The sequence below is a fragment of the Nicotiana tomentosiformis genome, chromosome 5, assembly GCF_000390325.3.
Source record: "Nicotiana tomentosiformis chromosome 5, ASM39032v3, whole genome shotgun sequence".
In the NCBI taxonomy this organism is placed as follows: domain Eukaryota; kingdom Viridiplantae; phylum Streptophyta; class Magnoliopsida; order Solanales; family Solanaceae; genus Nicotiana; species Nicotiana tomentosiformis.
This window is the reverse complement of record NC_090816.1, coordinates 117,385,250-117,457,338: the sequence shown is the minus strand read 5'-3', so window position 1 is coordinate 117,457,338 and position 72,089 is coordinate 117,385,250. Positions and strand designations below refer to the sequence as shown.

Below are 72,089 nucleotides of genomic sequence, written 5' to 3'. Positions count from 1 at the left end.
TTCTCAACCATGCGCTGAGCCTTCAAATATAAAATCACCCTACTTGGTACATAATCTACAGAACCGCTCCACTCAACCCTCGAAATTCCTGGCATAGTCACCGTCACCATCTTAGCGTGATAATCTAGAAAAACATGACATGGAGATAACCAATCCATACCCAATATCACATCAAAGTCAACCATACTTAGCAATAATAGATCCACTCGGGTCTCCAGACCCCCAATAGTCATCACATATGACCGATTTACACGGTCCACAATAATAGTATTGCCCAAAGGAGTAGATACATGTACAGATAAAACTAAGGACTCACGGGGCATATCCAGAAAATGGGCAAAATACGAGAAAACATATGAATACATGGAACCAGGGTCAAATAATACTAAGGCATCTCGGTGACAAACTGAGACAATACCTGTAATCACAGCATCTGAAGCAATAGTGTCTGGTATGGCAGGGAGAGCATAGAAACGGGCCTGACTAGCCCCTGATCTGCCTCCCCCTCTAGGGCGACCCCTAGCTGACTGACCTCCACCCCGGGCTAACTGGGCGGGTGGTGAGGTAACTGGTTCTGTAGTCAGAGAATGACTCCTCTGCTTAGATAGACCTCCATGAAGACGAGGACACTACCTCCACATATGCCCAAGCTCCCCATACTCAAAACAACTTCCTGGTGCTGGCAGCGGAAACTGAAGGGAACCCCTAGCACCGGGATGACTGGTAGGAGAATTTGGCATGGAAGAGCCCTGAACAGGTGGAGCACGGGATGAACTCTGAACTGGAAGGGCACCAAGTGATGAGTGTACCTGATTAGAACTGTGAGAACCATGGCCAGATGATGCACCCCGATGAAATGGCCGAGCTGACTGAGCCTGCCTGAAATGAAGACCTCTACCGTGCTGGAACTGACCCCCAAAAGGAGCACCGCTGAATCCACCCTGACCACAAGGCTCTTGGCCTCCCTCTCAAACCTCTCCTGACTGCGAACCATCTCAATCTGCCGAGCAATGTCGACAACCTCATCAAAGGTAGCACTCGAAACCCGCTCCCTGGTCATGAGCAACTGTAACTGATAAGTGAGGCCATCAATAAACCTCATGATCCTCTCTTTGTCCGTGGGAACCAACCAGATAGCATGATGGGCCAACTCAGAGAATCGTATCTCATACTGTGTCACACACATATCACCCTGGCGAAGCTACTCAAACTGTATGTGCAACTCCTCTCTGCGGGATCGAGGCACGAACTTATCCAAAAAGACTACGGAGAACTGCTGCCAAGTAAGGGGTGCTGCGCCAATAGGCCTACGCCTCTCGTAAGTCTCCCACCATCTGAGTGCAACCCTAGAAAATTAAAAGGTAGTGAATGAAACCCCACAAGTCTCCAAACTACCAGCAGTACGGAGTATCCTCTGGCACCTGTCCAAACGGTCCTGAGCATCCTCTCTTTCTCTTTGCCACTGAAAGGTGGTGGCTGAAGTGTCCCAAACCTATCCAACCTACGTTGATCATCCTCAGGCATAGCAGGAACCACATAATCCTGAGCAATAGCAACCGGCTGGGTTGGTGGTGCCTTCGGTGTCTGAAGTCCCTAAATAACCTGCTCGGGTGTGCGAACGACGGGATTCTGAGTGCCTCCCCTGGCCTGAGAAGTGGATACAGTCGTTGAGATAGAGACCGCCTGAGCAAGGCTAGTACACGCTGTCAGAATCTGAGCTAGGGCCTCCTGAAGGCCTGGAATCACAATAGGCACAGGTGGTGCCTGAGCTAGTGCATCAACAATTGGAACCCGGTCCTGACCTGTCACAACCGGTGGATCTACAGGTACTGCCTCAGCTATTGTACGGGCTGCACCTCTGCCCCTACCACGGCCTCTCGCGGCCCTGGCTGGTGGTACTAGTGGCTGGCCCTCCTGACCGGTAGTACGAGTCCTTACCATCTGTAAGAGAATGAAACAACAGATGTTTAGTTACTAGAATCAACAGATTTGCATGACAAGAATTCAAGAATATGGAGATTCCTAAAGGTTCTGCAGCCTCTTGAAGATAAGTACAGACGTCTCCGTACCGATCCGCAAGACTCTACTAAACCCGCTCATGACTCGTGAGACCTATGTAACCTAGGCTTTGATACCAATCTGTCACGACCCAAAAACCTAATCTGTCGTGATGGCGCCTATCGTGGAACTAGGCAAGCCGACTCATTTCCAAACAAATTGATATTTAATTTCAAAAATAATTCCAATACTATTTAACATAAAACCTTCATTTAAGGAGTTCAAATCAAAGAAAACAGAAGTGCGGAAAAGAAAAGCCCGACATCGGGGTGTCACTAGTCATGAGAATCTACTACAATCTGTCTAACAATATCAAGGCTAACTCATCCTGGAAAATAGCTAAATACAACTAGAGGAAGATAAGAAGGAAAAGAGTAGGGGCTGCGATCGCCAACCAGCTACCTTGCTATCTCCAAGAAAATCTGCAATCAGAACACTCAATAACCGCTATCGTGTCGAGCTACATCTGAATCTGCACACAAGGTGCAGGGAGTAACATGAGTACGCCAACTCAGTAAGTAACAACAATAAATAAAGACTGAGCAGTAGTGACGAGCAATAAAGCATATAACATTCATATCGGGAAATCTCAGTAAAAATACCACATGCCTTTAAAAATCAGGATTTGAATCAAAACATCTCGTTTAATCCAGTTCCAGTAAAAAAAATTAAAGATATTTTTCAACAGTTTTTAGACAGAGGAAAAATGCAAAGGTGAGTAAAAATGATGAAATCATAAACAGCCCCTCGGGCAAAACATCACTCATAAAAAGCCCGGGCAAACTTCACAGTTACTCGTGTCACTCGGGAATACCTCACAATAACTTTTGCCACTCGGGCATACCTCACAATCACTCATGCCTCCCAGTCACTTAGAACTCGGCACTTGCACTCAGCAGGTACCTGCGCACACTTGGGGTGTGTACAGACTCCGGAGGAGCTCCTTCAGCCCAAGCGCTATAATCTACACGGACAACTCACGTGCTGCACGGATAACTCACGTGCCATAATAATAAAGTATGCTGCAGGCGGGCATCCCCGATCTACACTTATCCTCATAAATCAGGCCCTCGGCCTCACTCGGTCATAAACCTCTCAAGCATTTCGGGCATTTCAGTAAAACAGGGCATTCAGCATCAAAATAGAGTCATAAAACTGAGTTATGCGGTAAACAAGTATAAACATGACTGAGTATAGATTTTCAATCAAAAACAATGAGAGGATGGTAAGAAACATCCCCTAAGAGTTCAAACAGCATTGGCGCAAGGCCCAAACATGGCATTCAGCCCAATTTATAGAAATTCTTTCTAAAACATATAAGTATCATATAGTTTCAACAAAGTATGCAACTTTACAGTTGCTACGGGGAGGACCAAGTCAGAAATTCCCAACAGTGTACGCCCACACGCCCGTCACCTAGCATGTGCGTCACTAAAAATAGTAGAATGATACAAAATCCGGGGTTTCATACCCTCAGGACTAGATTTACAATCGTTGCTTACCTCAAACCGGTCAAATCTCTACCCCGCAATGCTCTTGCCTCTGGACTCAGCCTCCATATGCTCCAAATCTATTCACAATCAGTACAATACCATCAATATACGCTAATGGAATAAATTCGACAAGAAAAGCTTCAAAATTAGACCAAAACCCGAAATTGGCTCAAACCCGGCCCCCGGGCCCATGTCTCAAAATCCAACAAAATTTATAAAACTAGAAAGCTCATTCACTCACGAGTCTAACCATACCAAATTCATCAAAATCCGACATCGTTTGGTCCTTCAAATCCTTAAATTACTTTCCAAATATTCCAAGCCCTAACCCCTCATTTTCACTAATTACCATGATTAAACAACAGAAAATCATAATATATACAAGTATTAGGGCTCAAGTAACTTACCTCAATAAAACTCCCTTGATTCCCTCTTCAAATCTCTCCCAAAAGCTCCAAAAACCGAATAGAAATGGTGAAGAATGCACCAAAATTGCGAAGGGTTCTATTTATGGTTTCTACCCAGATTTTTCGCACCTTCGGCCATTTTTTCGCACATGCGGTCCAAGGAGCCGCACCTGTGCAACTCACTTACGTGCCCAGGCTCCACATCTGCAGCAACATTGTCGCACCTGCGAAGGCGCATCTGCGCGTTTTCCGCTTCTGCGAAGCCTGCCCAGCATTCCCCTTTTCGCATCTGCGCCCCAGGTTTCGTACCTGCGGGCTCGCAGATGCGACCTCCAACTCGCACCTGCGAAACCTGCCTAGTCCAGCATTGCCCGCACCTGCGCACTACCCACATGCACCAGCGGCCTCGCACCTGCGAGGCTTTCTTCCGCCGGTGCGAAAATAGCAGTAGCAGCAGCTCCAGCTGCAAATTCCAACTTCGGCAAATCCGTTAATCACCCGGAATCACCCCGAGGCTCTCGGAACCTCAACAAAAAATACCAACAAGTCATATATCAATATACAAACTTAGTCGAACCTTCGAATAACTCAAAACAACATCCAAACACCAAATTACCCTCGGATTCAAACCTAAGAACTTCTAAATTTTCAAATTCGACAACCGATGCCGAAACCAACCAAACCACGTACGAATGACCTCAAATTTTGCACACACGTCAAAAATGACACCATGAACCTACTCCATCTTCCGGAATTCCATTTCGGCCCTGATATCAAGTTTTTCACTGCCGACCAAAATCACCAAATTTCCAATTTCGCCAATTCAAGTCTATTTCTACCACGGACCTCCAAATCACATTCCGGACGTACTCCTGAGTCCAAAATCACCTAACGGAACCATCGAGCTCTGAACCTGAAAATCGACAGATACCGAGTCCTGTCAGGATCGAGCTCATAGACAAGAGCCGTTACAACCGCACTAAGGGAAATAATCTGAGCGGGAATTAAGAAAAAGTTGATTTATCATGGGTTCCCCACTATGTATTTTTAATTATATTTAAAGTAGGATCTCTCTACTATAAGAGGGATGGCTATATTTTTGTAAAGGGAAAAGTATTGCATACATTGTAACTTAGATATCATACACTCCCATATTAAAGAATTATCCCTTTTTAGCTTTATAAGATTGATTCATCTTGCTTAATCCATAAATTATCTTCTTTTCAACTTTGCTTATTTTTCATCCTTACAGTCAATATTCGATATTTTTATTTACTCTTACGATTTGTATCGAGTTATACCACATACCCTTAGAACTACGTACAAATTCAATTCTATCCGTTTTTCGGGTAAACAGCATGGTATGACATACGCAAGGCAAAAAAGATGAACATTCAAATAACCAAAAGTCAATAACTACTCTTAACAATTTGAGGAACACGTGTTGGAGGAAGAAAAGACGGGTTATTATATTATAACTGACCATAATTTCTGAAAAAGGAAAAGGTTATGTGAGATTTGAATATTTTAACATGTAATGCACCTTCAAATAGCAAAACACATAAAAGAGTGAATACAAATTTATAGAAACAAATGAAACAAATATAGATGTGCTAGAGAAGAATGTACTACTATAAATCTAACTAAATAACTGAATATACTGTTAACCAACTCTTTTGAACCTAGTATTATTTAATTTGCTAAAAGTTGACATAATTCCCCTAGAAATCTATTGTAGTTTGCCCTTGGTTTTCTTAATGTGTCCCACCTGAACAAACAAAATACAACAGTAAATTATTCATTACAAAAAAAAAGACACAACTAAATAATCTTACCTGAAGCAAGATAGTCACTATCACCTAGAATCTCATACAGATATAATGCTTACATTAGAGCATTGTTCCAACAGCTTTAAATCCAGCAAGGGCCAATGTATAGTTCTCTAAAAACTTGGACGTTTATATAACCAAATCTTAGATTAATCAAAACATGGTATTAAATTTGAGAAGGATGCAAATAACACGATATAAGCAGATATAAAATGTGTCGTTGAAGACTATAGATGCTCAATTTATTGACAATCGCCAATATTTTGCGGATATTATTGTATTTTAAAGTTTTTTCATTCCTTTATATATATTTTATAGCCTTAGTCATAAAAGTATTGTCTAAAATTCACTTTTAAATGTGAAAATAGTTTAAAGAAAATCCCGTTTTGCAAAAATGGCTATATTTAGGACAGAAAAAAGTGTGAAACTATTTGTTTTCTTCTTCTGAACCAAATTGCAGGGCAAAAAGAAGGGTGGAGTTGTGTTAATAGATGGAAATAGAATTTGTGTGTAAATCAAAAGGAGCATATTCATCAAAAAAGGTCATGTAGTAAAAGAGATAGAGTCACATAAAAAATTATGGCAAAACTCATGTCACAACATCAACTCATAGTTTTGGTCAAAAAAAGGCAAACTATACCAATAAAGTAAAATATTGACATGAGTAGAAGAAAAAGAAAATCAAAAGAAAGAACTAAAAATGTACCGCTATTGTCGTTCTCAAAGCTTTTTAAAATACCAAAAGATAAGCAACGGTTCCTCAAGAAAACCATTAAAAATAGCGAACAGAGTTGAGAGGGACAGAGAAAGATAACGCGAGCCAACAGTAGGTATAGAGACAGGATAGTGAAAAACATGAGGGAAGTGAGAACCAAAAGCAGAAGAAAGAAGAATGCGGTTTGTTTCGCTGGAACGGAGAGAAAAGAAGAAGAAATAGAGGCCAATTAAGAGACGTGACTCTTCAATATTATTTTTTAACGCACATCACATAAATAGGGGAAATACCCTAAAGAATAAGAAAAAAGATAAATCCAAATCCTGTATTATAGAAGGTGCCACGTAATAATTTTATGGCCCTCATATATATATATATATATTACTTCAACTTCTCTCGCAAATCTTTCTGAATCCCATAACTCAACTTTTTAGCCATTGTTCAACATTATTTCTCAAACAAGAGGTTCTAATAACAGCTATAACAACTTATGTTGAAGGTCTCTTATTTTCTTATTGCTAGTTTTCTCTGTTAGTAGCCAGTTAAGAATCTTAAGACTTGCATCTACGACAACAGATTTAGGCATCATTTGTTTGCATTTAAAGGAGGTTTAAGGTGAATTTAGAATTTGAATAGGAATCGAGTTACCGATTCTACCATATTATTAGTAATCACACAATTAGGTCCACTATATGATACAAGCATTGCATTTTTATTGTACTATTTAGTATTAAAGATTGATAATAATATCTAAATGTTAATTGAAACATGATAAAATTCCCTGACTATAATAAAATTTACAATTTACTTTTGTTCTTTTAATTGACATAGTAGTTCTCTAAAATGAGGATATCGATTGGTTAAATCATATGGTTCTGTTGGAATTTGTGGGTATCTCAAAAGGAAGTGTCCTTTATTTTTATCAACTTTCTTGCATCTTGAAATAGTCAACTAGCCGTTAACTAGTCGTTGGAGTAACACCTATATAAACATGGTCTTGGAGAGCTAAAGACACAAATTTCTGATACAACTTTCTGAATCTTCTTCTTCCTCCTATATGTTAGGTTTCTTTATTGAATTTTCTATTAGTTCTGTTCCCATTTTAATAACTGGAAGAGCTTGTTGAATCATGGGGAATACGCCTAATTTATTCTTTATTGTGTATGCGAAATATCCTTAAGGACAATGGTCTTGACATGCCTCAAGCTTTGATAAATCCTATTCTCCATAACCAATTTTTCCAACAATCTTAAAGATATTTCTTACATTGTTCTTATAGAGAATATCAAGTCCAATAGTTTCGCTACCTGCTACTCAAACTTGCAAACACGAAAGAAATACAAATAAATCAACTTTTTCAGTAATTTTAGAATTTTGAGAGTAATAGATGACAAACAAATTGATATTATTACTATTATTATTATTATTGGTGTCGCTGGTGCATTCATGGTTTCAGAAAACTTCTCTAGTGGACTCTAAAGGCGCTAATCTCTTCCACTTGACATATTTTTGTGGTATATATTATTTAAGTATCAGATACGCATAATTGGATGATACCTCCTAAGTTTTTATTTTTTCCTGCTTATTATCGAGAATATAAATAATAGGCTCAAGATATGATACATATAATGTCCTCCATTTTTGGAAGTGTTTATGATTGATATTGGAGTATTAGGTGAAGTGAATAATTATGAGTTGTGAAAAGAGTATTTGATTAACCTGAAAGTTTTGATAGTGTGGGGGCCGGAGTATCTTTTCCGAGTTATATAGCCTGATCCAAAGAAGATAAAAAGTGAAAAAAATATTTATTAAAATTATAATGATGAAGCCTTACAAAATTAATTTTTTTTGTGGCGAAAATTTGTATTGGAAAATAACAAATATACGTTTTCTTAGAAGTTATTTTATTTTGGGCCTCTTAGTTATTTGGGTAAAGAAATTATTGAATTATGACATGTTTCCTACTTGAGATATTTCTATAGGAATTAAAGTTGCTTCAATGTTTGAAAATATTTATTTTAGTATTTGAATATGGAAGATACCAAAAGAAAATAAATTCTTATATGTGTTAAAGATGTTTCCAAAGGCACTTGTATAGAAGTCAAGCTTAATTTCATTTGAGATGATTTTGTGCTTTACTCGAGAAATACTATGAGTTATGTCACGACCCGAAATTCTCACCTTCGGGACCGTGATGACGCCTAACATTTTATTTTGCTAGGCAAGCCAACGTTAGAATATAATTAGCCATTTTAACAAAATTTTAAATTAATTAATAACAAGAAAATAAATGCGAAAATAAAGTCTGAAATAAAGTGAATAATCCATAATAATCGCGATATCTAAATACCATCCCAGAACTGGAGGAGTCACATGTGCACGAGCTTCTCGATGTTGACTTGGGGGGCAAGTATTAGGCCGGTATTGGTTGGCCTTTGGCCCTTAAGCTCGATTCCACCGTTTCTCATCATAGTTTGATTTGGACCCGAGCTCGATAATGACTTCGAGCTCAGTATTTGACCTGTCCCTAAAACTCGAAGCTCGTTTGTGCCCTCTTCGGATCCTATCTCGATATTATGAAGACAATCTTCGGTCCATTATGTTCCCATCTCGATCAGTCGTACGAAGGCCGAAATCAGTTTCGGTTGTATACAGATAGTCCCCTCGTTTCTCGGGAAGGATATGGCGAGAAATGAAATGATTCCCCAATGGCTCGATTGGATGCACACTGACGTTTGCATCGAGCCCGGCCATGACGTACGTGATATTTATCCCGTCGGTTCAGTTTACCAAGGCATTTAATATGTGTCAGACGGTGATTGGCCACCGCTGATATTGAACTGTCATTGCTCAGTCTATAAATAGACCCTCATTTTACCATTTATCACTTTTACATCTTCAATCTTCAATCTCCAAATTTTTCAAGTTCTTTCTCGCATCTTCTGAGTTCATCTGTGATTTTTCTGCAAATATCTTTCTTCTGTGATTTTTACTGCAAAATCTTTCTTCAAAATACCACATCTTTGTCATCTCCTCCTATTTTCCATCTCTAAATTAAAAAATTACGAAAATATCTAAAATCGTTCCTCAAAAAGAAAAAGTTTCTTCTTCACAGCCTGCCGTCGATAAAACACCGGTGGAGCCACGGCCTGAGGAGTGTGTTCCCGGGGCATGTGTTCTTACCTCCGATTTTAAGGTCGATAAAGGCTCGTCTGTTCCCGGCCAATGCGAGCCAGTATCGAGGTATATGTGTTCGATAACCGAAGGGCATCTCGAACATACAAGTAAAGATTGCAACTGGGAGAATAAAGAAGTGGTAATCCCATCTCCCGAAGAAGATATTACTACTCACGTGAAAGGGTTTTTAGGAATGTATACTTACCCTTTCACGTTAGATTCTCTCGACCTTGTTATCATTGACTTTTGCCGTCAATACCAAATAACCCTAGGCCAAATCTATCCTTCTTCTTGGCGGATCGTTATTTTGATTCGTTTCTTTGTGAATAAAATCGAGGGGATGCCTTTCACCCTCGACCACTTTATTCGATTGTACAGCCCCCGCCTCTTTCGAGGCGGGTTAATAAAACTTCAGCATCGGGCAATCAAGGTTCTGTTCTCGAGTATAGACGATGACAAGGATCGAGATTGGATGGGTAGGTTCGTACGAGTGAAGACTTCGGACCTAATACCGGCCGAGAAGATGCCATTTCACGAGGAGTGGAACATGAAGCGTAAGTGTAACACTATTGTTATCTCCTATTATTTTATTCCTTCATTTCTTTCTCACTAATATCCCCTTTTGTGATGCAGCGGTTCCTTGGATGCTCGGTGTAGTTCCTGACCTCAAGAACTTGGTACGAGACCTGGCTTCGACCTCCTCTTATGCCGAGCACTCATGACGTGATTTGTCAAAGGGCTGATGGGAGGCCAAAAATCATGGTAAGCTTCTTCCTCGTGTCTTTGATAGTTCAAACGAAGCATTTTCCATATACTTAATCAATTTTCTTGTGTGTAGGCTTGTGCAAAGATGCGTCTTTGAGGCCCCTGTCCGGCGAGGAAGAGGCTTCAGCCTTTATTCCAAAACCGGTGAAGGATAATAAGAGAAAAAGGGCCTCTACTTCCGAAGATCCAAAATCGAATATGAGGACGGCTCGTAAGCCGAGGAAGAATACCATCCCTTTGACCGAAGAATCAGTTTATCATCTAAGGGATGAAGACGAGGAAGAAGAAGACGATGGGTCCGTACTGGTGGCCCGAGTGAAGAAAACCATTGATGCCTCAAAGGAAGCTGGATCGATAGTGGTTTGTGTGTCTCTGCCTCGAACTAAGGTGGTATCGGAGAAAGATTTAGGCCGAGTCCCCAAATCGTTAAAGATCGAGGATGCTTCCCACCGAAGTCGACAAACAGTGGATATATCTGAAGGGGGCGGTCCTGAAGCTTTCCGAACTGAGGAGGACGCCCCAAGCGAGTCGCTTGGGGCAATAACAATCGGAGACTCGCCCACTCTCCCTGCTTTTTCTGAAGGGGCGATTTGGGAAGCCTAAGCTTTGGGGGCCCTCGAGATAAACCGGTCTCATGAAGGGGAGGACCCCTTCTGTGATTTGTTTACTGGTGTCGAGGATGTTGCTGGCCCTAGTGATGTGTCGGTCCTTTTATGTGAAATGCAACAAGCTCTGAATTGGGTAAGCTCTAACTCCTTTTGTTGATACCACTTTTATGTTTGCTATTCTTTTCTAACTTCTTTTCTTCTTTCTTCGTAGGCCGCAGCAGCTCTTTGAGAATCATGTTCCCGATCTCGAGCTGAGCTGCGTCGGTACGAGGCCGACCTTCGACGGGTTATATAGGAGAGGAACGTCCTTAGACTCCTCTTCGGGCAAAGGGAAGAAGAAATCAAGGACATCCAAGTTGAATTGGCCGAGGCGCATCAAGACCAGGCCGACCTAACCGAGCAGGTAATGATAATCTTAAAAACCTATAGGCTCGATCCTGGAATGGTGGCTAATATTTCGATATCATAGCTACAGTAGAAGCTTGAGGTGATCGGCAAGCTTCGTGAAGAGGTAGATATGATAAGGGCAGAGACCTTGGGATGGAAAGATGGTATGGACCGTCTTGCCACAGAAAAAGAAACTGCTCGAGCCCAATTATCATCGACCAAAAACCAAATTCAAGGCATAAAGGAGAAGAGCTCAGTCCAAGCAAGAAAAATAGAGGAGCTTGAGGCTCGGTTGGCCTCCGAACTTGCTAAGGCCAAATCTGACATTGAAAAAGCAAAGGCCAAAGCAGATGCATTCGTGGCCGTCTATCGGGCCAACGCTGAAGCCGCTCAGGTACAAGCAAGAGAGGCAGTCGAGACCGCTGAAGTTCGAGCACATTGGGTTGCTGAACTTGCCAAATGCCGATCTCGGAGGGAGACCCTCGAGGAAATCCATTCTCGAGGTTTCGATCTCACCGAAGAGATAAAAAGGGCCAAAGAGCTCGAAGCCGATGCTGAAGCATTGGCTTCCGATGATGACGATGGTGATGATGGGAGCAAGAGTGGGTCTGAGAGCGGGGAGGAGCCCGATGGAGAAGAGACCACCCTCGGAGATAACCAGGAGCCTTAGAGTTTTTTTTATTTTTTGTGTAGGGTCATGCTCGGACGTTATAAACATTTTTGTATATATAAAGATCTTTTCCTTTCCTGATTTGTCTGTCTTATTTTCTGCCTTGTGAAGGCCTTGTTTCATTAATGCCCTATGAAAGTTTTCATAAGTTCGAGGCTTCAGGCAATTTGATCGAATTCGAACTTTGTAGTCTTGATAACCGAGTGAGTGCTTGCTCGAACTCGAAGTAATTTAGCCCGTAGGCTTAATGATCGAGTGAGTTGATTGCTCTAACTCGAAGTAATGTAGCCCGTTGGCTTAATGGTCGAGTGAGTTGATTGCTCGAACTCGAAGTAATGTAGCGTGTAGGCTTCAATAGAGTGATTTCTCGAACTTGAAGTAAGGTAGCCCGTAGGCTTAATGGTTGAGTGAGTTGATTGCTCGAAATAATGTAGCCCGTAGGTTTAATGGTCGAGTGGGTTGATTGCTCGAACTCGAAGTAATGTAGCCAGTAGGCTTAATAGTCGAGTGAGTTGATTGCTCGAACTCGAAGTAATATAGCCCGTAGGCTTTAATAGTCGAGTGAGTTGATTGCTCAAACTCGAAGTAATGTAGCATGTAGGCTTAATAGTCGAGTGAATTGATTGCTTGAACTCGAAGTAATGTAGCCCGTAGGCTTTAATAGTCGAGTGAGTGATTGCTCGAACTCGAAGTAAGGTAGCCCGTAAGTGAGTTGATTGGTCAAACTCGAAGTAATGTAGCCCGTAGGCTTAATGGTCGATCCTCGAGCCTGTTTGCATAATAGATCATGAAATAGAGGATGGGTTTTGAGACATGGGATATCGGCAAAGAAGTTTCTTTTTATTTCGTTATATATGTGTTCATATTTTGTACCAGGGATTGAGCAAACTATACGAGCATGGTTCGATTTGACCATTTGGCTCTTACAATTTTTCCTATCGAAACTCTGTTGTTATGAAGTAACTTCCTTGCATTGAACTTGGCATATGAACTTGATATATTTGCGGGTAACGCCCTCCAGTATTCGAGGTCGATTGTAAAGAGGCCTCGGATATTGTTCAATTGTTCTAAGCTAGCACGATCAATGGTTGCCTCATTAAAAACCTTGCCAAAAGACCCATTTGGGATAAAACTGGTCTAAGGGGAAAAGAGTGCAATGCGTGCTTTCAGACCTAAGGCTTCGTGTTGAATAGTCCATCCTTGTTCCTGATCGAACCCTTGCAAGGGTTAGTTTCGAAATATAAACGAACATAGGAGGGTCATACCTTAGTAGCAGTATCGTTTTAGGTGCGACATGTTCCAATTTCTTGGTAGTCGTTTGCCGTTTATAATACCGAGCTTGTAGGATCCTTTACCGACGTTTTTGAGTACCTAATACGACCCCTCCCAATTTGGACCCAGTTTTCCTTTATTCGGATTTCGGGTGCTGAGGGTGACTTTCCTTAGAACTAAACTCCCCGATTTTAAAATGGCGAAGATTGGTTCTTCGATTATAGTATCTTTCAATCCGCTGCTTTTGGGTGGCCAATTGGACGAGAGCGGCTTCTCGTTTTTCATCAAATAATTCGAGGCTATTATTCATAACCTCGTGATTTGACTCTTTTATTGTATATCGAAACCTGGCACTGGGTTCCCCGACTTCGACTGGAATCAAAGCTTCGGATCCATATACTAAGGAGAACGGGTTTTCCCCCGTACTGGATTTTGATGTTGTTCGATATGCCCAAAGAACTTCGGGTAGAATTTCTCTCCATTTTCCCTTAGCGTCGTTCAACCTTTTCTTTAGGTTTTGAATGATAGTCTTGTTCGTTGATTCGGTTTGTCCGTTCCCACTAGGGTGATACTGTGTTGATAATATCCTTTTTATTTTGTGGTCTTCGAGAAATTTTGTCACTTTGTTGCCGATAAATTGTTTCCCATTGTCACCCACTATTTCGGGGGGTATCCCAAATCGACATACGATATGATCCCAGATGAAGTCTATAACCTCTTTCTCTCTTACTTTTTTGAATGCATGTGCTTCAACCCATTTAGAGAAATAGTCAGTCATAAATAAAATAAACTTAGCTTTACCTGGGGTCGATGGCAGAGGGCCGACGATATCCATTCCCCACTTCATGAATGGCCATGGGGATAGGACTGAGTGAAGTTGCTCTCCGGGCTGATTGATCATTGGTGCAAAACTTTGACATTTATCACATTTTCGAACAACTCCTTTGTATCTTTGTCCATATCGATTCAATACTATCCTGCTCTGATTATTTTTCGGACTAATGAATGGGTACCAGAATGATTTAAACAAGTGCCTTCGTGAATCTCACGTAGGATGTAGTCGGTATCTCCTGGTCCTAAACATACTGCCAATGGTCCATCGAATGTCCTTCGATATAATGTTCCATTTGCAGTCAATGTGAATCGAGCAACTTTGGTTCGTAGGGTCCTCGAATTTTTAGGGTCCGATGGGAGCTTTCCGTTCTCCAAGAATTCAATATACTTATTCCTCCAATCCTAGGTTAAGCTTGTAGAGTTTATCTCGGCATAACCTTCCTCGATCACGTGTCTTGAGAGTTGAACGACAGCCCCCGAGCAGATCTCATCTTCCTCGATCGATGACCCAAAATTTGCAAGTGCATCGGCCTCACTATTTTGTTCTCGGGGTACATGTCGTAAAGTCCATTCTTTGAAACGGTGAATAGTTACATGTAGTTTGTCCAAATACCTTTACATTCTATCCTCTCAAACTTCGAAGGTTTTGTTTACTTGATTTACCACCAGTAAAGAGTCACACTTGACTTCAATGACTTCTGCTCCCAAGCTTTTAGCTAGTTCGAGACCTGCAATCATGGCCTCATACTCGGCCTCGTTTTTAGTCAACCTAGTAGTTTTGATAGATTTCCTAATAGTGCTACCCGTGGGCGGCTTTAAAATGATACCTAGCCCGGACCCCTTCGCGTTCGAAGCCTCGTCTGTGAAAAGGGTCCATATCCCCGATGATGTACCCGATTTTAATAAGAGTTCTTTTTCAACTTCAGGTACGAGGGTAGGCGTGAAATCGGCCACGAAGTCCGCTAAAATTTGAGACTTGATGGTCGTCCAGGGTTGATATTTGATATCGTACCCACTGAGTTCGATGACCCATTTGGTCAACGGCCTAATAGTTCGTGCTTGTGCAAAATATTACGAAATGGGTAAGTGGTTAATACGCATATGGGGTGACATTGAAAGTATGGTCTTAACTTTCTAGAGGCATTTATCAGAGCAAGTGCCAATTTATCTAAGTGTGGATATCCGGTTTCTGCTTCCCCTAAGGTTCAACTTACATAATAAACGGAAAATTGCGTACCTTGCTCTTCTCTAACTAGGACACCACTTACCGATATTTTCGATACCGCCAAGTACAAGTAAAGTTTCTCATCTGCCTTTGGAGTTTGAAGCAGCGGTGGGCTCGATAGGTATCGCTTCAATTCATCTAATGCTTGTTGGCAATTCGGGGTGCAGAGAAAATCGTTCTTCTTTTTGAGTAGAGAGAAAAATCGATGGCTTCGATCCGACAACTTCGAAATAAATCGGCCTAAGGCAGCTATCCTTCCGGTTAGCCTCTGCATGGCTTTTACACTGTCTACGATGGTGATGTCTTTGATGCCCTTGATTTTATCGGGGTTGATCTCGATTCCCCGATTTCATACCATGACGCCAAGGAACTTGCCCGAACCGACCCCGAAAGCACATTTCTCAGGGTTGAGCTTCATGTTGTATTTTCTTAAAATTTCGAACGTTTCCTGCAAATTAGCCAAATGGTCCTCTGCGCGCAGGGACTTAACTAGCATGTCATCAATATAAACTTTCATAGATTTACCTATTTGTTCCTTGAACATTTTATTTACTAGGCGTTGGTAAGTAGCTCCTGCATTTTTTAGCCCGAAGGGCATTATATTATAACAATATGTTCTATACTTGGTGATAAATGAAGTTTTTTCTCGATCCTCCGGGATCATTTGGATTTGATTATACCCGGAATAGGCATCGAGAAAATTAAGGATCTCGTGGTCGGTCATGGCATCGATCATGCGATCAATGTTAGGCAGCGGAAAAGAATCTTTGGGGCACGCCTTGTTTATATCCTTATAATCTACAAACATTCTAAGTTTGTTCCCTTTTTTAGGGACTACAACTACATTGGCTAACCATTCGGGATATTTCACTTCCCGAATGGACCCTATTCTGAGAAATTTAGTTACCTTATTCTTTATGAATGAGTGTTTTATCTCGAACTGGGGTCTTCTCTTTTGCTTCACTGGTTTGAACCTAGGGTTCAGGCTTAACCGATGCGTCTTTATCTCTGGTGGTATCCCTGTCATGTCTAAATGGGACAAAGCAAAATAATCTATGTTATTAATAAGGAATTGAATAAGCCTTTTCCTGAGTTTGGGGGTTAATCCTATTCCAAGGTATACCTTTTGCTCGGGCCGGTACTCCATTAATATAACCTGTTTCAGCTCTTCGACCGCTAATTTGGTGGCGTCGGAATCTTCGGGAACAATAAAAGTTCGAGGGGTCAAAAAGTCCGCTTCTTCTTCTTCTTCTATCTCCTGCTTCCCCGATTCGGTCGAGGTTGATAGTTGTGATTGCTATTTGACTTCCTCTTTTCCTTTGATGCTTGGCCTTTCGAAGGTTGATAGTGTCAATATCGGTGTTACCTCATCGACCGCAAACATTTACTTTGCAGCATGATATTCCCCGTATATTGTTTTACAACGTCCGGCGTCGGGAATTTCATCACTTGGTGGAAGGTCGAAGGGATTGCCCTTATATTATGGATCCAAGGTCTTCCGAGCAGGGTATTGTATCTCATGTCACCCTCGATTATGTGGAATTTGGTGTCTTGAATCGTTCAGGCCACGTTCACCGGTAGAATAATCTCCCCTTTAGTTGTTTCACTAGCCATATTGAAGCCATTTAAAACCCGAGATGCGGGTACGATTTGATTTTGTAGGTCGAGCTGTTCCACGACCCCTCGATCGGATGATATTCGTCGAACTACCTGGATCCATTAAAACACGCTTAATTTGAACTTTAGTTAATAAGATAGAAATTACCAGAGCATCGTTGTGGGGCTGAGAAATGCCTTCTGCTTCTTCGTTGTTGAATGAAAAAGTGCCTTCGGGCACATAGTCTTGGGTTCGTTTTTCCCTAGTGGTTGATACCTTAGTGTGTTTGAACATGGGTCCCTGTGGAACGTCGACCCTACCGACAATCATATGAATGACATGTTGGGGTTCCTCCTGTTCATTTTTCCTGTTGGCGTCTATTTCTCTGAAATGATTCTTGGCTCGATTACTGAGGAACTCTCGAAGGTGGCCATCGTTGAATAAACGGGCTACATCCTCCCTTAATTGTCTGTAATCCTCGGTCTTGTGACCATGCGTGCCGTGATACTTGCACATCAAATTTAGGTTTTTTTGGGAAGGATCGGTTTGTATGGGTCTGGGCCACCTAGTATCATTGATTCTTCCGATTGCCGATACAATGCCCGATGCATCGATGCTAAAGTTATATTTCGATAACCGAGGTGCCTCTGTGGGATCGACATACTTGTCAAAACCACTTTTGCTCATAAGTCCTCGAGAACTCTGTCCTTGATCACTTCTTCGATTGTTCCGGGCGAAATTGCGTCTTGGACCATTGTTCCTTCGATCTGCAGTATATGGTTGATATCGGTCTCTGTTCGACCTTCGCTCCCTGTCAATGTCCCTCTGGTTCTTAACTACCGACATGTTTGGATGTACTGAACCGGAGGGGGCTCTTAGTTGATCATCATCGACCCTGATCTTTGACTGATATCGATTGTGCACATCTACCCAGGTCACGGCCGGATACTCAATCACACTTTGTTTCAACAGACGTGATGCTATCGAACTTCGCTCATTCAACCCTTAGGTGAAAACTTGAATGGCCCAATCATTTGTGACCGGTGGCAATTCCATGCGTTCTATTTGAAACAGGGACACGAACTCCCTCAACATTTCATTATCCCTTTATCTTACCTTAAAAAGGTCTGATTTCCTCGTTGCGACCTTTATGGCCCTTGCGTGTGCCTTTACGAAAGAATCTGCTAATATGGCAAATGAGTCGATGGAATTTGGTGGCAAGTTGTGATACCAAATCATTGCTCCATTCGAAAGGGTCTCTCCGAATCTTTTCAACAGCACAAATTCGATTTCGTCATCTTCTAAATAGTTACCCTTTATGGCACACGTGTAAGAGGTGACGTGTTCGTTAGGGTCGGTCATCCCATTATATTTAGGAATCTCGGGCATGCAGAATTTTTTGGGGATCGGTTTTGGAGCTGCACTCGGAGGGAAAAGGCTTTTGCACGAAATTTTTGGAATCCAATCCTTTCAACACTGGTGGTGCCCCCGGGATCTGATCGACCCTCGAGTTATATGTTTTCATTTTTTTATCGTTTGCTTCGATCTGTTTTGTGAGTTCCTCGAGTATCTTAGCAATTTGGGGATTAGTCCCCGATTCTTGCTCAATTGACCTTACTATAGCTGGCTCTGTTCTGTGGGTGATTTCTCGGGGTGGACTGGGCTCCGGTCTGCTCGGTACCTGGGTTTGACTCTGCAACTGAGCTATCGCTATATGTTGAGCTTGCAACATTTCAAAAATCATACGCAAGCTGATTCCGTTTTCCTCAACGTTATGGGTTTCTCGAGTTGCAGATCGATTACCACCACGAATGCTATTTTCAGGTTCAGAACGTAGGTTTACCTCAATGGCTACATGCGAATTAACGTCTAATGGTACTTCGACTCAAGCTCCAACAACGTCGACAAGTGGAATTCCGGCCCTGGGCGTCAAGTTGTTGTTCTCACCTTGAAGTCCAGCTTCGTTGTCGATAGGTAAGGCCATTTATTTGAGAACTCATCATTGCTAATCCGAAATCAAAGATACTTCCGAAAACAAGTGTAAAATGGTGTGTTTTTGCAGATTCGCATCAAATAATCACTAGTATCCTTAGCTCCACGGTGGGCGCCAAATTGTTTATCCAAAAAATAGATAGAGTTGAATGTGTACGTAGTTCTAAGGGTATGTGGTATAACTCGACACAAATCGTAAGAGTAAATAAGAATGTCGAATATTGACTGTAAGGATGAAAAATAAACAAAGTTAAAAAGAGGATGATTTATGGATTAAGCAAGATGAATTAATCTTATGAAGCTAAAAAAGATAATTCTTTAATATGGGAGTGTATGATATCTGAGTTACAATGTATGCAAAACTTGCCCCTTTACAGAAATATAGCCATCCCTCTTATAGTGGAGAGATCCTACTTTAGATATAATTAAAAATACATAGTGGGGAACCCATGATAAATCAGATTTTTCTTAATTCCCGCTGAGATTCTTTCCCTTAGTGTGGTTGTAACAACTCTTGTCTATGAGCTCGATCCTGATCGGACTCGGTATCTGTCGGTTTCCAGGTTTAGAGCTCGATGTGAGTTTGAGCTAGATGTTGACTCGGGGCCCAGTATTAGGCCGGTATTGGTTGGCCTTTGGCCCTTAAGCTCGATTCCACCGTTTTTCATCATAGTTTGATTTGGACCCGAGCTCGATAATGACTTCGAGCTCGGTATTTGACCTGTCCCTGAAACTCGAAACTCGTTTGTGCCCTCTTCGGATCCTATCTCGATATTATGAAGACAATCTTCGGTCCATTATATTCCCATCTCGATCAGTCGTACGAAGGCCGAAATCAGTTTCGACCGTATACATAGGCATCTTTAGGATTTGCATTCATATGAACTACCACTCTTATTTACCGGAAATTTTCAACTTTTATTGTAATATTTATTGTTGTGGTCATCCAGAACGCCAAAACTATCTTGGCGTGTATTTGATGGTATACTATCTCGCAGGCTCTTTAACCTTTAAGACTGCATTTGTTTATAAAATTGCGTAAGTTAATTATTTCTTAGATTTACCCACTGATTATACGTGTGTCAATTTGGTTTGTATCTGTTGTATTTGTGTACAATGTGTCACCAGTATGTAATATCACTAATTGTATGCAAGTGATAGACTAATATGGGTGTATTTTGCTTTTATCTTGCGCAAGTAACAGTCCTCTAATAAACATGTACTCTTTATGGATGGATCGGTTGGTTATACCACATAACATGTTTATTTTTTTGACTTCAACTAGCTATATCTAATAAAACTTAAAATGTTTAATTTATGAAGGTTAGTAAGTAATGTACCGGTGCTGATTGCTGAAACTTTTAACACTACTACTTGCTCGAGGTAAATTTCCTCTTATGTTTTTGAATTTTTTACTATCATTCCTATATTTGGTTAGTGTTTCATGTATCTTTTATATCCTGAATTCTTGACAGTGAAGTGAAGAAGTTATTTGACATGATAACTAACAAAGGAAAAGAAGGCAACAATCTGAGGTTTCAGATGGATTTACAAGTGGGTTTTGAAGAAATTGGAAGGGTTAATTTCACTGATGGTCATTGAACTATCTTTCAATTTTATTAAAGTTATTTAATTATTTTTTGTCACTTAAAAGTAATTAAACTTTATCATTGTCACTTAAAAGTCAATTTGCCTCAAACCCCTACCATAAATATGATATGGCATTAAATTTTATGATAAAAATCCAAAAATAAATGCCACATAAGTTAATATGGGTCATACCCATTTTAGATCCATTTATCCTTTAATGCGATTTGACCCATAATCCAAATGAGTTTCGATAAAAAAAAAATATTAAGTTCTACATTAGTTTATAATGATTATCCTATAATACAAAGTTTTACCTTTTCTGTTACATAATGCACATTCATAATTATTCTATACTAAAATAATCTATGCTAGAAAATTCTTATTTTGTTTGTATGCCCCATCCGAGTCATTTTAAAATACTATTGTATACAATAGTATTTTAGCTTCAGTAGAGTTATAATATACAATAGTATTTTAGCTTCAGTAGAGTTATAAAATGACTCGGATGGGGCATACAAACAAAATAAGAATTTTCTAGCATAGATTATTTTAGTATAGAATAATTATGAATGACTCAGACGGGGCATACAAACAAAATAAGAATTTTCTAGCATAGATTATTTTAGTATAGAATAATTATGAATGACTCGGATGGGGCATACAAACAAAATAAGAATTTTCTAGCACATTAGTTTGGATACAATAGTATTTTAGCTTCAGCAGAGTTATAAAATGACTCGGATGGGGCATACAAACAAAATAAAAATTTTCTATCATAGATTATTTTAGTATAGAATAATTATGAATGTGCATTATGCAACAGAAAAGGCAAAACTTTATAGTATAGGATAATCATTTTAAACTAATGTGGAACTTAATATTTTTTTTAGCATCGAAATTCATTTGGATTATGGGTCAAATCACATTAAAGGATAAATGGATCTAAAATGTGTATGACCCATATTAGCTTATGTGACATTTATTTTTGGATTTTTATCATAAAATTTAATGCCATGTCATATTTATGGTAGGAGTTTGAGGCAAAATGACTTTTAAGTGACAATGATAAAGTTTAGTTACTTTTAAGTGACAAAAAATAGTTAAATGACTTTAGTGAAATTAAAAGATAGTTCAATAACCAATAGTGAAATTAACCCGAAATAGGAAGTATGGAGAGGAAAGTTTTGGAAGAGTGTTGATCTGCTTCTGTAGAAACCTAGAGGGGTAGGAAAATGAAACTAAAAATGAGAAGAGAGATGAAGTTATTGAAATAGTTAGAAACGAGGAAAGCAGGGGAGCATAAGAAGGGTAATATATTGTAACGACCCGACCAATCGTTTTGAGAATTTGAGCCCTGATCCCCTAATATCTGCTTTCTCCATATTTGTTTCTGCTTTTGGGATTTGTCGGAGTGTTTGGTTATGGAATTCAGAGAGTTTTGGGACACTTAGTCCCTAGTTGAGAGTTTAAGCCTTAGAGTTTGGACCGTAGTCGGAACTGTGTGAAAACGGATCCGGAATGGAATTCTGTCGACTTCGTTAACTCTGTTGAGTGATTTTGGGGTTAGGAGCACGTCCGTAATGTGTTTTGGAGGTCTGTAGTAGATTTAGGCTTGAATTGGCGAAAGTTAATTTTTCGGCGATTTCGTCCAATAGCAGGTGTGCTTGAGAGTTTGCAGATGCGGAAATGGACAGGGCATGCTGGGCTCGCAGGTGCGGCTGGTCGTCCGCAAAAGCGGAGCTGCAGATGCGGACCCAGCCCAATAAGTGACTTCCGCACCTGCGTTGATTTTTCCGCAGGTGCGAGACCGCAGATGCGGCCCCATGAGCGCAGATGCGGAAATCGCTGGGAAGAAAAGGGGATTTCAAGGGTTTGAAATTTCATAACACAAAATTTGATTTGGAGCTCGGTGGGAGACGATTTCTCGAGGGATTTTGAAGGAGAACTATTGGGTAACGAATTCTAACTCTATTTTGATCATAATACAATAATCTATTGTTGTTTTCCTAGTCTAATTAAGGAATTTGAGGGTAAAAGTTTGGAAATGGGGGAAAAGATTCCCCAATTGAAAATCTGAGATTTGAATGGGAATTTGACGTCGGTTTTAGATGATTTTTGTTCGAGTGAAATCGTGAGTGAATGAGTGTTTATAAATTGTAATTTTTACCCGATTCCGAGACGTGGGCCCGGGGATGACTTTTTGGCCGTTTTTCCTAATTTCACGCTTTAGCTTCGAATTAATTAGCTAAATTAGTTACTTGTAGTTATATTTACATTATGCAATTTATTTGAATAGATTCGGTCCATTTGGAGTCGGATACTCGTGGCAAGAACGTGTTATCGAGGTAATTTGAGCGGTTCGAGGTAAGTGGCTTGCCTAACCTTGTGTTGGGGACTTTCCCCTTAGGATATTTCGATATTGTTTGGTGTGTGAGCGCCGTGTATGTGAGGTGACGAGTACGTACACGGGCTGTTATTGCAAAAATCTCGTTTATCCTTTTTTTTAAATCATAAATTGTTCCTCTTAATAAATTATACTAATATACTTAATTGTTTAGTTTAGACTAGAAAAGCATGCTTACGTGTTTTAACTGCCTACTTGACATTCTGTGCGCCATGCTTAGTTAAATCCCTATTTTCCTTGTCTGTGTTTAGTATAAACTGTATAACTCGATGTCGTACCTGCCATTTCATCTTGCGTTGCATATTTAAATTGGGACTAGAGACGTATTCCGGGAGATCCCCCTGTCTTGCATATTTAAATTGGGACTACAGACGTATTCCGGGAGATCCCCCTGTCTTGCATATTTACTTTGGGACTACGGACGTATTCCGGGAGATCCCCCTGTACTGCATATGCATTCGGAACTACGGGATGGTATCCCGGGAGATTTTCCATTGTGTTTACTTTGTTCTGAGCCGAGGGCTCCCTTAACTGTTAAATTTTCGAGAATTTCTTTAACTGCGTTACCGTAAATTTTGCTTATATCTTTTACTCTTTAATTTATTATATTTACTCCGGTAGGGCCTTGACCTGACCTCGTCACTACTCGACCGAGGTTAGGCTTGGCACTTATTGGGTAACATTGTGGTGTACTCATTCCCTTTCCTGCACATGTTTTCGTGTGCAGATCCAGGTACGAGCTATCAGCCTTGGGGTTAGTGCGTGCTGCTGATTCTAGGAGACTTCAAGGTACTTCTGCTTACGTCCGCAGATCTTCGGAGTCCCCTTCTACTCCCTCGCCTATAGACTTTCTTTATTATCTTCAGACTTTTGTATAAAGCTACATAGATTATAGCAGCTTGTGACTTAGTGATATTCCGGGTCTTGGGAGAATTATTTTGTATATGCCGAGTGGTACTACTCTTGGTTATTCATAATATGTTATTTATCTTTAAGATGTTGTGTTTTCTTTATATTTTTCATAATATTAAGCTTACCTAGTTGTAAAGATTAGGTGCCATCACGACACCGTACATAGGGTTAATTTGGGTCGTGACATATATATGGTGGAAGGTTCCCTTAGAATTTTTGAAGTTTTATATTTTCAGCATTAGTCCTATTTAAAGCTTCTTTATCGCCGCTGATATGATGCCCTTTATTATTTTGATTCGTGGAATGCAGTAGATGAAGAAAAAGACAAAGGATTTGGAGCTGAAAATACTACTGTGGATGGCAAGCTTGCTCCTTTCTCCATGTTGTTCCATTTCAAGATTGGTGTGCGTCAAACTTTAGTACAACAACTTAACAAAGAATTAAACTTCAACCTTTATATATTTGAATCTTAGTGCGGTGCTTTCTTATTACCTTTATGTTGAGAATATATATTTATTATATGTAATTAATTTATGATATTCTCTTGGTTCTATTCATATGCCTAACAGTTTGTTCTTATTTTATAATTAAATCGGATAATTAGTTGTATTAATGTCTATGCTTCTTCATTTTCTTTAATATATTTATTTGTATACAATATAGAGTTTGAAGTGTATATTGAGCTTCCTTTAACTTGCTTTTTGTTGGAGCAATAGGGCAACCAACTGGTGTTAAAGAATCTAATAGCAGGCTAGAGTACTAAAGTCCAAGAAAGCATATGAGTGTTACCCAATATTCGCGTGATTCACAATTGATCTATGTAAGTTTCTTGCTACCTAAAACAGGATGAATGGATAGTAATTTAGAGATAAAGTTTATAGGATGTGAAACTCTATTAATGTGAAGGAAAAAATAAATTTAGTCGCATTTCTTTAGGGATGAGAGTTGTGCCGTTATAAATATATGAAGTACGTGATACTTTTATTTTGATGTTTTTTTGTATGTATTTGTTTGTTTGTATATTTTTGTTTCAAATTTTACATTTGTATGTATTATATATTTATTTTTTGTTTACTTTTGATTAATTTAATTTTTTTCCTCTCTTTTATGTCAACTGAATTTATAAAAAGATTACCTGACTGCACGAAACACGGTTAATTTAATTAGTTGGCTAAAAAATGGGATAATATTGTGGAACAATGGCTAATCATTATCCATCCAAACACTGAATAATTATTCATAAAATATTTTTCCCAACGAAGAAGTACTTTCACATACAATATTTGTTATGGAAAATATTTTCAATTGCATTTTGAAAGGCAAAAAGAAACAGTTTAAAGTTAGAATAAATCACTGGACTGAAACCCCACCCCAACCCCAACCCGACCCGATAAATATAAAACCCAAATCGAACAAGATTAGAAGTTAACGGCTCTCTCTTTGCTTCCATGGCAGCAATGAGCGCAGTGGCAATGGCTTCACCCTCCCCCCACCTACTTATCCACTCTCCAGTAAGGGCAACCAAAATACTCTTAGCTTTTATTGTTTTTCTTCATCTTCTTCTTCAAATGCATCAATTCTCTTAAAAAATTTCAATACTTGTAATGTTACTATTTAGTTTATTTTCAACATTGTATTTGTTCTTTAAGATTCCAAATGCGTTTCAACATATTAGTATTTTTTGTTTACTGCTTACATTTTGGGCTGGATCTGCAACCGACTAGTTCATTGGGTTCTTTTCCGATTTTTATTTTATCACTTTAGCCTTTTTCAGATAATTTAAAGCTCTTTATATTTTTTTTAAAAAAACAATGGCCTTCTTGTATATAGAAAGCCCACTCAACTAAGGGGTGTTGTTTAGCAGCAAATAGATGGACGGGACGGGGTAAATAGTAGGCTTTGTAACAAACAAACAACTAGGCTGAATTGCTTGTGTGTTTTTCTATTTGAATTATTACAAGTGTGTGTTTTCTTCGAAGAAAATATTATGACTTATCATTTGTTGGTCATCATACAGTATTCCCGTTTGAGCTGATTACTAGTGCATTATTGGTCTCTTTGTGCTTTATTTTCACAGCACACTGGTGTCAGGGTTATCTCCAAGAATGTCTTGTCCAGCTATGCTGCAATTTATCCGGCAACAGCAGTTACATATCAGGGGTAAACAACTTCTCTACCACCTTTGATTAAGTGGCTTTTCCTTTGAAGTCTTGTCTACCGCATGCTTCACTCTCCGCTTATAATTTCCTGGTTTCCTTCTTTCGTAATGTTTATCTATCATCGTCTAGCCCAGATAATGGAAAACCGCTCTCTTTAACCGCTCTTCCTATAATGGCATGATTAAGCAATTCCTGTAATTTTATTAGTAAATCGGAGTATAAAACTTCATAAGGATTTCAGCTTTATGGTGCAGGATATTGGTTTTCATATCTTTATAGACATTTATTTTTAAAGTTTTCAACTGCATCATGTACTCAAGTAAAATTGCTGTAGAAATGCAATAACACGATAATACACATGCGATGACAACTGGAATTCATTATTACGCCTGAACTCTAACATTCCGCATGCTTGGTGACAAACATATGAATCTTAATATCATGATAATTTAGTTCATTAGTTTAGCGAGAAAATTTTTGTGGAATTCTACTCGACAAACTATAAGATTGATAATTGGAAAGGTTAAGGTTTTAAGATACAAACATAGTGTTAGAAAGTGGCTAAAATGTCTAATCGTAGTGTTACTGTAAGAAATAGATATGCTAGAAGGAAATCAGACAGAAGAATAACAGAGAAAATGTGGCAAGGTAATAAGTTATAGAAAGAATTAACCAAGAACTGTCACTTCTTATCTTATCAACAACCATTATCTTGAACTCTAAGTTTTGCGGATTCTTTTTATCTATTTATCATAATTTTCCGATCAGCTTGTTCAGAAAGTTATCTCACCAAGTAAATCAGTCAATACCTAAACTAGTTGAGGTAGGGTATATGAATCCTTTGTTTACCGAAATATACGCAAGAAATTTGACCAGCTCTGCTCCATATCACAAAATGAACCTCTGACTTTTTAGTTGTCATCCGATTTGCTTTGGTACAACTTGGACAAATTGTGCAGCTTATAAACTCATTCTGTTTTAATTTTTCATACGTCATGCTACTGCAGAGGGGTTATGTAACAGGGAACTGATATTCAACTAAAAAGGGAGAAATTACAGAACTGTAATTTTCAACTTAGGTAATATAAAGCAAAACAAAGCAAAAAACAAAAAAGGGAGGTTCCAGATTGCTAAACTTAGCTAAGAAAATTAAAAAGCAACTTCTTCCATGCCTTCTACTAGGTGGGTCCTCTGCTATATATGCTTCTCGGTACTAGGAATATCCTTATCCCTTCTCTAACGGTTTTGGCAGAGGCAATGTTCCTTTTGAATTGGGGACCACATATTGGTCCAGGTGTTTTGGCAATTGACTCTCTTGGACTACGCTTGGGTATAGCTGAAGTGTCCTGCTGATCTGTTACAGGTTATGATGTAGTATTTGTGAGGTGTAGTATTTCTGAGACTGTTCAAGGAAATTGACGAGACTAAAAAGTGACTCTGTGATGGATAATGCATTAAAATAGTGTGTTTATCTGAAAGTGGGAGAAAAGAAACTCGAGGATTCTCTTTTAGAAGTTGCAAGGGACGTTCCTACAATTTGTTAAATTAGGAACCTTGCTAACAAAGAAAGACACGATATCCGAACTTGTCTTATTTTCCTCCACGGTAGAATTTTGATAGCTCGTATACTGAAAAGACAACACGATGAAGACTTGGAATTCTTGATGGATAAAGAACCTTAGAGATTAACACTTGGCCTGCTAACTGCTGTATTTCTTAAGAACCTTAGGCCTGTAGAACTTTTTAATCTCACATAAGAACTTCAGGTATCCATTCTTATTCTGGTACAGCTATGGTAATTTATCTATCTTATTTCAGTAGGATTTCTCATCTCAATAACTGCATTTAGAGAGTTATCACTTAATGCAAGATGGTGGTTCCAGGTTATTAAATTACTGTATCTTCTCACGAGGATGCCTAAGATCTTTGGTCAAGCCAGTATTTGCTGCTGGTTCAGGTGATTATAGTCAAGCCTCGGTTCTTTTTGTTTATGGAAAAATTGGTCTTTTCTGCGGTTGTGTCTGCAACTAGTCTATTAGAGTCATGGTCTTCTCTGTTATGACAGGGCTAGAGGCATCTGTTGCTGATGATGAGGCTTTGATAAGCGTTAAAAATGCCAAGATAGCCGTGGAATCCCAAGATGCTGAAAAGATACATGTATTCTCGCAAAACTGCTTTCTTTTCATCAACTTTAGTTCATCTAAATTTATTATCTCATTTTGAAGCACCCTTTGTTTATTCTTGAGAGTATATTTGAGGTGTACAGCTCATGTACTTGTTCATACGATGGAATTGGGAACACGTTTACGTGCCTTTGATTAGCTTATAATTGGCCATTGTATAAAATATATCAAAGATGAGGAAAATGTCAAAAAAGAAAAGGACACTTTATGGTATTGACACAAACAATACCTCCATTTTTTATAGTGGTCTACTTTTTCCTCAGGCCATCTCCTAAAAAAGGAAAAGATTTTTGCCTTACACATTAGTAACGAAAGCTACATACAACCTACTTTTACTCTTCTTGCCATTTTCTATTACTACTAATCTATATTATTATAAAAGCATGAATATAATGTCGGTTTACAAAAATAACATTATGATATTAAGCATAATAACTCATAATAAAAGGACATAACCGGATTCTAGATATTAGCCTTATAATCCTATTAGTTGTAGGACATAATACTACACGTTAGGAATCCTACATGATTACCTTTAGGAATCCTATTAGTATAATTACTTTCGGGATGTCTAATTCATATAAAATTAAACAAGTAAATATCTTTAGTCATGTAATCCTATTACTTTTAGGATATACTTCTTAAAAATTCCTATTACTAATTTAATTTAAAAACGTATTATAATGTCCTATTACTAATTTAATTTGAGAATGCATTATATCGTCCAAATTCATTTAGAAAAAGGAGAGACTATATTATTATAAAAGCATAAATACAATATTAATATACCAAAATAGCCCTAAAATATTAAGCGAAAGAACTCATAGGAAAAGAACATAACTTTAATAACCTATTTTTTGGACTACAATATCTTCTATGCTAATTTTTAATATTTAAAATTTTAAAATTAATAAAATTTTGTCTATTAAATTATTATTAAAAATATGTTGGCAAGTTTAATAAAATTAATTTTATAAGAATCCTCTGTATTGGCAGTACATTACCACTTTATAATGTTCAATACCAATAAAAAATAAAAGTAATATTAAATGGATTGTATAAAGAGTTGAAATTGAGAAAAAGATACCCCACGTTAATATATTTTTATTTTATATTTAAACTATTTTCCTACTCAAATAATTTTTTTTTATCAATTTTTCGTGTAATATTTAAAAATACCCAATTATTAAACAACAACTAATAAAATATTTAAGAATATAAATGTGTGATAAAGAGAAAAAAATGGTTGGTAAGAGTCAATACCAGTAATGATTCTACAAACATAACGATCTAAAAGTGAAATGTCATATCTATCTTTTACTCTTTGAAAATAAAATTTATGGTGAATAAAATTATAATTAAGATTAAATATTCAAAACAAAAGATAAACTAATATTAAGATCTGAATCAACATAAAATAAATTATTTTTATGTTAAAACTAAATAATTAAAATTTTAAATTAATTATTTAGCAAGAGAGCCCAATTCAATTATTTTTTAAATTCATCATATGAGTAAAATTCTTATTCGAGTTAAAACAAATCTTAGGGTACATAAATTTATTTCATAAAAAGAGCGTTAGAACACAAAGTAAAAAGGATAGTATATTATTAAGAATCAAAATGCTACACAAGTGTTTGAGGAAGCACAACAACAAGAACAACAACATACCCAGTATAATCCCACAAGTGGGGTCTGGGGAGGGTAATGTGTACGCAGACCTTACCCATACCTGGCGAGGGAGATACCGAGATAGGCTGTTTCCAATAGACCCTCAGCTCAAGAAAATGTGAAAAGAGAAAAGAAGAAGACGAAGAAAGAGGAAGAAGAGAGAAAGAATAGGGGGACAAAGGACGATAAGGAAAAAGGGAGAAAGACAACTATAGTAACAACAATAACAATAACAACAACAACAACAACAACGAAACCAATAACAGAAAATAGCATCAAACAGTAACAAATTGGAACATACGATACACATAGCGAATGAAAAAAAGGGAGCTACTAATACTACTAAAAAAGAACGGGAAACTCTCGACTACCTACTAGCCAACTACCCTAATCTTCGACCTTAACACCCTTCTATCCTGGATCATGTCCTCAGTGAGCTGAAGTAGCGCCATATCCTGCCTAATCACCTCTCCCCAATACTTCTTCGGCCTTACTCTACCCCTTCTCAGCCCCGCCACGGTCATCCTCTCACACCTCCTAATAGGAGCATCCGTACTCCTCCTCTGCACGTGCCCGAACCATTTCAGCCTCAACTCCCGCATCTTGTCCTCCACGGGGGCCACTCCCACTTTGTCCCGAATAACTTCATTCCTAATCTTATCTCTCCTGGTATGCCCACACATCCATCTCAGCATCCTCATTTCTGCTACTTTCATCCTCTGAACATGGGAGTTCTTGACTGGCCAACACTCAGCCCCATACAACATAGTAGATCTAACCACCACTCTGTAGAACTTACCCTTAAGTCTTGGTGGCACCTTCTTATTACACAAAACACCGGATGCGAGCCTCCATTTCATCCACCCCGCACCGATACGGTGGGAGACCTCATCATCAATCTCCTCGTTACCTTGGATTATAGACCCGAGATACTTGAAACTACCCCTCATCGGGATGACTTGGGTATCAAGCTTCACCTCCACGTCCACTTCATGAGTCCCGTCACTGAACTTACACTCCAAGTATTCCGTTTTGGTCCTGCTCAACTTGAAACCTTTAGACTCTAGGGTCTGCCTCCAGACCTCCAGCCTCGCATTGACCCCGCTCCTTGTCTCGTCAATCAGCACTATGTCATCGACAAATAACATGCACCATGGCACCTCCCCTTGAATGTGCCGCGTCAGCACATCCATCGCCAGAGCAAATAAGAATGGGCTAAGAGCCGATCCCTGGTGCAACCCCATCACTACTGGAAAGTGATCTGAGTCACCTCCCATTGTCCTCACCCGAGTCTTAGCACTATCATACATGTCCTTGATTACCCTAGTGTAAGCTACCGGAACGCCGCTAACCTCCAAACATCTCCACAGAACCTCCCTCGGAACTTTATCGTACGCTTTTTCTAGGTCTATAAACACCATGTGTAGATCCTTCTTTCTCTCCCTATACTGCTCTACCAATCTCCTCACCAGATGAATGGCTTCCGTAGTCGATCGCCCCGGCTTAAATCCAAACTGATTCTCGGAAAAAGACACACCCACCCTCTCCCAAATTTTTATAGTATGACTCAACAGCTTGATACCCCTATAGTTATTGCAGTTTTGGATATCACCCTTGTTCTTGTACAAAGGAATCATCGTACTCCACCTCCAGAATTCTACCGGGATCTCGTCTGGCCTAGTCGCTCTTCCCCTGCTCATCTTACACATCACTCCCATAATGTCACGACCCAATTTCACCTATGGGTCGTGATGGCACCCAACATTACAGCTAGGCAAGCCAATAAATAAATTAAACATATATCAATTATTTTCAGAATAATTTTATTATTTTTCTAGAAATATTAAAGAAATTTGAAAAGATACTGATTAACTTAAATCCAAGAAAATAATACAATTCCAAATTCTACCAATGTATGTGCCAAGACCTGGTGTCACAAGTGTATGAGCATCTAGTAGATTATACAAAACTCCAAATATTGTCTGAAATAAAATAGACGGAATGTAAATGCAAGAATGAGACACTGGTAGCTGCAGAATGGCAGCTCACCACTACGCCTCTGGATAACGTGGATGTAAGATGATAGGTCCTCCACTAGTACTAGCCTCAGGTCCTGCACAAAAAGTGCATCAAGTGTAGTATGAGTACGTAAACAACGTGTATCCAGTAAGTAGCAAGCCTAATCTCGAAGTGGTAGAGACGAGATGGTCGAATTTGACACTCACTAAAGGTCAATAATAATAAATAAAATAAAAATAGCAATATCTAGATCAACATGATTTATAGAATTTACAATGATTTTCTTTAACCAGCAGAAATAATTAAATTCCTTCAAATGCAACAATTCTCAATATATTAATTAAATTCCTTCAATTCCAATAAATTTTCAATTTATCAATTAACTTTACAAGCTGCAATAAACCATCAATGTATCGTGTAATTATTATTATTAGGCACGATTTCTGCCTAGGTCGTACGGCCCTATCCAGAGTGTCGTGTACACTGCCGAGGGACGTGCGGCGCGATCCATAGATGCATCTATCCTGCCGAGGCGTTCTGCCGGCTCCACAAGAAAGAAGGACATTTTTTTATGTACCTCCGGAAGGACAGTATATTTATTATAAGATAAATTCGGGAGGATGAATAATTTCTTTTAACAGTTAATTAATTTAAACAGAAAATTAATCATATGTGATTTTCATCTTTTAATATTTTTATCTAACAATTCACAATACATATATATATATATATATATCAAATAATATTAATTAAACAAAGAATACAATTTGCACAAGTAATTCATGCTTTGAGTCCTAAACTACCCGGACTTTAGCATTAACAGTAGCTACGCACGGACTCTCGTTACCTCGTGCGTACGTAGCCCCCACAATTAGCAACAATTATTACTTTAATTACCTATGGGGTAATTTCCCCCTCACAAGATTAGACAAGAGACTTACCTCGTCTTGCTCCAATCTAATCCACTAGTAGGCCTTTTCCTCGAATATCCAACTTTGATTGGCTCGAATCTAACCAAAAACAATTCGATACAATCACTAAAAATTATAGGAATCAATTGCATAAGAAAATACTACATTTTTCAATAAAAATCCGAAATTAATTAAAAATTCGTCTGTGGGGCCCACGTCTCGGAATCCGGCGAAAGTTACGAAATCCGACAACCCATTCAATTACAAGTCCAACCATACCAGTTTCACTCAATTCCGACTCCGAATCGATACCCAAATCTCAAAAATTCGTTTCTATGAGATTTTTAAAATTTTCCAAATTTCAATCTCAAAACACTAATTAAATGGTGAAAACAATGATATATTCGTGTATATTGACCAAATCCGAGTTAGAATCACTTACCCCAATGTCTTTCCTTGAAAATCTATCAAAAGTCGCCTCTACTCAAGCTCCAATTTGTTAAAAATGGCGAATGGGACGAATGACCTCTTTTATAATTCTGCCCAGGTATCCCTCGATCATGACCTCGATCCTCGGCCTTGATCGTGGTTCGATCATGGCCCTCGAGCCTGGGTCTTCGATCATGACCCTCAAGCCTTGCTTTCGATCATGACCCTCGATCTTGGGTCTCGATCACAGCCCAGAATTTCCAACAGAAGAGAAAAATTGCAGCAGCTGTTTTAAGTCCAACTTTTGATCCGTTAATCATCCGAAACTCACCCGAGGCCCTCGGGACCTCAACCAAATATACCAACAAGTCCTAAAACATCATACGAGCTTATTTGAAACCTCAAATCACATAAAACGTCGCTAAAACCACGAATTATGCTCCAATTCAAGCTTAATGAAAGTTAAAATTTTCAACTTCTACATTCGATGTCGAAACCTATCAAATCAAGTCCGATTGACCTCAAATTTTGCACACAAGTCATAAATTATATAACGGAGCTATGAAAATTTTTGGAACTTGATTTCGACCTCGATATCAAAAAGTCAACTCCCCGGTCAAACTTCCAAACTTAAATTCCTATTTTAGTCATTTCAAGCCTAATTTAACTACGGACTTTCAAATAAAATTCCGAACACGTTCTTAAGTCCAAAATCACCATACGGAGCTGTTGGAATCATCAAAATTCTATTTCGGGGTCGTTTTCTCAAAATGTTGGCCGAAGTCAAACTTGGCCTTTTAAAGCCAACTTAAGGAACCAAGTGTTCCGATTTCAACCCAAACACTTCCAAATCCCGAACCAACCATCCCCGTAAGTCATAAATCATTAAAAGCACATACGGGAAGTTTTATTTTAGGGAACGGAGTTCTAAAAGTCAAAATGACCGGTTGGGTCATTACACATAACCTCTTCGACCTTAATACGCCTACAATAGCCAAAATCACGCAGACTCTCGGAGTGCTCCAACTCGCCCAGCACAATCAAAGCTAAATCCTGATCAAGAACAAACTTTCAAGACTATATTATAAAGAGTCGACTCTGGTATAACGGGATTATTCCTTGTAGATGCCTCCGGTGGAATCGAAATAATATTCCTATGTCATGCATTACTTGCAAATATCATATTAAGAGGCATGCCACTATTAGCAATAATAGCAAGTGGTCTACCAATAACAATTTTATTGCGAGGCCACCCACTTTAGATTTGATATACCTCTTCAAACAACTTAAATAATTATCACAAATATATCAAAGCAGAGCAATGGTGCTAAATTTATAAGGAAAATAAAATTGATAATATGGGATGAAGTACTTATGGCTAAGTGTCAAACGATTGAAATAATTGCCCGGAGTTCTAGAATCGACAAAAGCTGAGACTGTAAAAGCTATCTTGCCAAAGTTCTACTTCTGGCCTCAAATGAAAAAAGATTCAACTGGCAAGAAATATAAAGTAAGAACAGATCCAGTATTCAGTGTCTTCTTGCTTCGTGTTGGAAACAAAGAAGAGCATCCAATAAAAGATGATTTGGTTCTTCTTGAACACTTGGTTATCAATCCCAATGGTAATGGTACTGCATTTAATAAGAGAAATATTTCTATCGTTAGATTAAAACACAATTTGTGTAAATCACACGATAGAATTAAAAAGATGTCTTAGCTAGCAGAAATTAATATATTGATCAACTAAATAAAAGGTTGATTGCAAAATTTTATAGTAAAAATAAAATAGTTTTCAGCTTTTGACTCAGCAGAAAATGATACCAATAATTACTAGCAAGAAGAATACTTAAATACTTTAATACCAAATGGCCTTCTATCATACATGTTTGTTGTCAAGTTTATTATTTCTTACGTATGTTAGTGTCACCGTATATATAATAGACTAAGTTAAAATTGATCTTCTATTGTATATAGGTTAATTTTGAAGAAAAATATGCTTATCATGCTACTGAAAAACTTACATACGTCGAATAGTTTATGTAATAGCACGCATATGGTATATAGAAGTTTTGACAATAATGTCATACATGCAAAAATTATGATACCGGTTAATGTGCTTCTAAGTAACAAGAGTTCTGGTTAAGACAGAGCAACCAAAGCATTAGGAGGAAACATACACAAAAAAAAATATCCACAAAGAAGTGTTCGTTAAGATATCATCACATTAAATACTTTTAAACTATAATACATAATTACTAACTAAGATGACAAAATTGATCATTTGTGTAAGTTTTGATGATGTTCTTTTATTTTAAATTCATGTATTATGCTAATGTAATAATATTTTTCGGCATTTAGATGATTGTTGTATTATTAAACATAAAATTTCTCTCATTAATTAAATTTTATTGTTCCTTTATATAAATATATATTTAAATCATCACGTGTCATTATTAACGTGTAACGCACGTTCATAGATACTAGTTATTAGAAAAAGGAAGGTACCTTGTAGCGAGATTTTCCCTTTTTGACCTGCAGAATTTGATATTTCATGTTTTTTTAAAAGAAAAATTATGGTTGTGGCGAGTGAAATATGTTCAAATTGGGACCTGGAAAAAGTATTTATTAGATTTGACATTCAAGGCATGTTTCTCTGACTCAGAACATGGGCAAAGATCATTGCTTCACGAGACAGACTAGTATTCTCTCTGCAGCTTTAGAGTGTATTGGTAATAACTTATAGTATTCAATAATAATCCGATATCCTTGAATGAACTCCAGCTCTGAGGTTTAACCTTGTGATATATAAAGGTACATGACAAACCAAAATAGGATGATAATGTAAGAGCGAACTGCGCCTCTTCTCTCTTCTCCCCTTTTCCTCATCATTAGTTTACCTGTACTGTTTGGTATCCTTGTCATTTTTTCAGCATGGAAAACTTACATAGAAGGATACTGTTTGGTATCCTTGTCATTTTTTCAGCATGGAAAACTTACATAGAAACAGAGCTGAAAGGTCTGAACCAAACTGCTTAAGGACCTTCTTGTTAATTATTATTTCATCATTTTAATCACAGTTAAAGCCCTCCCTGTCCCCAGCTGTCCCTTCTAACCCAATGCCGCCTAATATTTATAAGAAGCCAAAATTATATGAACTGAGCATCTTTTTTCTTGTCTGTATTAGTGAAAAAAGGTTGTTCCATAATGGAAGTGTTTTTTTATAAGAATCCTATAATGGAAGTGTCTAATACATTTAAAAATGCCTGTCTGATTTGTGATATTTCCACTATATTCTTCACTCCATACAATGAGAGCACACAAGGTATCAGATCACTTGACTTCTAAATTGGTTGCCTGGTATAAGGAGAAACAAGCTGTACACATTTGGATAACGAACCATAGCTCAGTAGCATTTTTCGGGAGCAACTCCCACAGACTTCATGGCTTTATCTTGATCCTGTTGGTATCCAATTAGAATATATTATATGAATATAGCCAGTGTATCGTACCTAAACTCCTTAATTACTCCAATGCAGTGGTTAATTGTAGCTTGATTGTTACTTATAAAATAGTTATCTGTTTTACGAGAAGGAAATTGTAAACTTGTTTTGCAAGTTTTGATATATAGATTGGCCTATTAGACCGATTCACTTTCATATATATAGGTAATATACATACAAAAACCGAGCCAGGCATATACATATACACCAAGTTTAATTAATTCTAAACAAATATGGTATTTTTTTGTTTAACATTATGTGGAACACAAAATTTAATTTAACCCATGATTAAGTGATAGCAGCTTGAGCAGAAAAATAACATGTATCATGCATTTAACGGTTCGGTCTATACAGTTATTTGCATAAAGTAGGTGTATTCAATTTAATTTGCTTGCTTTCAATGTTGCGGTTGCCGAGGATCTTCCAGAAACAACATCTCTGCCTTATTAAAGGTAGGGGTAAAGTCTGCGTACACACTACCCTCCCCAGACCCCACTTGTGGGATTACACTGGGTCTGTTGTTGTTGTTGTATATGAATATAAGCCTGTAGGGATTTCTATTAACAATAACTAAAACTGGTATACATGCATGTATATTTTTTGTATTTCTCGTCTTAATAAGGTGTTGATATGTTAGTCACTCTTATGTATTGAAGATGCATATTGTTCTCCCATGTGTTTGGTGGTATTTTGCAAATTCCTTGATTTTATTTTCTTAGGTCAGAGTAGATGTGGACAAGGAGGACACAAGAATAGTTTTTGAGAAAGTTTTGGCAAATTTAGCACGTTCTGCACCACCTGTTCCAGGCTTCCGCAGGGAAAAAGGAGGTACTATTTTTATTTAATGATTTTGATCAAGGAGACATTACTACAACTTTCAATCTCCTAATGGCCGCAAATATTATCACTGAGTATTTCCTCAACCTTATCGATATTTTCTTTCCTTCTTACATCTGACTTGCTTTTGGCAGTCTATTCCATTTAATCATATAAAGTACCTAACCTGATTCGACTTTGGCATTCCAAAAGTATCCTTTATTCATGTCATGTTACTATTTGTGTTTTGTAAGAGTTCTCAATTCTTCGAGGTACGCGCTACTTGGCCCGGACACAGCGTCTTTAAAAAATATAGAGTTCTCAATTCTTCTCCTGTTTGTTTCAACAGTCAACTTTGTCCTTGGCCAGGAAAATCTTTGGAAATGTCAGAAACTAGCATTTGCACTGGGTAACATGAAAGTTGGCAAGTGAGATCAGTGTGACAAGCGATGTTGTTCTCGCACAAGTCATAACCAGAATAGACAACTAATTTTCAATGATTTTTGCAAGAATGACTCCGGGGATATATCACAATATTCTCTTTTCGCAGAATATGAGTTGGATAAACTTGATAAGCAAGAAATGAACATAGTGGTTTTGGGAGTGAAAACTATTCCTGTTTTGCGTAATATGCTATTGACCGGTGCTTTTGCGTTTTTTCTTTCAATTTTAATTCTGGGGGGCCTTGGTAGATAGAGAGTGGAGGCCGTCAAAGTTTGGTCAGGTCTTATCCTATCTCTCTTTCCTATATCCCTCTCACTTTCGCAGTGATCACATACAACTTCAGGTCTTCAGCTAATATGCCATGTTCCGTTTTTAATATTTTGTGAATTTACAGTCGTTCAATCTCTAATGCGTGAATCTAACTTATTGTAATGTTGTGTGCATGGTTGCTGCTCCAGGGAAAACATCTAAGGTATGTACATTGCGGTGCTCAGCCCAATATATCTTACCTTGTTTGATAGCACCAAGACCAGAAAAGTTTGTATATATTATTTTCTGGCGTTAGCTGGAGAGTATCTAAAACAGTAGTTGTATTTTTTTAAACTTCTAAAGGATTTTTTTTTTTCCAGATGTTAAATATCAATATGAAACAAAGTACTATTATTTCATGTCAATTTGACTGGAGAAGAATGATTTTTCCATATAGGGGAGGGGTTAAATAAATGAGATGAATGGAGTTTTAAATGGAGAAAGATGATTTTTCAAGGATGACAAAAGACATCTTAATTAAAATGTCCTGGAATAAGAAGTGTCCTGAAGTCAGTGTGGCTCGTTTGAAGTACTTGTGCTTATTATTTTGCAGATTGGTCCTCATTATTGTGATTGTTCTTCTTGCTCTTAATTGCCTCTTTAAGAAATACGGAGAATAATATTCTTAATATGTTTTACTGGAAACGGGAAATGATATCCTAGTTGTAGTGCATTTCTCTACTTTACTCTTGATAGCTGATTGACGACTTCCACAGGTTCCTAGGGACTTTCTACTGCAGATACTTGGTGAAGATCGAGTTACCAATTTTGTAATCCGGGAAATTGTTACCTCAACCCTCGCTGATTATGTGAAGAAGGTAAGTTAATCAATATTATTTCAAACTTTATTGAATTCCAATTAGATCTTCTCTAAACTTTGAAGTTCTGCAGGAGAACTTGTCAGTGAAGGATAACAAGATTAGCACCACCCAAACTGCCGATGAACTCAAATCATCGTTTACTATTGGAGCTGAATTCGGATTCAACGCCACCTTAGAGCTTGAAGATGCAAAAACTGAAGCCACCACATAGACTGATAGAAGATGTGAACACTTGTTTTGCGTAAACGTCAATCTCATTATCTAATCTGTTAGAATCAGTAATTCTTGAGGCCAGTAGATTGAAGATCTTCAAAGAGCTACTCCTATTAATTTGTAAAATGTGAGAAGTGATGGCTTAGGTTGCATGCATGATATATACATTATATAATGTTATGGTGTAACATTCTCTTTATGGCTTTGTTGGGTTGTCACTTGTGGTGGTAGAAAATGTCTGTCTCTAATAATGTTTGTGGCATTGGGCAACTATCAGCTTTGAATTGGAAAAGAAATCCAATAAAAGTTAGTACTAATTGCAGTCGTCGATTCTCTCGAGAGATCATAATTGTCACGAGCAAAGATAAACGAGGAAGGCTCTTTTGTTATGCTACTATTACTTGCTCTGTTATTCTGCCCAAGCCTGTTCAAGGAAGAGTTATGGACGTAAAATAAAAAAGATATATTGGTCGGGCCCATTCATGATACATAATAAATAATAAATAAAAAGATAAAAAGAAAAGTGATCACGCCCAACTATACCTTATAAAAAGGACTAAGCGGTCGTTGCAAATATAATTCAGTTTATAAGTCCGTCGAATCCCATAAAGAATTAAGGTTTAACTACAGTTGTTCAATATTGCTAAGAAACACAAGTCCAAACAATTTTCTAAATTATAAAGATTGAGATTTATATTTCTAACTAATTAACTAACAAATATTATAAAGCATTAAAATTATCAACTAACAGGGATGAAATTGGAGACAAGCCTAAGGAGGTCTAGAGTTATGATTTCCCCAATTGTCGGAATCCTTCCCGCTATGCCTTCTATAATTTCGCCTAAGTATTCCCTACCGATCGTGAGTACTTTGGGTGTCGTAGCTCTCTCTCGAGCAACTACCACAATTTACTATATGTATTCTCTCGAACTACGCTAACTGGCACTAATTCACTGCTCACTATGATCGCACCAATGTTTCGTTATCTCTAATCCCACCTTTAAACCCTCTGTATTGATCTCTCACATGTGTTAGGAGTGATGTTGTTCAACAACTACCTAAATGTGTACTCTCTCTCGAGCAATATACACACTAAATAGTCACAGTTAATTGATGGTCATTCAATCAACAACAATAAACACGTAGTTGAACAAGTAGAGGAATCCAACGGCTCAATTATATAAAAACATAACAAGAATTTATCCTATAAAAGGTTCTATCAAAACTCTAGATAATAAATTAGCTATTCATAATAGTATGCAAAACTACAATACTAAAATTCATAACCATTAACGAAAATAGGAAGAAGGAAGTGAAAAACTCATAGAAGAATTCACCTTCTTGCTCCTAGCGTGTTCTTGCATCCTTAGGCCGAATCTCATCTCTAAAAATGCCCTCTTTAGTTGAATCTACCCTAAAATCGGCTCATCTTGTGCTTGGCAGCCTTTTTTTTCCTCCAAAATCGTGCCCCACCCTAGAATAACTCATTTGGGGAGTATTTATTTCAATCCCCAGACCAAATCCAGGTTGGGGGTTTTTAACCCGTGACTTTTAATTACCGTGCTATAAACCTCGCAAAGCCTGGTCTATAGCGCGGTGGACCTAGCTTAGACCTCGCGAAGCCTGGTCTATAGCGCAGTGGACCTGGCTATAGACCTCACGAAGCCTGGTCTATAGCGCGGTGGACCTGGCTATAGACCTCGCGAAGCCTGGTCTATAGTGCGGTGGACCTGGCTATAGACCTCGCGAAGCCTGGTCTGTAGCACGGTTTGGATACTTGATGCTTTTGTACTTTTTTCTTGTATTTTTATCCTCTTTTTGTGCAACTTTTGTTCGACGATTCCTTCTGATGTTCCTATACATAAAACAATCTAATTTAGCTCAAATGTCGCACAATAACTCATTAGAACAACAAAATATAAGGTGAGTAATGTGCTAAAAGTATAACATTTTGGTCTCACATCAAAAAGCCATTCCATTTTGATAAAAGACCCACACTCATATTCCATATTTTTTGGTTATAAGAAGAGCGATCTAAAAATAGAAATAAGAGTAGTGGGGACGATATTATGAAATCATATTCTCGTCCATCTTTTTCAATGATTATCCTCTCCAATTCTAGCTCTTTTTTCTTTTAGGGACAAGTTCATTTTCATTCACTCGATATGCCAATTGCCAAGTGTGAAGCAACTTTACGATCCAATGACTTCCTAAGAATCAGATAACAAAATGCAAATTAGAATAAGCTGATGGATCCAAGTAGCGACATGTTCCAATCGAAAGGAATTGCATGTATGCTAGAAAGACGTATAGGCAAACCTTTTTTTGTGATCATACAAATTGCTTTTCATAACTTTTCTTTCCACATGCATAGATTGCAATCTAACCAACATTCTAACTTTATCGAACCGAGAATCAGTCTTTTGATCCTCCTTGAACCTACTCTTGTCTTTGAATTAAGCTTTGGTTGATGCAGACCGCAGATGTTGAAAGATCAGTTGACACTAGATAAGAAAGGTTTTCAATTGAAGATCTCGAACGTGTTCTGAAGTTACTTTAGGATTTGGTTTTTGATCTAGTCGATGTTTTGGCATCTTAAATCAAGGTGACTCTAAATTTAAGTTTGCCTACCTCTCAAGTTACAGAGATATGAGAGGGGCTTCAGAACCGTAATTCAAGCTAGAAACCACGCATATCAATTTAGGTAAGTGGTGACAATAAAAAGTCTTTTAAGCGTGAGGGGCAATGAGTGAGATAGGATAAAATAGTATTCGAATTAGGATGGATTGAGGAGGCCCTATGTACTCTGCCATTTTATTGGTGGTGGTCAGAGAAAAAAACCATTCATTAAACCTTTTGGAGCTGGATACAAGTGTTGTTTGAAAATATTTTCAAAAATTATTTGTAGAGGGTATATATCACGCTAAATATACATAGAGCAATAATGTTATGATATATATATATATATATACTGAACTACATTATCACATGACGCCTACACTGCTTCATGAAAGTGAAACCAATAAGTAATAGTCTTATATACCCAGCCTTTGTAGAATTTCGAAACTGTATGTTATTTCTTTGCATGTTAAGAGATAATATTGTAATCCAAGAACATAGCAAAACAAATAAGCAATCACAATTAAATTTGAAGAAGCATCACTAAGAACAATTCATAAACAATAATGCCATGTAATTAAGTGCCTGCAAATTCACCTCACACACTATAAATTAGTAGTATGAGAAGCACACATGAATTAATAAACTAATATTTAGAGCATAGATAATAATATCAAGATAAATTAAAGAGCACCCACTATGCTCTTGGATTCAATGTGATATGAACGTAACTCATCTTCTATAAGAGAAATATGAGTATAAGAAGCAATAGGGGATACAAAGTAGTGTTGGGATTGGAAGTTGGTGTAGGGAAATGGAGGAAAAAAATGTGAAGGGAAAGTGAGTTGTTCCCTTATGCTTTGGAAAGAGCAATTGTCCCGCATTGGTAGTGGAAAAAAAGGGGAATGTGCTTATATTAAGAAGAAAAACAAATTAGTGTTAAATGGGTTGGAAAGAAGGTAAGCATTGCGCCGTCGTCGCTGCTCGGCTCCACTTCGGGTATCGGATTTGGTTAACGCTTGATTGATTAATTTTTTTGGACAAAATTTCTTTCAATTATTTAATTAATTAAATGTTCGCCTGTTCCAACAACCATGGCTGTTTCTGAAAGGTTGTAAATTTTCAGAAAATGGCTATAAATTCGCTATTGATCCCAGAATTTTTCCTTACGAAATTTTCTGAACTTCTTCTTCTTCTGCACTAGTAAAATCCAGTGTGATTTACAACCATTAAGTGGTTCGCAGTTCACCAACGTTTTAGGTACCGATACTCTGGTGAGTTAAATCGTTCTATCCTGGGAGGATAATATTCCAACACCTCGGGTACTTGAGGGGAATAATTTTCTTAAGGACACACTATGCATTCAGTGAGCTCGATTTCATTTCGAAAATTATTTTCTCATTCTGGTTTCTTACTATTTTCAGTTTCTGCCTTATTTCTGCTTTTCTTGTTTCTGTTTTATGTTACAAAAATTTACCGTTTCATAATATTATAGTTTAATACAGATTGAATAACAATCTTAAGAAAATTACTTTTATACTTTAATCTGTATTTTGTTTTCTGGAGATTAAAATATTTGTGATTTTTTACTGCTTCTGAATTTTCTATTTCTGATTTGAACATATAAAAACTTCATCGGAGTATTAAAATTCAGAAACGATTTGAAGAACATAAAAACTTCATCGTTTTCTTGTGAAACGGTATATAAAAACTTTGATTTTTATTTATTAAAATGTACTGTTTATTATTAATTACAATATTGTTTACTATTTTTAATTTCTGCCATTAATTGAATTGTTCTGTTGTTGACAGTGAGAAATGGTAGTTGCAAATAGAAATCCTTTTGCGACTGTTGCGGCAACGACAATAGCCTCGTCAAGCCGAACTGTTGTGTCACCGGCCGAAAAATCAAAAAACAATTCTAGAGCTAACTTCAAAGGATGGCAGCAAAGGGTGTTCTTTTGGCTTACCACACTTGGTATGCAGAAATTTACCAGTGAAGACCCTCCAGCGCCTGCCGCCGACATGCCAGACAATGAAAAACTTATGATTGATGAGGCGTGAAAACATGCAGATTTTCTTTGCAAAGGCTACATCCTAAATGCTTTGGAGGATGATTTGTACAATATCTGCAGTGCTATGAAAATGAGCCTCAAACATTCTTGCTTGAAAATGAGCCTCAAACGTTCAAAGCAGCTATGTCATTTTCTGATTCAGCATTTTGAAAAAAGGCAGACAATAGTGAGGTTCAATCAATTTTGGATAATTATATATGGGAATTGGTTGATCTTTCTCCAGAAAATAAGCCTTTAGATTCGAAATGAATTTTTAAGAGGAAAATGAAAGTTGATGGCACTATTGACAATATAAGGCAAGACTTGTTATCAAAGGTTATAGACAAAAGGAAGGCCTTGATTACTTTAGCACTTACTCGCCAGTAACGAGGATAACACTATTAGGGTGTTAGTGGCACTGAAAGCTGTGTATGGTCTTGAAATTCATCAAATGGATGTTAAAACAACTTTCTTAAATGGAAAATTAGAGGAAAGTTTTTACATGGAACAACCTGAGAGTTTTTGTGGTTCCTGGTAAAGAAAAGAAAGCGCGCAAACTTGTTAAGTCGCTTTATGGACTTAAACAAGCACCCAAACAATAGCATGCTAAATTTGACCAAACAATGCTTTCAAATGGTTTTAAAATCAACGAGTGTGACAAATGTGTTTACATTAAAAACACTCCAGGTCATGAAGTCATTGTTTGTTTATATGTTGATGACATATTTATAATGAGCAAAGATATGGGAGATATAAATGCTACTAAGCGCATATTGGCTAGAAAATTTGACATGAAAGACTTAGGAGTTGCTGAGGTGATCTTAGGAATTAGAATTCACAAGACTCCACAATGTCTAGCATTATCACAGTTTCACTACATTGAAAACGTACTTGACAAGTTCAAATATTTAGATTTCAAGATTGCCAAGATTCCAATTGATGTGAGTTATGCACTTCAAAAAAATGAAGGTGAAAATGAGTCACAACTGGATTATGCAAGAGTATTGGAAAGTTTGATGTATATCATGAATTGTACGCGCCCAGATATAGCAAGTGCTATTAGAAAACTGAGCTAGTTTACAAGTAATCCCAATCAAATACATTGAATGGCAATGAAACGAGTTTTAGGGTATCTGAAACATACCCAAGACTATGCTCAGCATTATAACAAATATCCCTCCGTGATTGAGGGATGTAGTGATGCAAATTGGATCACCGGATCATCTGAAGTTAAATTCATGAATGGATATGTTTTCACAATTGGGGGTGGAGCAGTGTCTTGAAAATCATCCAAAGAAACGTACATCGCCTGTTCTATGATGGAATCTGAATTCATAACTTTAGACAAGGTCGGTGAAGAATCTGAATGGCTCCGAAATTTCTTGGACGATATTCAATTTTGGCCCAAACCTTTAGCACCCATACGTATAAATTGTGATAGTCAAGTGGCAATAGGTAGGCCAGGAAGAATTATGTATAACGAAAAATCTCGTCACATACGACGGAGACACAATACCATTAGATAACTACTCTCTAGTGGTGTTATTACGATTGACTACGTGAAGTCAGGAGATAACGTGTCATATCCACTTACAAAAGGCCTATCTAGAGAGACAGTTGAAAGATCATCGAAGGGAATAGGGTTGAAGCCTAAGACAAGTCATCACGATGGTAATTCTACCTAGCAGATTGGAGATCCCAAGAGTTAGGTTCAAAGAGATCAAACAAATTTATGAATGACGATTCAACATTGTCAAATAACTCAACTCATTCTTGTGATGAAGACAATGTTTAGGAATCACGGTAAAACAGTAAGGTTTTTTGATGAGTCAATAAAGCTTAAAGTTTTTTATTGATTTGCTAAGTCTTGCAGGAAATGACCAGATAATGTGTCTGTAGGACTACACGTTTAGAAATCAGCTATCTGGATGTGAAGTGTAAGCTGCCTCAAGGGGAATGAAAGTAAAGGCCTATTCCCTAAGCACTCATGAAATCAGACGGTGTTCATATCTGAAACGAATATAACCGTGAGAATCATAGATGGTTAAGGGTTGATTGTGTGACTTATGTTGTCTAGGTATACAACAAATCTTGACGGTTCAAAGATATCAAATCTATCGATTGACCGCGTATATCCGATATAAGTTCACTATGAAAAGTTCAAAGGAAAACCTACTTATCCAGATGCAATTAATCCTTGCTTGCAAATTACACATTCGTCTGTGCATTCATTTATCTTATAGCCATTCCCCATTTTATGTGGGGGATTGTTGGGATGGAAAGTTGGTAAATGGGAAATGGAGGAAAGAAATGTGAAGGGAAAGTGAGTTGTTCACTTATACTTTGAAAAGAGCAATTGTCCCTAATTGGTAGTGGAAAAAAAGAGAATGTGCTTATATTAAGAAAATACTTTTCTTGGTGTTAAATGGGTTGGAAAGAAGGTAAGCCTCGCGCCGCCATCGTCGTCGCTCAGCTCGGCTCGGCTTCGGCTTCGGATTTGGTCAAAGATCGATTGATTGATTCATCTTTTTAGACAAAATTTCTTTCAATTATTTAATTAATTCCCGAAATATTTTAAATGTTTCCGCCTGTTCCAACAACCATGGCTGTTTCTGAAAGGTTGCAAATTTTCAAAAGCAGCGCCAGAAAATGGCTATAAATTCACTACTGATCCCAGAATTTTTCCTTACGAAATTTTCTGAACTTCTTCTTCTTCTTCTTCTTCTGCACAAGTAAAATCTAGTGTGGTTTACCACCATTAAGTGGTTCGCAGTTCACCAACTTTTTAGGTACCGATACTCCGGTGAGTTAAATCGTTCTATCACGAGAGGATAATATTCCAACACCTCGGGTACCTGAGAGGAATAATTTTTTTAAGAACACGCTGTGCATTCAGTGGGTACAATTTCATTCCGAAAATTATTTTCTGATTCTAGTTTTTAACTATTTTCAGTTTCTGCCTTATTTCTATTTTTCTTGTTTCTGTTTTATGTCGCAGAAATTTACTGTTTCATAATATTATAGTTTAATACGGATTGAATAACAAGTGGCTTGTTGGTGCGCAGGTGAAACTTAAGAAACATGTGAGAATATATTTATATTGAGATAAATCATGAGATGAGAGAACAACTTGAATTTTCATGCTATACGTACATTACACTACTCTTAAGTAGAAATTTATTCTAACTAGTGTTCATACCGAACATATTAACTTACAATGGTTAAGTGACTTAATTAGGCGAGAATACATACTAGGCAACCATTATTATGTGAAAGAAGTCCATGTACAAGCATATATAATATATTGATTGATTGATTTGGTGTGATTATTGGGGATTGATTGATTTGGTGTGATTATTGGGTGAAGGAAAATTTTTATTGCGTAAAATACATTACACCTACAAAAAATCATAAAAGCACTTTCGAAAAATACATTTTTTTAAAAAAAATTAAAATTACTCATTTCATCTATCGTCATTTAAGATGAGAATTGCAATTTTATGTTATATGAAAGGGTTTTCTATTTATTTAATGAACGTGAATACTAGAAACATTATTATTTTTATTTGACATCTTTAAAATAAAATACCAAAAAAAATTGAATTGATTCGACACCACAAATAAATCGATAATAATGATGGACCACGATGACTATTAGTGATGAAAGTGGATAGTGTAATGCAAAATGCCATATTTGTAAAAATTCTTAAATGGATAACAATAAATATAATATTTAAATGATATTAATACTTTATTATAAATTTTAATTATTCAGATTTATAAGTGGTTGTAAACTAAAAAAATAAATATACTTTAAGGATTGAAAAATAAATTTTAGACCTTCATTCATTGAGCGCAAATAAATGATTCCTATAACTTCCATCCCATAAAGTTCAAATGGTCTTTTTGAAAATCAAGACTAGTTTAGGGGTATTTATGTAAACTCTTAAAAAGGTCAAAATAATAGATATGCATTACGTACATTCATATATCCGGATATGCACTATCTATAAGTTTCAAAAAGTGTATAGAATCCTACTAACTTCCTATCTAACGGCTGCAAAAATCCACTAAAGGACCACTACCTTCATCTACACCGTCAAAAGCAAAAAATATCAAAAAGAAAGCAGAAAAGAATTTAATTCAGAAAAAAGAAAAATAATCTCAATTTTCTCGAATCCAAAAACCTCTCTCAAAATTCTCTATGGAGCCGAATCATGAAACTAGTGGACTCAGCTCTTACTTCCACCACCACCAACCACCACCACAACCACCGCAAAACCCTAACCCCACCACCAATGGAATTGTGCAAAACAACTCCACTAACAATTCCGCCGCCGCTACCACCGCCGCTGCTTCTCACATGGTGTACACTGGTTCACTGCCGTCCGCCGCCGTGTCGCCGCCGATGGAAAGCGTGAAGAGAAAGCGAGGGAGGCCCAGAAAATATAGCACACCGGAGCAAGCTGCCGCTGCTAAACGGCTCTCTTCGGCTTCGGCTCCGCCCAAAAAGCGGGATCATGCTTTGAGCCGTTGTGCTGGAGCTGACGCCGCTGGTGGTTCTTCTAAGAAATCCCAATTGGCCGCTCTGGGTGAGTCCCGCTGTCTATCACGCTCCTGCACGCGCCGCCACGGAATTTTAAAAATCTGTTCTTTGGCGTTTATATTCATCTGTTAGAATTTAGAATGTGTTTGAAAGTAATATAGTAGTATACCGCATTATATGCGGGAGGGGCATATGGGCACATGCTTATATCCGTATCTATGCTTTTCTATTTTTTATTTTCTGCCATAGTTTATTGGATACTTTATTCTTGTGTTGGACCTCCTACTTCTCCACCTTTTTTTCCCATTCCTTAAACTAAGGTTTTTAAAAAGAGATGTTTGCATGGTTTGTATGCAGTAGAAAATATTTTACCTTGTCCATGTTACCCCCTTCTTATCAATAGCTTTGCTGGTTAATAGAGGAAAAAATTAGTAATATTTAAATAAAAAATCAAGTGTAGAGGCAGAATACGGGGCTGTCTGCAGCCACCAGTGAAGTAGTAAACAAAGAGTCAATCTAAGAGATTTGCAAAGCATTACAAGTTTGTTGCCTTTTGTTTTATATGGGCTCGTGCTCTGGGGGGGGGAGGCTGTGTAATTGGAAGAGCTTAAATTAGTTTTTGCTTCATATATTATATTGAGCTAGTTGACTCTGTTGCCCAATGTTTAAAAGTCCTAATTACGATTGATAAAAGAAGAGGGCCAGTTTTACTCTAATTTCTCCTATTGGTTTATGCAGGTAATGCTGGACAAGGTTTTTCACCTCATATCATTAATGTGTCTACTGGAGAAGTATGTTCAGAATTTTTCTTCCAGATTCTCTATTAGCTCCTCTGATTATGCAAAGTTTACTGTGCTTGAATCAGCGATAAATGATTCCTCTCATATACTTTATCTGTTTTTGATAGATAGTTTCACTTTACGTATCTAGTTAATTCTCAAATAGATAGTTAATTCCTTGAAGGAAAAGCAGTTTTTCTTTTTGATCAAATAAATTGGATAGGGATCAAATAAATTGGAATGGATAAAAAGGACAGTAATCCATAAATTGTACTGGGTGAAGTTATAGGTGTTGGGACATTGGATTTCTGGAAGATTGGAGCTATTATTTGAATATCCAACTGATGATACTTCTATTACACTAACTAAAGCACCTCCTATAATCTAGATGGTCTAGCTTGCTTATGTCCACTTCTTTTTTATGACGTGCTTACGCCTTTCCTTTATTTAGCTTGCCCTCATTTCATTTTGCTGTGGTAACTTGTAGACATCATAATTGATGTTTTTAGGCTATATAAATTGGTTCCACTTAAGTCCATTTATTGTACCTCTTTGGGAAGGGAAGAAGTTTATGTTGAAAGGTTATCCTTTATGCTCAACGTTTCCTCTTTTACTGATGCGTGGAGCGTGTTACTCTTCTCATTTATGATTTTTTGACACTACGGCTTTGTTACTTCTTTTCCTCTTTTATTCGAGCAGGGTTGTTCTCTTTTTATTTCCTTTTGCATTTAAGAACTGAACTACATAGCTTGATTCGCTAATTCATTTCTTCTCCCTATACAGAAACAATTATGGAATATGGATTATTTTCTCTAAACAGTTAATATTGGATGGATATTTTATATGATAGAACACTTGCTTATACAATTATTTGTGTGCAAACCTTTCGCATTTCTTATATGGTTAAAACTTATTAAGTGTGAACAAGATACAAACCCAAGAGGAAGTTAATGATACCATGTATAAGGGTCATATGATTAAAACCATATATAATGGATATCAATTGTTGGTTCCTGCCTGAGCATTATTTGTTTAAACATATTTAAACTCCTTGTTGGTATATCTTTGTACTGATGACAATAATATTGTCCTAGGTTTATTAGAAGTTTGGTTTTAATTGGAAAACTGAATTAGGTTTATTTTTTCTAGGATCAGTTCTAATGTGTACATCGATATTTTTTAAAAGAAAATTCCCTGATGTGACAAAAGCTCGAGCTTAAAATTTCTCCGATGTAATGTTGTTATAGCATATAACTCAGATAAAATTGCCTGTGGGAAATTCAGCATCTCCTGCTAATTATGCCAACATTCAAAAAATTTGGCAAATTCTGGATCTTGTGGCTACCAACTTAGATATAGAAAATTCAGCTAGGAACATACCTATAACCTATCTAAAGTACTAGTTTCACTCTTTTTATTTTTAAATCAAGAAAGTACTAGCTTCTCTTTTTTAGGATTCTTGGTGAAAATTGAATATGAGCTATGGTGCACAGCCTCAGAAGGGAGAAAGGATAAATTGATTTTTCTGGTCTTCTACTCTATTGATAGTCTGTGAAAGATGGAAAAGCATTATCTTATTATAATTATCACATAGCACAAAGTGAAGATAGGAAAACAGCTAGCCTTATAATCATCTGTTCCTTTTGTTATTAAAGGGAATTTCTGGTTTGTTCTCCTTTTCACTTGCTAATTGTATATGTTATAAAGAAGAGAGAGACCCATAAAAGAAGGTAATAGAGAAGAGAGATTGATACTTTAAGAGAATATTGTTTTTTCTTCTCATGCTAAATCAAATATAATTGCAGTTTAAGTGCCTTTTGATTTGGTTTAGTTGCTACCTCTCATGTTCTCTTCTTTTCTCTTGCTTCACTTGTCATTACTTATGCCAATAGCAAAGATCTTTTTGAAGATATCCCCATCTCCAAAATCTTTGTAGTACTATGAGTTCTCAGATATTCGCCTTTTCCAGAGTCTTTGTGTTCCATGTTACTCTTGCAGTTCAACTGGAATGCTTTTGGTTTATGTTCCTTCTGACCTCAGTAACTGGTTGTAATAAGAAATGTTTGCGTTCCATTTTCCTCTTCGGGTTTTATCAATTGATATTAAGTCAAGAGTGATGTTCCATTACAGTGTTTGCATGGCATCTGATCTATGTAGAAGTACTGTCCATGGTTAATTTCTTGTTGCACCAACTTAAATGTGCCTTTAGTATCATCTCTTTCTGTATGCTGAGCATATCAAACTGATTTCTGTCTCTTTTTTATCAAACCCGTGATGTTGATGATTAGTTGTCACAGATATATGATTCAGGGTTTTTAGTCCTTTACTATCCATTCATTGTTCATCAGAATATGTAGTAATAGTTTTTCCTTAACATGCATGGCAGTTTCAATGGTACATCACCTTTCCTAATTATCTTCACTGCATTGGAGGTGTACTTACTGACTACGTTTGTATTTGTCTGCCATTTTATGCTTATGCTTTTTCCATAATTCACTTAACAGGATGTCGGTCAGAAAATCATGATGTTCATGCAACAAAGCAAATACGAACTATGCGTATTATCAGCATCTGGCTCAATCTCTAATGCCTCTCTGCGTCAGCCAGCAACATCTGGAGGAAGTATTACATATGAGGTAGAAAATTTCTTACTGATGTGGTTGGCAATGGGAAGCACTGAGTTTGCAGACAGACATAGGTCTAGAGCAGAATAAAGAAGATACAAGAATTAATCATATAGTGAAGGAAATTTGCTGCTTTTCTGTTCTGCATGCTTTCAACTCTAATTCTATTGTTTTGGTTGTGCGTCATTGTTGTTGATTGAATTTATCCAAAAAATTAACTGTTGTTGATTGGAATCAGGATGACTTGCAAAAATATACTGAGAATAGGACACATCAAATCAAGAGTGATATTGTTAAGAGTCCCCATACCGTCCCTGAATTTCGTAAATTCCCATGGGGTTCTTAATTGACTTCTACACATGTTTCACACACAGCTTAAATTTTCGTAATCTTACTGGAATCTAAGCCATTGTGAAGCTTTACATTTTATGTTGTGGTTTTTGATTAAAAATGAGAGAGGGGAAGGTTCTTCTAGAAGTGTAAAGTCTCGTCCCCCCCCCCCCCAAACCCCCAACCCCCAAGAATGATCAAACAATGCTATCACCCCTAATACAAGCAAAGTAGTAGTACATCTACTATGTGTTTTATTTTTCTTTCTTTGGAGGTGAAACTTAGTTTAATATTAGTCCAACTTTCTTACCCTGTAACTCTTTTGCCTTACTTTTTTTCTTTTCTTTTAGTAGTGTGAAACCTCTTTTGCGTTACTTTAACTCTTTGTTCCTTCTTTTCGAGGAAGTAAGACTTAACTATTTGTTCCTATATAGCCCTATTTTCTCTTTTGTTGTTCAAGCACAATTATGTAGTCTTATGGCAACGGTCATAACTTAGTTATGACCAAATACTTTGTACTTATATTGAGATGCCACAATGAAAAATATATCAAGCATACCAGATATTCCAATAAAGAACATAGGGCTAGCATTCTCTGGTCATTTTTCTGTTTTAGAGATAGTGGTCGGTCTTACTTCTAGGACCATAATATCTTCACAATGCTCACCAAACAAATAAGAGGAAGAGGATTTAATATTTGAAATGTTTAATTTATATCAGAGATATGTCAATTGACACTTGAACACATCTACTATTTGCCCAATGTCCAAGAAAGACCAGCTTAATATTTGGTCTTAGTCTTTAGCATGTAAACAACACATTTTTGAGATGCCTAAATAGTATCCATGCTTTATCAGTAGGATGTAGAACAGCCTAGCAGGGTCTCCCGTTACCCTTTTCCGTTTTACAGTTATAGTAAGCTGCCATTAACATCATTCTATGCCAGAGGATCACCACTCCAGCCTGTCATAAGAGAACATATTCAAAATTCAATGGTCTTTTGTTGCATTTTTCCTGTCAATGAGGTATACAGCACAGTTATACAACTTTGTATTACTTCATGCCAGGGGCGATTTGACATTCTCACTCTTTCTGGATCTTATGTACGCACTGAGATTGGAGGCAGAACCGGTGGGCTTAGTGTGTGTCTGGCAAGTACAGACGGTCAAATTATTGGAGGTGGAGTAGGTGGTCCCTTGATAGCTGGAGGCCCAATTCAGGTTTTCTACTTTCAAGAATATTATAAGTTCTTATTATGATCTTAGATATCAACAAAATTAATTAAGATATTGATCTTCAGATTATCTTATCTGAGATTAGAGAAAAAAAATCTGTTAATGGGACCAAGCTGACTGAACAGTTGGCATGCTTTCTTACTGATAACTGCGTACCTAACTTGAGACTCATTCTGTTTCTTCATTTCTTCTTGTTTTTATTACCTTTTGCTTTGTCCACGAATGAAGTAGTTGGTGAAGCATCTGTCCGTGTAAAAGGTTGAAGTTTTCTCGTGGTAAACAAGTCACAACTAATATACTTTAAAAAAAAAACAGTTAAAAATCACAACTAATATGTACAAGTCCAAATGACCGAAATGTATCCTTGACTATCTCGCAATAAAGGAAAGACTCATTTAAAAACAAGAAGTGGTGATACTTACCAAAGAAGGACAACAAGCAGTGATCAATCTATTTAATTTGCTTGTGAAATATCAGATCTTTTCTTTTCTTTTGTCACTTTAAGTTCCTACTTTCTGACAGCTTGTTATTGACTGTGTTGGTAGGTGATTGTTGGCTCATTTTCAGTTGACTCAAAAACTGGGGGAGTAAAGAATGATATTTCCCAGCAAATTGGTGGGTCACCAATGTCAAATGTAGGCTTTCGCTCGGTGGTCGATTCTTCTCATCAAAATATGGGCGGAGGTCAGTTTATGATGCAGTCTCGTGGTATGCAACCATCGCCTTTACATTCAACTGAATGGAGGGTTAGCACCGGTCAGGGCATGCACCAGTCTCCAGAAAATGGGGACTATGACCACCTTCAAGACTAGGCAAAACGTATCGTGTTAGGAGTAGTGTGAAAAACTTTCCTAAGTTATAGGTTCTGTTGGAAGAGAATATACAAACTCTTTACATTGTACAGGTTAGCAACACCTCCTCTAGTGTCTTTTTTTTCGCAGATGAAAACTGCTTCCAAATGCACTGATGTATGGACCTCAAGAATTTTTCCTACATTGCTCTGGATTACCTTGCTGTCTTTGTGCTTTAGGGTTATCTAAACTTTTTGTTCATTGGGGATGTATATCACTATGATTTACTGACTTGTGTATACTGGTTAAAAAAGAGGTTGATTAGGTCTGAGTTACCTAGTTGCCTTAAACCTATATATCATACCAAGTCTGTACTTATTCTCACAAGGGAGTAGTGGGTATGTCTCTTAACATAGCCACTTGGTTACTTATCTGTCTACTAGTGAGTTTAGATAGTTGTATTATGCCCTTTGCTTGGACGGCTTGCTTTTATTCGGGCTTTATTAGCAGTTGGATTGAGCTAGCTTGCACGCACTCTTACTACCATCTCTGATCTCACTAGCACAGTTAGATCAAACTGTAGACTTTAGCTATTATTTATACAATCCACACTTGGGAATCTCCGGATCTAGGGGTGCCAATGGATATTTAAAAATTGACAAAACCGACTGAACTGTATTGTACCGTACCGAATCAATTTTCCGGTTTCTTCTAATAAAGTTGTAGGTTTTAAATATAAATTTATAACCGTACCGATAATTAGGGTAAGTTTTTTATTTTATGTAAATAAACTGAATAAATATCGAACGGTATCGAATAAATTTACATGTGAAAATATATTTATATATTAAGTTAAAAAATAATTAAGCATTAAATTTTTTTTTTTGGGCCTTTGAATTATGAAAAAGATTACAAGTCAACAAGTAACTAAACTCAAAATTCTAATTCTCAAATATATCATGCACTCCTATTGAAGTAAAATTATTTTCAGTATATTCACTAGCAAGGCACAAGGTATTCAAGCGACTATGAGTAGCAAACTACAATGTATTGGATATGTTTCATTTCGTATAATTTAGATTTATTTTTTTGAATATTTAATTTTCTATAGACTTTATTTGGTACCGATATTAAAAAATAATCGAAAATTAACCGAACCGTACGATGGCGAAGAGAAACCGGCATGATTGGGACAATTTCGATAAGTCTAATTTTGAATATACACAATAGAATAACCAAAAAATTAATTTAAAATAAATTTTATAAAATAATAAACTGAATCGAACAAGTTGTACCTATGCTTAGATTTCGGATGAGCTTTGTTGTGTGACAGTAGAGGCCGCTGATCTCATGTGGCAACTGGCTGGAAAATTCTCCTGAGGCCATTGGAATGAGGACCACACTTTTACTAAGCCCCCTAGTTTATATTGTTTATTACACACGTCTCAATGTGTATATTTAAGTTTTTACATTTCCATATTACCCTTGTACTTTTGTCAATTGTTACAAATGTTTAAAGGACAATTTAATTGGAAAATATCAATTATCAGTTTTAAAAATCCCAGTTGGTAATAAATTCATTTGAAGTTTTGATTTTGTAATTAGTATTCCTTTGACATAAGAAAAGAGTATTTTGGGAAATATGAACAAGAGAAAGGAGTATGCCTACAAAAGTTTTTGACGAAAAAATTAAGGGGATTTAATATATATTATATATATATAATAAAAAAGTTTATTAGCTATATAGTGTATTTTTTTAGTAAAGGGATATAAGGTGGCTCCGCCACTGATTTCGGAACCAAAATAATGAATTTGGGATTCAAGACACAAAAATAGGTGGAAAAAAACTTAGTGACCAAAATAAAGCGGATTAAGTGGGGTAGGGGATATCGACGAGGATGTCACACACCGTATTGGGGTAGGATGGATGAAGTGGAGGTTAGCATCTGGAGTCCTGTGTGACAAGAGAGTCACACCGATACTCAAAAGTAAGTTTTATAAAGCGGTGGTTAGACCGGCCATGATGTATGGGGCTGAGTGTTGGCCCGTCAAGAACTCACATATCCAGAAGATGAAAGTGGCAGAAATGAGGATGTTGCGGTGGATGTGCGGGCACACTAGGATAGATAAGATCAGGAATGATGATATCCGGGAGAAGGTGCATGTGACTCCCATTGATGACAAGATGCGGGAAGCGAGGTTTAGATGGTTCGGACATGTTCAGAGGAGAAGTCCAGATGCTCTGGTACGGAGGTGTGAGCAGCTGGTTGTGGATGACACAAGAAGAGGTAGAGGGCGACCTAAAAAGTATTGGGGAGAGGTGATCAGGCAGGATATGGCGAGGCTCCAGATTTCCGGGGACATGACACTTGATAGGAAGATGTGGAGGTCGAGTATTAGGGTTGTAGGTTAGGAGGTAGTTGAGTCGTGCCTTACTCGTACCATTGTGGGACTAGCCATTTAGGGTTTTTGTCTAAGATAGCTATTGGCAATGTTGTGGCTTACTATTTCGCTTTTCAGTGCATGTCCTATTTACTAACTATCGCTTTTGCTTTGCATCTTTCTTCTAGATTTTATGGTGTTCCTATTTTTCTTATGATTGTTGTGGTGATACTAATATTTACTAATATTGTCTCCCTTTGCTTTGCATCTTTCTTCTGGATTTCATGGTGTTCCTATTTATCCTATGATTGTTGTGATACTAATATTGTTTTCTTTTTGTCTTTTTATTTTTTTTTAGCCGAGGGTCTTTCGGAAACAGCCTCTCTACTCCTTCGGGGTAGGGGTAAGGTCTGCGTACACACTGCCCTCCACAGACCCCATTAGTGGGATTTTACTGGGTTGTTGTTGTTGTTGTTAAAGGGCGTTATACCTTAACAGTCGTTTGTCCGTTAAGGTATAGCGCCATTTAAAAGGGTGTTATACGTGAATATGAAAAGACGAGTAAGTATAGCGTCGTTTATTAAGGCGCTATACATATTTTGTGGGCCCACCAATAATTATTTTGCGCTTAAATGACATAACAATAATTCAAATGGGTATAACACCCTTATTTAAGGCGCTATACCTCAAAAAATTCGACCTCCCGGATTGGGCATTGCCTTATTTAAATACGTTAAAAATCCATTCAGAAAAAATCTCAAGTCTTGTTAAATTTTTCTTCGTTAAGTTATTTTTGTATTTTTTCATAATGTCCGAAGAGCGAAAAATTAGAGTTTCATTATATTTGTGGGTGAGGTTGTGGTGGCGAATAACTCAGTAAGCTATAGTTTATCTCCATAGTGTCATGTTAAGTTGCCACTTATAATAGAGTATGATAGATTGGTATTGTTGTTATGTAAAAAAATAAGTGTGAGCAAACGTACGGTGAACCTTAAAATAACCGGAAGATATCTGTATTCTGTCACTCCGCAAGAGGTTGCTTGTTATATTGAGTTTAACATCGAGGATGATGAAACTCTGAGTGATTTCTTTAGGACTCCGGATGAATACCAAGAATTTCTTTTGATAAAAATGTTGGAAATGTACGTCAAGGCTGAAGACGTTCGCAATAATGAGGTTGCGCAAAGCAGGGATATCCCTCAGTCATCGGGTGGTTATTTTGGAGCAGTTTTAGCCAAACAGGTTCCGACTGAAAGAGTTTGGCCTGATCTAAACTTATCTCCACGGGCCAATGAGGAGCGAGAAAATAATTTCTCTCCTACTTTACATGATCCACAAGACGAGTGGTAAACTTCAACTTTTCTTTGTGCTACGATGTTTATTTTTGTTGTATTGAATTTGTATTAACACTCATATATTCCACAGTGGGTACCGGTCATATATGAATTTTACTAGTTATGAACCAACGCCCAATTGGAATATGCGTAGTTCTGGTGTGTTGGATCATGGTGGTCCATCCGGGAGTCATCACCAACAGGATGATGTCCATCATGGGATGTCAACACATTACAATTTGTAAGTGAAGTGATATAGATATATGTAAAGTATTTATCAATTTGAGTAACTCACTATTTTGTTGGTTGTGCAGTGAAAACGAGCAACTTGGATGTCTTATCCTGACTCAATTGCCCGAAGACGACATATTTAATCGGGATCTGGCAGATGCACAGAGTCGGGAAGAGAACAGTGATTATGACAACAATGACGATGAGTCTGGAGATGACACACCCTTCCCTGATGATTATGATGATGAAGAGGAAGAGAATGTTGGACCTGATTTGACGAGGGAGCATGCTCCACCCCCGTTAGAATAAGAGTGTACGAGTCCCACGTGCCGTTTCATTCAAGGGAGACTCCCTACCTTGATCATTTGCCAAGTATGCCAGATGTGGATTCCCTCACAAGGGACACTAACGAAATTCGGACAACAATGTGGGATGAGTCTAGACCAATGGTGCTGTCAAAGGGCATGCTTTTTTCCGATAAAGCGCACCTAATCAGGGCAGTAAAAATGTACAGCGTAAAAGAGTGTTGTGAGATGGCGGTATGGGAGTAAACTCTGGATGTATACAAGGTTGTTTGCCGTAGATGGTTTACGGGTTGTATTTGGATGTTGCGTGCGAAGAAGAAGAAGAAAACAAATATGTGGGTTGTGGGTAAATACATTGGCACCCACAATTGTAAAATGGACACATTCAGTGAGAATCACTTCAACTTGATGTTGACTTGATTTCTCTTATCTTGATTCCACACATTGAAGCGTCCATAAGGTACAAGATCAAAGAGTGTATTACATCCGTCCACCAGGAATATGGGTGCACCATTACCAAAAGAAAGGCATTTCTCGGGCGCAAACGTGCGTTTGAAATTGTTTATGGTAACTAGGATAAGTCATTTGCATATCTACCCAGGTATATGGCCGCATTGCAATACTTTAAACCCGAGACTGTAGTTGAATGGAAGCTTGAGCAGAGTCCGGGAATACCAAATTATATATTCAGATATGTGTTCTAAGCATTTAAACTAGCAATTGATGGTTTTGTGCATTGCCGACCGGTAATATCTATAAACGACACTTATGTCTATGGAAAGTATGATATCAAGTTGTTGATCGTCGTTGCAGTAGATGCTAATGGAAGTATATTTCCCTTAGCTTTTTCTATTTGTGCCAATGAAAGCCAAGAGACGTGGACATTATTTTTGAACCACTTGAAAGAGCACGTTATCAAACAACGTTCAGGTATTTGTCTAATATCTTATCGGCATGGTGGTATTTTAAGTTCTGTACAGAATTTGCGTGCATGGCAGGAACCGTATGCCTACCACTGTTACTGTGTGAGACACCTGAAGGACAATTTCCAAAAGGCATATCCCAACAAAGATTTGCATGATTTAATATGGATTGCTGCAATAGATCACCAAGAGTGTAAATTCAGGAGGCGCATGGAATCTATCACGCAGGAAGACGAGGGAGCCTATCGTTGGTTGATGCGACATGATATTGACAAGTGGACTTTGCATGTGGATGGTGGCAGAAGATGGGGAATTATGACTACAAATGTGTTAGAGTCTTTCAACGGGTTATTAAAGTCTGCACGAGGATTGCCTGTCACTGCCATGGTGCGGATGTCATTCAAGCTGATGGCAGAGAGGTTTGTTGAAAGGGCTACAAGTGCATCGTCATTGATGAAAAATGGTGTTAAATTTATGCCAATACCAATGAAAATATTTGAGAAATACAGGAAGGGAGCACATTGGCATTCATTTTTGCACTATTACAACGAGCGAAATATTTTTTAAGTTCGCACCGCTATCCATCACAATCGGGGGAATAATACACATACCGTAAATGGATTCAGAAGGTTATGCTCTTGTGGGAAATGGTCTATCTACCACATGTCATGCTCACATGCCATCAAGTGCTTTCAACATACAAGTTTGGGGCTAACCAACTACGTTGATAAAGAATATAGTGTTGTCGCATACTTAAACACCTATAGTGAGCAGTTGCAGCCAGTGAGTGCTGAGCATTATTGGCCGCCGGAACCATTTAAAATGGTGTGTAACAAGGAGTTTTTGCGTCAGCGACAAGTGCAAAAAGAGCGTGTATACGGAACCACGTGGATGTTGGTGATACCGTTTAGGCACGCAAATATGGCATATGCTCGCAAATAGGACATGCCCGTCGTAAATGTCCTTCAGCTGGTTTGGATGGCGGTGGTAATCCAGCTCCTGGTAAAAGTTCATCTAATATGCCCAACTATCAAAGATACACGTAGTGTTTTGTTTCCGTAATGTGATTGTAATAAGTGTATGTACTTGGTTATCTTGATGGATGTATGAAATAAAATTATGTTTCCATTGCTGTTAAATCTTATTGATATTTAACATTAATACTTCAGTACAACAATCTAACATAAACCCTTCTTTTTTTTAAACAATTGTCTTGTCGACCTGAAAAAGTTGCTCGCCTGCAAAAGCTATCTTGTGGAAAAGCTGTATTGTACCCGAAAGAATCTTTAACACGCGAAGCATAGCGCGGTTAAATACTACGTTATGTGTGTTGTCATGTCGACCTAAAAAAGCTGCTCGCCTGCAAAAGCTATCTTCTAGAAAAGTTGTATTGTACCCGAAAGAATCTTTAACACGCGAAGCATAGCGCGGTTAAATACTACGTTATGTGTGTTGTCATGTCGACCTGAAAAATTTGCTCGCCTGCAAAAGCTATCTTCTGTAAAAGTTGTATTGTACCCGAAAGAATCTTTAACATGCGAAGCATAGCGCGGTTAAATACTACGTTATGTATGTTGTCATGTCAACCTGAAAAGGCTGCTCGCCTGCAAAAGCTATCTTCTGGAAAAGTTATATTGTACCTAAAAAAATCTTTAACACGCGAAGCATAGAGCAGTTAAATACTATGTTATGTGTGTTCTCTTGCCTATACATAACTAGCACAATTTAGTTATTACCCGCACTTAACCAAAACAAATAGCAAAACTTTCCATACATTTTTTATTTTTCTTGCATTAACAAATGTCTAGACGCAATGACCAACCAAGGTGCTATTGTGGCAAACGTGCGATTATGAAGGCATATTGGTCTGATGGTAATGTTGGGCACAAATACTGATGTGTCTATACAGGTTTGGAGGCAATGACAGAAATCATTGTATTTTTTAGGAATGGTATGATGAACCCATTAACCAAGAATACTACAAATCAATTTTGCAGTGTGTTTGGAATATGAACGTTGAATACCAACGCCAGATCTCTGAAATGCAACGAGAAATTGCGGCATTGCAGGAGAAAATAAAAGAGGCGGAAGAAGAAAAAAATAAAATGGAAGAGAAATTTAAGTGGTTGGAGCAGAGAATAATAGGCGGTAATGACTAAACAAACACATGTATGTGTTGAGTGTAGTATTTTATCTTTATGTATTTCGTGTCATGTATTTTTATTAGTTGTACTAAATTTAAATTATGTTAAGTTGCTATATTTGTGTTTGTGTTGTAGTATTAAAATAACGAAGAACCGGAGAAATAAAAACATAATACGCATATAATGTAAATAATAAATATTATTTCAATTATTTACTGAATGTCATATGTAGATAAAATACAAAAAAAAATCAATGCATCCCACATCCAGTATGCCTTAATGCAGCCGTTGGCCTGAGGCGCATCCCATCTCGCCCGGCTACGCTATCAGGATCATCCTCATCACGTCACCTCTTTATCGGAGGATGCGTTGCAGCATGATCGTCAGTAGAGCTGGCATGCTCGATAGAAAGGAAAGTCTGTCCAGCAGTAACCTACAGAATAATAAGATATTTCAGTGTATGAAAATATATATTTGTAATGTACGTGTTAAGTCATAAAAATTTAAATTGCCTTACCATCTCGTCGACTCCTGAATATAATTTAAATTGTCTTACCATCTGAAGGGCATTAGCGTAGAATTCTCGCACTTATTCCTTGTTCCCCTTTGTTGGGATGTGACTTAAGCTTACCCAGTCCTTATTAGTTGGTATGAATCCGTTGCTTTTTATTTATTCCATAAAATTTTTACTTGTCTTAATTAGAACTTCTTAACTTCTCTAGTTATATAACCGCCTATGTGACCATAATGCATCAAATCAGACTTCAGATGTAAGTGAGTGATTTTACGTTTGCAAAATTTGTGGTGGCGTTGATGGGGTAATTGTAGAAATGGCAGTGAGGGTGAATGTGCGCATAATCGATGATAAGCCAGGTCAGTATCGCACAAAGTGGCCTCCGTGACGGGCGATGATGAAGCCTTAATAAAAAAAACATAAAGATATTTATGGCTAATCAATGAGATAAAAACAAATTTAAATGTAATAGTAATACAAACATACTTGCGCATGTGAAAGATCCCCAGCATCCCTCGAAAATGAGCCATAACTCAGCGGGCGCCCACTATCCACATCTCGTGTCGACCGATCATCAGCAACGGTCGATGGGCCGGGAAGATCAGGAAAATATTGATCCCAATCCTCTCACGTAATGCTCGTGCCCGTGATCAACAATGGAGATGACGGGGTCACATGCGAAGTCCCTGGAGTGAGCTGAAGCTAAAGGCTGAATGACGGTATGCTGCTGTGAGAGTGGTCTGGATCATGGAGGTCACCTGGCTGATCAACTCCAACATCCTCAACATGTGCCTCAACGCCCCCTAGCTAGGGACCACCTCCTCGGCGACCCCCATAACCTCGTGGGACACCCCTACCTCGTGGGGCATTCCTGCCACATCGACCATGTTCCGGCCCCACTGGTGGCCCATGATGGTACTGCTCTGGCGCTACATACTCAGCCTCGTATCCTAATCGCTCATCATCTCGGGCGCGCCTCAACGTCCGGGAAGCCAGATCGGTAACATGTCTGCCATACTCGTGCAAAGCGGCTGCTCCCTCGCCGGTATATTGTTGCATCTGCAGTCCCAGCTAGTGGGATAGATATAGGCCAATAGCCTACACAACATGTAAAATATAAATTACGGAATGCTAGGTTAACGTTATAATCATGCTTAGTCTTTTTTCAGTCAGGTGGAGGGGGGGAATCAGATCATGTCGTTGGTCTCAAGTATAGATTTGCGCCTCTATCCATGCCATATATGTATGGTCCACCCTAGAACGATCATCATGCTGGTAATGTGTGATATGCCGGGCGGGCGGTGGCGGTACAAACTGCGGGCGACCAAACTAGCGAAGTACTCGCTCGGTGGCATGATGCTCCACAATATCAAGGCACATCAACGACCCGAAAGAGCTTTACATAATTCGGTCGGCCGAGCAATAATCGGTCAAGCCAGCTATTAGCTTGTCGTTGTATGGCCTCCAAATGAACTATTAAGTAACAATAGAAAACGTGAGTATACACAACACATATGAAGCCAGGCCAAGTAAACTTAGGTATACATTTACTTGTGCGCCCTCCAGCAAATCTAACAAATCCCTACATAAGAGGAGATTATGTCGAGCCTCGTACTCTCGTCTATATCCCCTCATATCAACCCACCTCCTAGCTAGAGGGAGAAACAGAGGTGGTGTACCCGTAGCTAATGGTGGTAGAGGTGGCTGCAACTGCAGGAACCACTCTCAGGCCCAAACCTAACATACAAAGTGGACGTAAAATTTACGGTATATTTTTACTGGGTATGTTATAATGAATAGAGTATTCGAATATGTTTTCACCTGTAGCAACGGCAAAAATCCAGCAACGTCTCGTTGGGTGCCCATGCTCACCCGACACATCAGCCTGTATAAGTAGCCGAGAACAATAACACCCTAGTTGTACTGGGGTAAATCATCTAGCCGCTCAAGATGATGAAGAAATCTCAAGCTTACTAGGTTCCCCGAAGTGTTTGGGAACAAAACCCCTCCAAACATAAGGAGTAACAACAACCTCGTGTACTGGTGAATATGAAGCTACAATGTATCGTCTGTGATGTCAGGGTGTAGTGCCTCCAAATGTTGTCGGACAGTCGTCAACTGCAGACGACTGGCCCCAACCAGTGCAACCTCCTCCGGTGGCTGTAAAACAGTGAGCTACTGCAGCATGTCCAAGTACTGCAAACTTGTCTGCTCTCTCATGGCATACGGTAGAGCAACAGGGTGTCCATCAACGAGCAGCCCATGCATGACCTCCATGTCCTGCAGCGTGATGGTGGCCTCGCCAATGGGCAAATGGAATGTGTGCGTCTTCGGTCACCACCTCTCTATCAGGGCCGTGATCAACGACCAATCGAGCTACATCCGGCCGATCTCCACAATCCTATAAAAGCATGTATCCTGGAGGCGTCTGACTATACGGGGATGGAGAGCGCGGTCCCTAAGAAAGCCCCATATATCTTCTACTCTCCTGGCCGGGAATGTCTGGGTCACTAACTATCCCTCCCATATATGGGACGACCTATGATCGCTATGTAACAACAGTAGCTCCAGGCTGGCAGGTCCAGGATGCAAAGGCGGAACCTCCATGTCGTCTACTGTAAATTAAACAAGATTAATTACATTATTTTACTTTAATATGTTAGTTTTATTATTTTACATGTTAGTTTTATTATTTTATATGTTTGTTTGTAAATTAAATAATTAATTTTCATAATTATACAAGATTTAATTATTAAATATTCACATATGGGTTTCGGGCTCGATATTTGAGGCCCAGTAGCACCGAGATATCTTGATTTTTTGTTATTTTCTCATGTTATTTTCTTACAATCGTTGACTAGAATTTGACAGAGTTTGTGTTTGAACTATCAGCTATTTTGACGTATTTTTGGGTATAATAGATAATATGTTAGTTTTATTATTTTACATGTTAGTTTTATTATTTTATATGTTTGTACATTAAATAATTAATTTTCATAATTATACAAGATTTAATTATTAAATATTCACATGTGGGTTCCGGGCTCTGCCCAGTAGCACCAAGATATCCTGAATTCTTGTGTTCGTGATGAAAAATATTTCTCAATTTATCACTCAACATGTCTGTTATTTTAAATGTTAGTTTATTATTTTTATGTTAGTAGTTTTATTAATTTATATATTAGTTTTATTATTATATATTTTTATTTATGACTCACTTATTTTTTACTATAATAAAATTAAATAATTAATTTTTATAATTATACAAAATTTAATTATTAAATATTCACATGTGGGTTCTATGCACGATATTTGAGGCCTAGTAGCACCAAGATATTTTGAATTCTTGTGTTTATGATGAGAAATTTTTCTCCATTTATCACTCAACATGTCTGTTATTTTAAATGTTAGTTTATTATTTATATGTTAGTAGTTTTATTAATTTATATGTTAGATTTATTATTATATATTTTTATTTATGACTCACTTATTTTTTACTACAATAAAATTAAATAATTTATTTTCATAATGATATAAGATTTAATTATTAAATATTTACATATGGGTTCCGGGCTCGATATTTGAGGCCCAGTAGCACTAAGATATCCTGAATTTTTGTTGTTTTCTCATGTTATTTTCTTACTATCGTTTACTAGAATTGGACAGAGTTTGTGTTTGAATTATCATCTATTTTGACGTATTTTTGGGTATAATAGATACTTAAATGATTAATTTCAATAACTACAAGGATACTACGCTAAAGGACACTACATTTTATTACACTAAAAGGGCACTACATTACAAATATAAGCACTACATTAGGCCACAAGATACCATTAGAGGGAACTAAAGTAATAATTTATCTATTTTATTAGTCTTTAAACAAATAAATAATCTAAACCAGATAAAAATAACAAATAAATTTAATCATAAAACATTCACGAAAATACATATACCACAGTAAAAAGTAACTTTTTAACATTTTTTTAACAATTAATAATAATTTCTCTAGTTTTAATAAAATTTTAGCACACTAATATCATAGTTCGGATAAAAATAACAAAATAGTTAAATCGTAAAACAATCACAAAACAACATAGAACACATTAAAAATAAGTAATATGCATTTTTATATGAGTTTCAACAAAAACTAAGTTGGAATACCTCGATTTAAGGTTTTATTGAAGATTTGGCGATTTAGAGCCGAAACGAGCAACCCACAATGAGAGAACGCCTTAGCTAGGGTGAGGTCCACTCGAAGTTTTTTGGTCGTTAATGGGGGGGGGGGAGGGGGGGGATCATGGGCGGCTCAATAAATATGGAGGCCTAAAGCAAAATTTCAATGAGGGCCCTTTTTTATATATAAAAAGAAAAATTCATATATAATTTCATTTAAATTCTGTATTTCTAGTTTTTCATATGCAAAGTTATTAATAATTTTATCTAATCCATTTAGTTTCTCTTGAGATATATACGCTGTGGGACTGTATTAAGGTTTTAACCTTTTTTGAGTTATGAATTAATAATCGAATCCTTTCTCAATTTATGGTCCAGAGAGTGCTTCCCAAAAAAGACTTTTTTTCTCAATTTATGTTCAATAATTTAATCCTACTTTTTTACTATGAAAAATTATATTTTCTCATTTAAAACACTAAATATTCTTCTAAAAATAAATTAATATATAGCCTATTAGAAAATTTTGGGGCCCCAAAAATTATGAGACCCAAAGCAACTGCTTTAGCAGCCTTACCCTTGGCCCGACACTGGGGGACCGACTGTTTTTCAAATTTTAATGGCTGGGGGGGGAGGGGAATGGGATGATTTATTATGTAGGTATATCACAGTTTATTAAGGCGCTATACTATAACGCCTTAATAAACGGCGTTATACTATAGCGCCTTAATAAACGACGCTATACTTACCCGTCTTTTCATATTCACGTATAATGCCCTTTTAAAGGGCGCTATACCTTAACGGGCAAACGGTCGTTAAGGTACAACGCCATTTAAAAGGGCACTATATGTATTTTGGTCACTAAGTATTCTTTTTACCTATTTTTGTGTTTTGAGTCCAAAAACTCATTATTTTGGTTTCAGACTCTCTTAGTTGTAGTATTGTATTTTTGAATTTCTAACTCCACAACTACTAGCAAGTGTCATGTTCTAGACTTGATGGCTCTTGGACCCGAGACCTAGTTGTCTTGGGTTTTTCTTTTAAAATTATTTTTATCACATCAGGTATGGGTGTCAATGAATATTTAAAAATCGACTAAGTCGATCGAATCGTACCTTAACGAACCGATTTTTAGGTTTCTTTTAATAAACCACAGATTTTTATATAAATCTATAACCGTACCGATAATTAGGATAAGTTTTTTATTTTATGAATATAAATCGGAAAAATACCGAACCGTACCGAATAAATTTATATGTAAAAAATATATTTATATATTAAGTTTAAAAATAATAAAGCATTTATTATTTCCTTGGGCCTTGAAATTATGAAAACTATTACAAGGCAACAAGTAATTTGTCACGACTCCAAATTCCCTCCATAAGATGTCGTGATGGCACCTAGTCTCTAAGACTAGGTAAGCCTATCAATACAGAATAAAATAGAAATTTTGAATAAATAAATCTGAAACCTTACATAATTACAACTCCCAAAACCAGGTAGAAATAAGTCACAAGCTTCTAAGAATTTATCCCCAATGTCTCTATACATCAGAGTCTAAAGTAAATAAGGAATATAACATAGTAAGATAGAAGGGGACTCCGGAGTCTGCGAACGCTGGTAGATATACCTCGAAACCTCCTTGTACAGCTAGTTTACTGATGCCTGGTCTGATAAGATGTACCTGGATCTGCACAAAAAGATGTGCAGAAGCGTAGTATGAGTACACCACAGCGGTACCCAGTAAGTGCCAAGCCTAACCTCGGTAGAGTAGTGACGAGGTCAGGTCAGGCCCTACTGGAAAATAAATAATGGCATGAAAAAATATTTAACAATATAATAAGATAAAAATTACAATGGAAATGAGTCAAGTAGTATGTCTCCATTTAATTACACCAAATAATGGCAATTAATAATCAGTGGAAAACATAACAGAATTCTCTCCAACTTTAAGAAAATCACAACAATAATCAAAGGCAATTGCGGCCATAAATCAATATCAACAAGGGCATTCCCGAGGTACCGCCTCGCAGTCCCAAATCATAAAAAGATTCACAATATCTTATTTTCTTATCTCACCGTGTGAGCCTTCACAATTTATTTTAAAGAAAATATTTTTTCCGAAATAGCCTCCCGCATTTTAGCCATCCTTATCACACTACATGACTTCTAGTAGTTCTCCCTACTAGCCACTCGTATCAAGCCACCCTTATCTCACTGGATGCATTTCAATACCCATACCTTATACCACCGCATGCGTATCAATATCACAATTTGCACCTCAAGTGCGCAAATAATTTAACTTGCCAACATAATTCAACAACAATATTTTTCCACAATAAAGAGCTCACTTCTCATGCCAAAATAAATCATCAATAATATTTTCCCACAATAAAGAGCTCACGGCTCATGACAAAATAAATCATCAATAATATTTTTCCACAATAAAGAGCTCACGACTCCATCACAATGAGTACGAAAATCTTACAAAAATATTCAGGAATAAATAATTTAGCAAAATAATATTTTAAAATCTTTAATACGTTGCTTCAATACCAAATTAAAAAATGTCAAATACTTCATATTAACAATATTTAGTTTAAAGAAAATCAACCTTCAAATAATGCACAAAATAAAAGAAACCAAGTTCCAACTAAACATGTAAACCAATTAGCACGAAAAGGTCAAGCAGATTTAAAGTATATAACTCAGATCAATGATGAATAATATAACAAGATGAAATAATTTAATTAATGCACAATAGTGATCTACACAATTTAAAGACATAATCTTTCACATTTAGCCCATGTACACACTACACGACTTTTCACACATTACAATTATCAATCCTATGGAGAATTTCTTACACGCAAAATTAGACAAGTCACTTACCTCGACTTGCTCTAATTTAATCACGTAGTATGCCCTTTCCTCGATTTTTTTGACTCCAGTCGACTCCAATCTAGTCATAATTAATTCGATACAATCAACAAAAATTATAGAATCAATCCATAAGAAAATACTATATTTTTCAATAAAATCCGAAATTAACTCAGAAATCACCCGTGAGGCCCATTTATTGGAATCCGACAAAAGTTACGAAATATGAAAGTTCATCCAACCACGAGTCTAACCATACCAAAATAACTAAATTCCGATAACAATTCGACCCTCAAATCCTCAAATTTATCCAAGAGGGGTTTCAACTTTTTCCAACTTGATTCACCAATTAAATATTAAAAACAGTGATAGATTCGGGTAATCTAACCAAGATTGAGTTAAGAACACTTACCCCAATATTTTCTCTGAAAATCTCCCAAAAATTGCCTCAATACGAGCTCCAATTCGTTAAAAATGAACTTAAAGTCTTAAACTCTCTACCCAGGCTTTTACTCTTCGTGATCGCGAACATTCATACGCGATCGCGAAGCACAAATTTACACTGCCCGAATTTAACTCAACGCGATCGCGGAAAATCTCACGCGATCGCGAAGCACAGTCTCTGCAAGCCTACGCGACTGCAAGCCTTCTCACGCGATCGCGAAGCATTAAGTGCGTGGCCTAGCTTCTGGCTCGTTACTATACGCGACCGCAACCATAGCTACGCGTTCGCGAGTCACAACTTCTCAGAGCTACGCGATCACATCCCTCTTCACGCGATTGCGTAGAATAAAAACTCATCAGCCCCCAATTAACTATACGCGATCGCAGACACATTCACGCGATCGCGTAGAAGGAAAAAAAGATCCTATATTAGAAAATTCGAGCAGTTGTTCAAGTCCAAATTTTTGATATGTTAACCATCCGAAACTCAACCGAACCCCTCGGGACCTCAACAAAATATACCAATAAGTCATAAAAAATCATATGGACTTAGTCTAGTTTTCAAATCACATCCAATAGTACTAAAATACGAATCACACATAGATTTAAGTCTAATTTGAAACTTCCAATTTCTACAAACGACGCCGAAACATATCAAATCAAGTCCGATTGACCTCAAATTTTGCATGCAAGTCATAAATGACATAACTGATCTATGAAAATTCGAAACTGGATTCCGACCCCGATATCAAAAAGTCAACTCCCGGGTCAAACTTCCAAACTTAAATTCCTATTTTAGCCATTTCAAACCCAAATTCACAACGGACTTCCAAATAAAATTTGATCACGCTCCTAAGTCCAAAATCACCATACGGAGCTGTTGGAATCATCAAAATTCTATTGCAGGGTCATTTGCACATAATTCAACATCCGGATACTATTTAAACTTAAACTTTTAATTTTTCATCAAAAATCATATCTCGGGTTAGGGACCTCGGAATTTGATTCCGGGCATACGCCCAAGTCCCAACTTACGATACGGACTTGCCGGAACTATCAAAATACTGATCCGAATCCGTTTGCTCAAAATATTGACCAAAGTCAACTTATTTGAGTTTTAAAGCTCTAATTCATATTTTTAATCCATTTTTCACATAAAAACTTTTTGGAAAATTTTACGAATTGTGCACACAAGTCGAGGAATGATAAATAGTGATTTCGAGGTCATGGAATACAGAATTAATTATTAAATTTAAAAGATGACATTTTGGGTCATCACATAATTAAACTCAAAATCCTAATTGTCAAACCTACTATACTACTCCTATTGAAACTAAACTGTTTCCAACATATTCACTAGCAAGATAGAAGGTATTCTAGCCATTATGAGTAGCAAACTATAATGTATTGAATATGTTTCATTTCGTATGATTTAAATTTAAATTTTCGAATATTTAATCTTCTATACACTTTATTCTTGAGTCTCAACTTGCTTAATATCTTTCCGCTCATGTGATTTTATATTTTTTTTGTATTTGCTTAATTTCTTTTATACTTGATGGATCTATACTTTGGCCTTCTTTCATGTTTTCTTAATTCATCACCATTTAAATAGTAAAAATGTTTAAAAAGTTTTGCTAAGTTCTATAAAAGTACGTATGTTATTGCATTTTACTTCTACTAGTGACTTTTAAATGACATTTAAAAAAAATACCGAAAATTAATCGAACTGTACTGATACCGAAGAGAAACTAACATGATTAGTACGATTTCTAAAAGTTTAATTTTGATTATACATAATAAAATAACTGAAAAATTGGTATGATATAAATTTTATAAAATAACCCGTCGAACCGAACCATTAACAACCCTGAGGCCCTAAAATCAGGAAAGGGAGAGGGGAAATGAAATATTACGCTGCTAATGGAATTTGAACCCTCTAGCTTAACTCCACTGTCTTGGGCTTAGGCTCTTGCGCCAAAAGTTATTAGAAAAATTATGCGAGTCAGCAAACATATTCTGTATATTTACTATTCGTAACTATTCTTTCATAAAATTACTACTTATAGCATATTTGAATTTTATAGCAAATTCACTTGTAGTACTAAAATAAAAGATCAATTATTTTGAACTGAAACAAAAGAGCAGCAAGTTCTCGTAGCTCAATTGATTAGAACGCCAACTTAATAAGCGGAGGTTTTGAGTTCGACTCTCAATAAGAATATTTTATTCTTCTGTATTCTTATATTATTTATTGCGCGAACTTATATAAGTAATACAAGTTCGTAACAATAATTATGAATACTAATTAGCTAAATTATAGTAATATATAATAATTAATCTCTAAACTGTAGTGCATTATGAAAATTCC

General features: G+C 37.3%; 2 protein-coding genes across 2 annotated transcripts; both read left to right on the top strand.

Annotated features, from left to right (window-relative positions):
* The first annotated feature begins 25,289 nt into the window (after positions 1 to 25,289).
* On the top strand, positions 25,290 to 39,609 carry LOC104114793 (uncharacterized). Its single transcript, XM_009625324.4, has 8 exons — positions 25,290 to 25,446; positions 26,013 to 26,095; positions 27,978 to 28,051; positions 28,160 to 28,251; positions 37,527 to 37,635; positions 38,526 to 38,539; positions 39,093 to 39,194; positions 39,268 to 39,609. Exons 1-8 carry the CDS (start codon positions 25,384 to 25,386, stop codon positions 39,406 to 39,408), a joined length of 678 nt encoding a protein of 225 aa, XP_009623619.1. The 5' UTR covers positions 25,290 to 25,383; the 3' UTR covers positions 39,409 to 39,609.
* An 8,519-nt stretch (positions 39,610 to 48,128) lies between these two features.
* Positions 48,129 to 54,638, top strand: LOC104114792 (AT-hook motif nuclear-localized protein 14). Its single transcript, XM_009625323.4, has 5 exons — positions 48,129 to 48,675; positions 49,368 to 49,420; positions 51,913 to 52,044; positions 53,430 to 53,582; positions 54,143 to 54,638. The coding sequence occupies exons 1-5, from the start codon at positions 48,288 to 48,290 to the stop codon at positions 54,407 to 54,409; spliced, it is 993 nt and encodes a 330-aa protein (XP_009623618.1). The 5' UTR covers positions 48,129 to 48,287; the 3' UTR covers positions 54,410 to 54,638.
* The last annotated feature ends 17,451 nt before the right edge of the window (positions 54,639 to 72,089 follow it).

Bases quoted from the DNA above. Each gene is read 5' to 3' on its own strand.
- LOC104114793 (XM_009625324.4), top strand. From the start codon at position 25,384: ATGGCAGCAATGAGCGCAGTGGCAATGGCTTCACCCTCCCCCCACCTA. The intron at 28,252-37,526 runs GTATTCTCGCAA...TTATTTTCTTAG, and splicing joins AAGATGCTGAAAAGATACAT to GTCAGAGTAGATGTGGACAA. The intron at 39,195-39,267 runs GTAAGTTAATCA...GAAGTTCTGCAG, and splicing joins TCGCTGATTATGTGAAGAAG to GAGAACTTGTCAGTGAAGGA.
- LOC104114792 (XM_009625323.4), top strand. From the start codon at position 48,288: ATGGAGCCGAATCATGAAACTAGTGGACTCAGCTCTTACTTCCACCAC. The intron at 52,045-53,429 runs GTAGAAAATTTC...ACTTCATGCCAG, and splicing joins GAGGAAGTATTACATATGAG to GGGCGATTTGACATTCTCAC. The intron at 53,583-54,142 runs GTTTTCTACTTT...CTGTGTTGGTAG, and splicing joins TAGCTGGAGGCCCAATTCAG to GTGATTGTTGGCTCATTTTC.